The sequence below is a fragment of the Moschus berezovskii genome, chromosome 1, assembly GCF_049115385.1.
Source record: "Moschus berezovskii isolate FMDL1 chromosome 1, NW_MosBer_1.0, whole genome shotgun sequence".
NCBI lineage: Eukaryota > Metazoa > Chordata > Mammalia > Artiodactyla > Moschidae > Moschus > Moschus berezovskii.
Window position 1 is genome coordinate 75,838,172 of NC_142460.1, and position 72,089 is coordinate 75,910,260.

A 72,089-nucleotide genomic window follows, 5' to 3' on the forward strand; every position below is an offset into this window, starting at 1 on the left:
CAGTAATGTTATTTAAAAAGTGAGCAAAAAATTGTAAGGGCCCAGGAATGGCCCTGAAGGTCATAGAAAGCATGGTCCTTAATGCTACAGGATTTTTTACAAAGAGGCTGATTTCACTGATGATCTCTTGGGATGTCGCGTTTTTCTCTCTAACTAGGAATCTGATCATCTCAGAGTGAGGCAAAAACCAAACAGAAATCTCTTGTCAAATCATATTTTAATCCCCATTAACTTTCCATTGTGAGGCCAGTGCTCAAGTTACAGCATAAGTATACCTATGGTTTCGGAAGCAGAATGAGTGGATCCCCTAATCCAAGCAATATACATTTCATCTATTTCAATTAACAGGAGAACAGTTATTAGTTTTGGACAGAGAAATTAAACCCCTACCATATTATGAAAACAAAATACCCTAGTTCTTGTATGTTAAAATGCTAGCCCAGTGTGCTGGCAGTCTATTATTATTATTAATTTTTCTATTTTGGTAATGTATCCCTGGATCATGGAAAAAGCAAGAGAGTTCCAGAAAAACATCTATTTCTGCTTTATTGACTATGCCAAAGCCCTTGACTGTGTGGATCACAATAAACTGTGGAAAATTCTGAAAGAGATGTGAATACCAGACCACCTGACTTGCCTCTTGAGAAACCTATATGCAGGTCAGGAAGCAACAGTTAGAACTGGACATGGAACAACAGACTTGTTCCAAATAGGAAAAGGAGTATGTCAAGGCTGCATATTGTCACCCTGCTTATTGAACTTATATGCAGAGTACATCGTTAGGAACACTGGGCTGGAAGAAGCACAAACTGGAATCAAGATTGCCAGGAGAAATATCAATAACCTCAGATATGCAGATGACACCACCCTTATGGCAGAAACTGAAGAGGAACTAAAAAGCCTCTTGATGAAATTGAAAGGGGAGAGTGAAAAAGTTGGCTTAAAGCTCAACATTCAGAAAACTAAGATCATGGCATCTGGTCCCATCATTTCATGGGAAATAGATATGGAAACTGTGGAAACAGTGTCAGATTTTATTTTTCTGGGCTCCAAAATCACCGCAGTTGGAGACTGCAGCCATGAAATTAAAAGATGCTTAGTCCTTGGAAGGAAAGTTATGACCAACCTAGATAGCATATTAAAAAGCAGAGATATTTCTCTGCCAACCAAGGTCTGTCTAGTCAAGGCTATGGTTTTACCAGTGGTCATGTATGGATGTGAGAGTTGGACTGTGAAGAAAGCTGATCACCAAAGAATTGATGCTTTTAAACTGTGGTGTTGGAGAAGACTCTTGAGAGTCCCTTGGACTGCAAGGAGATCCAACCAGTCCATTCTAAAGGAGATCAATCCTGGGTGTTCATTGGAAGGACTGATGCCAAAGCTGAAACTCCAATACTTTGGCCACCTCATGCGAAGAGTTGACTCACTGGAAAAGACTCATGCTGGGAGGGATTGGGGGCAAGAGGAGAAGGGGAAGACAGAGGATGAGATGGCTGGATGGCATCACCGACTCGATGGACCTGAGTCTGAGTGAACTCCGGGAGTTGGTGATGGACAGGGAGGCCTGGCGTGCTGTGATTCATGGGGTCGCAAAGAGTCGGTCATGACTGAACAACTAAATTGAACTGAACTGAACTGAATGTATGCCTCCCTATATTGTCACAGGAGATTTGTCATTAAACAAGGATCTTTTAACAGAACCCCTCTGGTGCGAAAGCTGAGTTACAGCACACACAAACTTGGGAAGAGAAGTGACTGTGGACATGTTACTGTTCTTCAGGAGAAGCAGGTATTCAGTGAGAACTATGATCAGTTGAGGTTGCTTTGATACATTTGTGGGCTTTCTGCATCGCTGATGCTAGCCTAAATTTCCTCATCAGCGCTGAAATCCAAGCAGATCCATAGGGAAATTACTCAGATAAGTCAGCAATGAATTGCCTAAAACATTTAGTTTCTGGATATAAACTAATCTACGACCACTTTTCTTGTGATGAAAAGGAGGTGTCTCCTGTAAAAGTGTATCTAGGTACTTTTTTATTGTTGTTTGTTTGTATTATGTTCTTTCCTAACATATTTTCAACAGTTTTTAACAATTTGTTTATCCAGATGAGCAAAAATTTTCCACCTCTGAACTTGTTAGTTTCTAAATCAATAGTTAGTACCTGAATATCAAGCCACTGTGTGGTCTGGTCACAGCACTACGGACATAACCTTTGAACCTGTAAGAAATTCAGAGTCTCTGGCCCCACTCAAGCCCCACTGAATATGCATTTTAATAAGATGCCAAGGTGATCTATTGTATATTAAACATTTAGAAGCACTAGTTCATTCTATTAGACTAGCAGTTGTCTTCTTTTCACTTCTGAATTGATAATTATAATTGTCCTTTGAGTCTGACAAATTGGAAGCTGAGTTATTGCATATATATATTCTTAAGGTTTTATAAATTTGAAATCTACCAAAAATACCTATGTAAAAATTAAGGTTCCAATTAGATGTATACATATTTTACTATAAATCATCTGTAGTATAAATTATGTAAAAATTTATCAGGGGTTTACTTTTGTCAAAAATAAGCTTTGCTATTCATGGATTATATAATCTGTTTCCTTTTGCCTTTCCTGTCCTTTTGGCAACATCCTTTCCTTTTGCCAGTCATTATAGTTAGTTGAAAACTGAGCAAAAAAATGCAGATGGTAAGCAAAGTCATACATTCCTTCTGGACGGGACCTATGCCTCATGATATCACCTAAATACTAGATATAAAATAAATAATATACAAATTCTTTAAAAATTTGTTGAGTAAATATTCTCAAGCGTAAATATTCTCTTACTTGTGTAGATCACAAATTGATGAAATGCCTTTTCCTCTAAGTCCCTCTCTAGTGAAATCATTATGAACTTGTGGACTTTTTTTCCCCAGGAGGGTCTTGTCTGTCCATGATTATCACAATTGTATCTTGATTTCCATCATCTTTCACTTCTTCTGTCATATGTAACACTCTAAATTTATAAGGCTGCATTTCAATATGCAGTTTCCACAGACTTTGCTACTATCATTCAAAAATAAACACAACATAGCTACTGGGATCTAATGTGGTATCATCTCTCTGTATGTTGATCCAAGTATTGTGTCACTGAGGGGGCAGAGGGCTTTCCCCTCAAGAGTTTTATTCACGTTTACCAGTCTCCCAAATGAACATTTCAGCCCTTTCTTAAAGAACTTGAGAATTTAAAACTTTTAGCAAAAATATTTAATCAATACATATGTATACATTAGGCATAATACTTAAGGTTGTATTTAGGTCACTTTGGGGAATAAGGACATGAACAAGAATAAATATGATATAATAGATGGTGATAAAAATTAGAAGGAAATACATAAACAAATAGATGTGATGGAAATAAAAAGAACGGGAGGATATTGTAGGTCAGGGTGATGATTGACATTCTCTTGAGGAGGTGGAGTTTTGAGGTGAAGAGGTAGAAACTAGAAATTTGACTGCAGGGGAAAGGAAGAAAGAGAAAAGAATCTAGAATGACATTTAGTTTTTAGATTGGGCAATGATACGGTTTGCATTGTGATCTACTGAGACAGTGAGTTCATGAGAAAAATGAGTGCGTGAATAAATAAATGAATATTATTAATGTAGGAACCTGGAATGCTAGGTCCATGAATCAAGGTAAATTGGAAGTGGTCAAACAGGAGATGGCAACAGTGAACATCGACATTCTAGGAATCAGCGAACTAAGATGGACTGGAATGGGTGAATTTAACTCATATGACCATTATATCTACTACTGTGGGCAGGAATCTCTTAGAGAAAATGGGATAGCCATCATAGTTAACAAAAGAGTCCAAAATGCAGTACTTGGATGCAATCTCAAAAACGACAAAATGATCTCTGTTCGTTTCCAAGGCAAATCATTCAATATCACGGTAATCCAAGTCTATGCCCCAACCAGTAATGCTGAAGAGGCAGAAGTTGAACAGTTCTATGAAGACCTACAAGACCTTCTAGAATTAACACCCAAAAAAGATCTCCTTTTCATTATAAGGGAACTGGAACGCAAAAGTAGGAAGTCAAGAAGCATCTGGAGTAACGGGCAAATTTGGCCTTGGATTACAGAATGAAACTGGGCAAAGGCTAATAGAGATCTACCAAGAGAATGCACTGGTCATAGCAAACACCCTCTTCCAACAACAGAAGAGAAGACTACATGGACATCACCAGATGGTCAACACCAAAATCAGATTGATTATATTCTTTGCAGACAAAGATGGAAAAGCTCTATACAGTCAGCGAAAACAAGACTGTGAGCTGTCTGTGGCTCAGATCATGAACTCCTTATTGACCAATTCAGACTGGAAATGGAGAAAACCATTAGACCATTCAGGTATGACCTAAATCAAATGCCTTATGACTATACAGTGGAAGTGAGAAATAGATTTAAGGGACTATTTCTGATAGACAGAGTGCCTGATGAACTATGGACGGAGGTTTGTGACACTGTACAGGAGACAGGATTCAAGATCATCCCCAAGAAAAAGAAATGCAAAAAGGCAAAATAGCTGTCTGAGGAGGCCTTACAAATAGCTGTGAAAAGAAGAGAAGTGAAAAGCAAAGGAGAAAAGGAAAGATATTCCCATTTTAATACAGAGTTCCAAAGAATAGCAAGGAGAGATAAGAAAGCCTTCTTTAGTGATCAATGCAAATAAATAGAGGAAAACAATAAAATAGGAAAGACTAGAGATCTCTTCAAGAAAATTAGAGATAAAAAGGGAACATTTCATGCAAAGATAGGCTCAATAAAGAACAGAAATTGTATGGACCTAACAGAAGCAGAAGATATTAAAAAGAGATGGCAAGAATCCACAGAAGAATTGTACAAAAAAGATCTTCATGACCCAGATAATCATGATGGTGTGATCACTCTCCTGGAGACAGATATCCTGGAATGTGAAGTCAAGTGGGCCTTAGGAGGCATCACTACAAACAAAGCTGGTGGAGGTGATGGAATTCCAGTTGAGCTATTTCAAATCTTAAAAGTTGATGCTGTGAAAGTGCTGCACTCAATATGCCAGCGAATTTGGAAAACTCAGCAGTGGCCACAGGACTGGAAAAGGTCAGTCTTCATTCCAATCCCAAAGAAAGGCAATGCCAAAGAATGCTCAAACTACTGCACAATTGCACTCATCTCACACACTAGTAAAGTCATGCTCAAAATTCTCCAAGCCAGGCTTTAGCAATACGTGAACTGTGAATTTCCAGATGTTCAAGCTGGTTTTAGAAGAGGCAGAGGAACCAGAGATCAAATTGTCAACATCTAACGTATCATCAAAAAAGCAAGAGAGTTCCAGAAAAGCATCTATTTCTGTTTTATTGACTATGCCAAAGCCTTTGACTGTGTGGATCACAATAAACTGTGGAAAATTCTGAAAGAGATGGGAATACCAGACTACCTGACCTGCCTCTTGAGAAACCTGTGTGCAGGTCAGGAGGCAACAGTTAGAACTGGACATGGAACAACAGACTGGTTTCAAATAGGAAAAGGAGTACGTCAAGGCTGTATTTTGCCACCCTGCTTATTGAACTTATATGCAGAGTACATCATGAGAAACTCTGGGCTGGAGGAAGCACAAGCTGGATTCAGGATTTCCTGGAGAAATATTAATAACCTCAGATATGCAGATGACACCACACTTATGGCAGAAGAAGAACTAAAGAGCCTCTTGATGAAAGTCAAAGAGGAGAGTGAAAAAACTGGCTTAAAGCTCAACATTCAGAAAACTAAGATCCTGGCATCCTTCCCCATCACTTCATGGCAAATAGAAGGGGAAACAGTGGCTGACTTTATTTCTCTGGGCTGCAAAATCACTGCAGATGGTGATTACAGCCATGAAATTAAAAGACCCTTACTCCTTGGAAGGAAAGTTATGACCAACCTTGACAGGATATTAAAAAGCAGAGACATTACTTTGCCAACAAAGGTCCATCTAGTCAAGGCAATGGTTTTTCCAGTGGTCACGTGTAGATGTGAGAGGTGGACTATAAAGAAAGCTGAGTGCCAAAGAATTGATGACTTTCAACTGTGGTGTTTGAGAAGACTCTTGAGAGTCCCTTAGACAGGAAGGATATCCAACCAGTCCATCCTAAAGGAGATCAGTCCTGGGTGTTCATTGGAAGGACTGATGTTGAAGCTGAAGCTCCAATACTTTGGCCACCTTATGGGAAGAGCTGATTCATTTGAAAAGGCCCTGATGCTGGGAAAGATTGAAGGCAGGAGGATAAGGGGACGACAGAGGATGAAATGGTTGGATGGCATCACCGACTCAATGGACATGGGTTTGGTTGGACTCCGGGAGTCGGTGATGGACAGAGAGGCCCGGCATGCTGTGGTTCATGGGGTCGCAAAGAGTTGGACATGACTGAGAGACTGAACTGAACTGAGCTAATGAACTCATGAAGTTTTCCCTGTATTTGGATATGAAGCTATTTAAGTGATACCCTGGTATCATCACCGTTTCCCATTCAATATTATTCTTCATGAATTCTACAAGGATGGAGCTAACACACCTTGACACTTTCTCCATCAATATATATCACATCTCCTTTGCCATCCCTTGTAATCTGGGGCATTCTCTGAGAGGTTGGCAAAGATCTCATTTTTTCTCTTCATTTATTATTTCATGTAAACTTGCGCTCACTCTAGTAAGCACAACTATTTCTGAGAGTTTCAACCATAAGTTTGATGAGACGTTCTTTAAGATACTTATCTCACAAGATATTACCTGAAAAGTTGTTTTAAAATGTGTGGAAAATGTCTCACAAATTTAATAATGTGGCAACACATTTCGATTCCGTTAGCACATATGAAGCCGTAGTGTTGTGTGTCTTCACCATCACTTATACTGTGTGCTCCATATGCACTGACATGCATTAGCTTCAGATGAAGAAGAAACTATGTGGTCATATCCAGTAGTTTGCACATAGAATGCAAAGGCTTAGTGCTTTCTTGCAGAAAATTATAGGAAAAGTGTGAAAATGTCATATGAAGGTATGTGATTTGTGACTTTACAAGACATCAGTGAAATTCTTTGATCATGGTGCTTTTCTCCAAGTACAATTGTATTTGACTGTTTTTGATCCCTGTGATTTCTTAGTTTTAGTCATTGTTCCATCAATTTTGTGTATCTGATATTTAGAATTTTTTTGTCAATTATGATAATTCTTGAGCCTTGTGGACAACCATATATCATTTTTTACAATTACTCTTTGTTACACAGGAAAATCAGCTGTGGAGTTGTCAGAGCTTGGAATCAATGACTTAATTTTAAAAAAATCCTTCCAGATACTGATGTGTCATACATGTGGCATTACTCGGTTTCTTTTAAAATTTGGCTGATTGCTTTATCCTTGTGATTTCCTAAAGTGGGTTTTATTCACCTTGAAAATAACAGAATAAAGGAAGCCAGAAAGAAAAACGCCAATACAGTATACTAATGTATATATATGGAATTTAGAAAGATGGTAACAATAACCCTGTATGCGAGACAGCAAAAGAGACACAGATGTATACAACAGTATTTTGGACTCTGTGGGAGAGGGTGAGGGTGGGATGATTTGGGAGAATGGCATTGAAACATGTATATTATCATATGTGAAATGAATCACCAGTCCGGGTTTGATGCATGATACAGGATGCTCAGGGCTGGTGCACTGGGATGACCCAGAGGGATGGGATGGGGAGGGAGGTGGGAGGGGGGTTTACAATGGGGAACACATGTACACCCGGGGGGTGGGAGGGGGGTTTAGGATGGGGAACACATGTACAACCGAGGGGTGGGAGGGGGGTTTAGGATGGGGAACACATGTACACCCCAGGCAGATTCATGTCAATGTATGGCAAAACCAATACAATAATGCAAAGTAATTGGCCTCCAATTAAAATTGAAAAAATAATAATAATAAAAAAGAAAATAACAGACTAATAAGGTGCTTACTGATTTCCAGCTCTGAGACAAGAGATATTATTCATGTATTTCTCACACAGAATGGGTCTAGATTGGTTTTGATCTATGGATCTTAGATTTACTTAAGTCTGTAGTCTTTTCTGGATATACAAGAGAATTATCATATCTAGGAACTATATTTCCCTATTTTATGATTTATAACTGCAGTTGTCACTTAATTTTATATGTGTTATTAATAGTTTTTAGTATAAATAATTTTTATGTGTCTTTTAGAAGAAAACACACCATAAGAGAGAAGTGAACACATATGACTGCAGCAAAATCTTAGCTTCTAACACGGAAGCATGGTAATTCAGATTTTTTACCAGGCCCAAATCTATATGGGCTTTTGTTTTAGTCTTGTATACTAAAGAAAGGTTCCACTAAAACATTCTAACAATATTAGGGCATAGCAATACTCTTTGGATGTCCTGCCCGGCAGTTACAATGTCTGGAAAAAGAGACGCTAGTGGTACTCAACAGGCAGGCAGACACCGTTGGGAACAGAAATACTCATGACAAGTGGTTTATGATTAAATTCTTCCCAGTAATAGTGGTAGAGAATGGCAAAGTGAGATGAACAAACTGACAGTGCATGACCTGGGTTTGAATTCTATTTTATCCACTTAATAAATATATAGCTTGGCTAAGTTACATTTTTTGAGACTAATTTTTTTTTAGTTTTTATTATAGTTGTTTTATAGTGCTGTGTTAGTGTCTGCTGTACAGCAAAACGTATCCATTATATGTATACATATACCCTCTCTGATTTAGTTTCTTCCCATTTAGGTCACCAAGAACATTGAGTAGAGCTCCCTGTGCTATACAGTATGTTCTCATTAGTTATCTGTTTTATATAGAGTAGCATATATATGTCAATCCCAACTTCCCAGTTCATCCCACCCTCCCTCCCCCACTTGTTATCACTGTTTGTTCTCTACATTTGAGTCTCTATTTCTGTTCTACAGATTAGTTCATCTATACCATTTTTCTAGATTCTACATATAAGTGATATTATTGATATTTGCTTTTCTCTTTCTGACTTACTTCACTCTATATGAAAATTTCTATGTCTATCCACATCTGTGCAAATGGAACAATTTTGTTACTTTTATGGCTGAGTAATATTCCATTGTATATCTGTACCACATCTTCTTATCCATTCCTCTGTTGATGAACATTTAGGTTGCTTCCATGTTCTGGCTGCAGTGAACATAGGGATTAATATATCTTTCTCAGTTATGGTTTTCTCCATGAATATGCTCAGGAGTGGAATTGCTTGTTCATTTGGTAATTCTATTTTTAATTTTTTGGCAAACATACATATTGTTCTGCATAGTAGCTGTACCAAATTACATTCCCACTAACAGTGTAGGAGGGTTCCCACTTCTCCACGTCATTTCCAGCATTTATTGTTCATAGACTTTTTGATGATGGCCGTTCTGATGATATGAAGTGATACCTCATTGTAGTTTTGATTTGCATTTCTCTAATAAGTAATGATGTTGAGCATCTCATGTGTTTATTGGTCAGAGAATGAGTTTTTAGTCTTTGTTTATATATGTATACCTCATGTGTTTGCTATGAAAACTAAATTGCTCAATAAATATAAAACACCTAACTTTGTGCCCTACTGGTTGAATGAGTTCAGAATGTTGGTTTTCTTTCTCTTCTCCCTTTTATCTCTATATCAAATGAGATGCAAAGAGAAGAAACATATGGCAAATGATAGTTATAGAGTTTAAAAGAAAAAAGGAATAAGAGAACATTCAGTTCAGTTCAGTTCAGTCACTCAGTGGTGTCCGACTCTTTGCGACCCCATGAATCACAGCACGCCAGGCCTCCCTGTCCATCACCAACACCCGGAGTTCACTCAAATTCATGTCCACAGAGTCGGTAATGCCATCCAGCCATCTCATTCTCTGGCGTCCCCGTCTCCTCCCACCCCCAATCCCTCCCAGCAGCAGACTCTTTTCCAGTGAGTCAACTCGATGCATGAGATGGCCAAAGTATTGGAGTTTGGGCTTCAGCATCAGTCCTTCCAATGAACACCCAGGATTGATCTCCTTTAGAATGGACTGGTTGGATCTCCTTGCAGTCCAAGGGACTCTCAAGAGTCTTCTCCAACACCACAGTTCAAAAGCATCAATTCTTTGGCAATCAGCTTTCTTCACAGTCCAACTCTCACATCCATACATGACCACTGGAAAAACCATAGCCTTGACTAGACAGACCTTGGTTGGCAAATCAATGTCTCTGCTTTTTAATAAGCTATCTAGGTTGGTGATAACTTTCCTTTCAAGGAGTAAGCGTCTTAAAATTTCATGGCTGCAATCAGCATCCGCAGTGATTTTGGAGCCCCAAAAAATAAAGTCTGACACTGTTTCCACTGTTTCCCCATCTATTTCCCATGAAGTGATGGGACCAAATGCCATGATCTTTGTTTTCTGAATGTTGAGCTTCAAGCCAACCTTTTCACTCTCCTCTTTCACTTTCATCAAGAGGCTCTTTAGTTCTTCACTTTCTGCCATAAGGATGGTATCATCTGCATATCTGAGGTTATTGATATTTCTCCTGGCAATCTTGATTCCAGTTTGTGCTTCTTCCAGCCCAGCCTTTCTCATGATGTACTCTGCATATAAGTTAAATAAGCATGGTGACAATATACAACCTTGACATACTCCTTTTCCTATTTGGAACCAATCTGTTGTTCCATGTCCAGTTCTAACTGTTGCTTCCTGACCTGCATACAGGTTTCTCAAGAGGCAGGTCAGGTGGTCTGGGATTCCCATCTCTTCCAGAATGTTCCACAGTTTGTTGTGATCCACACAGTCAAAGGCTTTGGCATAGTCAATAAAGCATAAATAGATGATTTTCTGGAACTCTCTTGCTTTCTCCATGATCCAGCGGATGTTGGCAATTTGATCTCTGGTGCCTCTGCCTTTTCTAAAACCTCCTTGAACATCTGGGAGTTCATGGTTCACATATTGCTGAATCCTGGCTTGGAGAATTTTGAGCATGACTTTACTAGCGTGTGAGATGAGTGCAATTGTGCGGTAGCTTGAGCATTCTTTGATATTGCCTTTCTTTGGGATTGGAATGAAGACTGACCTTTTCCAGTCCTGTGGCCACTGCTGAGTTTTCCAAATTTGTTGGCATATTGAGTGCAGCACTTTCACAGCATCATCTTTCGAGATTTGAAATAGCTCAACTGGAATTCCATCACCTCCACTAGCTTTGTTCGTAGTGATGCTTTCTAAGGCCCACTTGACTTCACATTCCAAGATGTCTGGCTCTAGGTCAGTGATCATGTTTTCGTGACTATCTTGGTCGTGAAGATCTTTTTTGTACAGTTCTTCTGTGTATTCCTGCCACCTCTTCTTAATATCTTCTGCTTCTGTTAGGTCCATACCATTTCTGTCCTTTATCGAGCCCATCTTTGCATGAAATGTTCCCTTGGAATCTCTAATTTTCTTGAAGAGGTCTCTTGTTTTTCCCATTCTGTTGTTTTCCTCTATTTCTTTGCATTGATCACTGAGGAAGTCTTTCTTATCTCTCCTTGCTATTCTTTGGAACTCTGCATTCAGATGCTTATATCTTTCCTTTTCTCCTTTGCTTTTCGCTTCTTTTCTTTTCACAGCTATTTGTAAGGCCTCCTCAGACAGCCATTTCACTCTTTTGCATTTCTTTCCCTTGGGGATGGTCTTGGTCCCTGTCTCCTGTACAATGTCACGAACCTACGTCCAGAGTTCATCAGGCACTCTATCTATCACATCTAGACCCTTAAATCTATTTCTTCCTTCCACTGTATATTCATAAGGGATTTGATTTAGGTCATATCTGAATGGTCTAGTGGTTTTCCCTACTTTCTTCAATTTCAGTCTGAATTTGGCAATAAGGAGTTCATGATCTCAGCCACAGTCAGCTCCTGGCCATGTTTTTGCTAACTGTATAGAGCTTTTCCATCTTTGGCTGCAAAGAATATAATCAATCTGATTTCGGTGTTGACCATCTGGTGATGTCCATGTGTAGAGTCTTCTCTTGTGTTGTTGGAAGAGGGTGTCTGCTATGACCAGTATGTTCTCTTGACAAAACTCTATTAGCCTTTGCCCTGCTTCATTTTGTGCTCCAATGCCAAATTTGCCTGTTACTCCAGGTGGTGTTTCTTGACTTCCTACTTTTGCATTCCAGTCCCCTATAATGAAAAGGACATCTTTTTTGGGTGTTAGTTCTAAAAGGTCTTGTAGGTCTTCATAAAACCTTTCAACTTCACCTTCTTCAGCATTACTGGTTGGGGCATAGGCCTGGATTACTGTAATATTGAATGGTTTGCCTTGGAAACGAACAGAAATCATTCTGTCGTTTTTAAGGTTGCATCCAAGTACTGCATTTCAAACTCTTTTGTTGACCATGATGGTTACTCCATTTCTTCTAAGGGATTCCTGCCCACAGTAGTAGATATAATGGTCATCTGAGTTAAATTCACCCATTCCAGTCCATTTTAGTTCACTGATTCCTAGAATGTCGACGTTCACTCTTGTCATCTCCTGTTTGATTACTTTCAATTTGCCTTGATTCATGGCCCTAACATTCCAGATTCCTATGCAATATTGCTCTTTACAGCATCGGACCTTGCTTCTAGCACCAGTCACATCCACAACTGGGTATTGTTTTTGCTTTGGCTCCATCCCTTCATTCTTCCTGGAGTTTTTTCTCCACTGATCTCCAGTAGCATACTGGGCACCTACCCACCTGGGGAATTCCTCATTCAGTATCCTATCATTTTGCCTTTTGATACTGTTCATGGGGTTCTCAAGGCAAGTATACTGAAGTGGTTTGCCATTCCCTTCTCCAGTGGACCACATTCTGTCAGACCTCTCCACCATGACCCGTCCGTCTTGGGTGGCCCCACACAGCATGGCTTAGTTTCATTGATTTAGACAGGGCTGTGGTCCATATGATCAGATCAGCTAGTTTTATGGGATTATGATTTCTGCCCTCAAATGCCCCCTCACCAATACCTACCGTCTTATTTGGGTTTTTCTTACCTTGGTCGTGGAATATCTCTTCACATCTGCTCCAGCAAAGCGCAGCCACTGTACCTTACCTTGGACGTGGGGTAGCTCCTCTCGGCCATGCTTCTGTATGTGGTCGGTTGCGCCGGATCGTGTCTGCGCCACCGCCGGAGCCGGCGTCTCTCACAGCTCCATGTAAAAAAAGGGAAGAGATAGATGATCTAAAGTTAAGAATGAGCTTATTGAAAACATATTATGCCTTATGTAAACTATGCTAAAGATATAAGAGTTAGCAAAGGAAATAATTGATAAATGGTAACGAAAAATAATTGAGACAGGAAAAAGGCTAAATGTGGAAGGAAAATAAAGGAACTGTTATGAGAAGTTACAGTATATTGAAAAACATTTGCCTTAGTTTGCTAAGAACGTTTAGAAACACTGCATAGGATACTGTCAAGAGTTGTATTAAGTCATTTGGAAATATCATTTTTCTTCTCTGTTTCAAATAAGTCCTCCCAGAAACATGGAGACCAACGAGTATAACACATCTACCAAAGTAAGAGACTGCATCAGAGCATCTGTGATAAACAAAACAAAAGCAATACAGAGGGTTTTGTGCAAAAATAAAAGAGTAAATGGACACTTGTGAAATACCATATATCCAACTGATGATTGCAGTTCTTACAGTATTTTAAAAACAGGTATATAGACAAATATTGAAAATTGTGGGATATGTGTTACAAACATAATTCATAGAGAAGAAGTCTAATGTATAAATTAGGACTAATATAGAAGAAATATCACCCCATACATAATAAATTAATCTTGATGGTTCCCAGAGTCATATATTGATGTGGCACATCAAAGTAATGATGAATTTATCTATATGGCAGATTAGCATCTAAATGGAATTATTAAAATTCTTCAATTAATAGTTTGGTACATTCAGATAGTTTACTGCTCTTTGATCATGGCTTAGCCAAGAGTCTCAGAGTACATATTTGAAACACAATTTTTGAAAGGTCACTAGTAATTCATAGGTGTTTTATGTAAATGTAAAACTGTTTTTCCTACTTTTGACTCAACTGTGGTGTAAAATTTCTTTAAATCATTTTTGAATTTCAAGGTTTTTTTTTTTTTATATTAGTTATTTGAACTTTTAATAAATACCAGTGATATAAAGCTAAAGGTAAGTAATGGGCCAGTGTAAGTCAAGTTGTACCTTCTCTGTCATTAATAACTATAGATTGAACACTTAATTATATGTCATATGAAGTCATCCATATCTCTGCAGTAATTAAGCTAAAAAATTGGCCAAAAATGAATAAAGATGGAATTAGAGTATTTTCCTTGCTCTTGCTATTAGACCAGTTATTTAAGAATATGCAAATGTAAGGGAGTAATATAAGGGAATTTAACAGATACATTTCATTTCTTTATAGCTGTCAGTGGTGAGGATACATATTATTTCTCTCCTTACAGCAACTTATTTTAACATGGTGCATAATTGTGGGTTGTAGTAAGGGTTGTCTCAGGCCAAAGATAATAATCCCCAAAAAGCCTAAAGAAAGCTTTTAAAAAATTGTGTAGGAGATCATCTTTCAATTTTATGATTAGGAAAATGGCTATTTTGTACATACAGAAAGGATATTTATTTTTCTTAAATTGAGAGCAAAAATGTCCACCATTATTTCAAACTATCTTGTCACTTAGAAGCTTTACATAAACAGGGGAAGATTTATTTTCTATAGATTATTTCATAGGAAATAATCACTATATTTACTTTTGAAATTTAATTCAAATATATAAAATAAAGAATTTTGTCTATATCTTGTTGGTAAAGCATTTGCCTGCAAGGCGGGAGACCTGGTTCGATCCCTGGGTTGGGAAGATTTCCTGGAGAAGGAAATGGCAACCCACTCCAGTATTCTTGCCTGGAGAATCCCACGGATGAAGGAGCCTGGTAGGCTACAGTCCATGGGGTCGCAAAGAGTCGGACACGACTGAGCAATTTCACTTTCACTTTCTTTCACTTTTACTTCTTGAGCAATGTGATCCAACCAGTCCATCCTAAAGGAGATCAGTCCTGGGCGTTCATTGGAAGGACTGATGTTGAAGCTGAAACTCCAATACTTTGGCCACCTGATGCGAAGAGCTGACTCATTTGAAAAGACCCTGATGCTGGGAAAGATCGAGGGCAGGAGGAGAAGGGGATGACAGAAGATGAGTTGGTTGGATGGCATCACCGACTCAATGGACATGGGTTTGGGTGGACTCCATGAATTGGTGATGGACAGGGTGTTCTGGTGTGCTGTGGTTCATGGGGTCGCAAAGAATCAGACACGACTGAGGGACTGAACTGAACTGAACTTGATAATTTCCATTGGCAGTTGAAGCTACTTCTGAGGTCAGAAGAGTTAACCTTACACTGTTCATCATGTGAATAAATAAAATAGCACAGCATCTATCTTAGGTTATAATGCTATTTTGGTATTTCTGCCAACTTGACCAACACTGCTGAAAAAAGGGAACTTTCTTGAAGAGGCACCTCCTGTTGAGCAGCAGTTCCTCCCCTAACTTTACTTTCCTGACTTCTTTGTTATGATCAAGTTAAGCAGCTATTGCCAGGCACCCTGTGTTCACCCTCTGTTGGAAGTTGCTACTGTTGAAAAGAATGCAGAATCAGAGATTTAAGAGGGTTTCCAGGTGCTTATGGCTGAATTCCAGTATTGCTGTGTATTTCTCTGTTGCTCCAGTTCCCAATGATGAATTACTACCAAAAGACCTAATACATTCCAATCCTTTAGAAAGATGTTAACAGGATTTCAAACTGAAGTGGATGAGGAAAAAAACCAACAGGTGTAGCAATACAGGCAGTTCCAAACTCTATGGGGATAAAAAGAAAATAAAAATTGTTGCCTTATGTGTTGAGGTCAAATAATTCTTTCTCTTTCAGGGTGTCCTGGCTTTTTACCTTGCTGGAAAACTCAAGGCACTGAGTGCCCATGACCACATCTACTCTCCTACCAACATCCAAACCTACATACTCTCATTTCCCTCTTGTTATCAATTCTCTCTGTTACTCTTTAAGGCTAAATTTTCCATTATGAGATCCCATTCCTCTCTCTTACTCAAGGATCTTGCGTGAGCAAACTTATCCCTCCTAAATCAGCAAAATTCTCTCTTCCTGGATTGAGACCATCTACCATCAATATTTATATCTTAAAAAATTTGTTTTGATCCCAAGCCCATTGTACTTAACATCCCATTTCACCATTTATTCTTATAGAAAAATGCTAATAAAGTAATACTACTCATTACCACCAATTCTTTTCTTTCCAAACTCCCTTAAATTCACTATAATAAACATTCCATTCCCATCACTTCTCCGAAATTAATGTACATAATCAAAGATGACCACGTTACTGAAATCAGTTGTTCATGCTCAGTATCATACTTAACACTTTTAGTAAGTGGTCCTTTTTGTCATGGTGCATATTCCCATCTTTCCATGACCAACTAGTCCCTCTTTTACATTTTCTTTAGTGTTTATTTTTCCTGATCTCTAAACTTCTTTAGAATAGCCCAAGATTCAGTTCTTTGACCTTTTCATTTCTCAGTCTACACTTACTTATCCAGTGTTGTGATTTTAAATAATGTTTATGTGCTGATGATCCATAAAATTTCTCCTCCAGCCTGACCTTCTCCTGAACACCAAATCTGTATGTTCAGCTGCCTTCTTTTCATCTCTACTGGATGTGTAATAGACATCTCAAACTCAACCTGTCCAAGAAGCAGCTCTCATGGCTCACACCAAACCCACTGAAAAATTCTTTCAGCACTACTTTTAAAGTATATCTTAAATTGGACCGCTTGTCACCACCCTCACTGCCATATCCATGGATTACCTTCTTTATTTCTCAACAAAAGCATTGCCATTGATCTTCTACTTTCTCCTCAATTTCTGTCTTGTAGCCTATGCTCAACAGAGAAGCCAGAGGGATAATGTTAAAAGTAAATGTGATTATGTCTCTTTCTTGTTCAAAACCCTCTGATGTCTCTTCATCTCATTTACAATAAAAATTAAAGCATTTTTCATGCTCTGTACACTCTGTAATATATGATTCTCCATACCTTTCTGGCTTTATCTATTCCAGTCATTCCCCTGGCCATTCCTGCTCCTACAATGCTAGTCTCCCAGCGCCTAGTACATGCCAGGCATCCTTCTCTATCAGTGCTTTTTAATGTTTCCTCTGCTTTATATACCCTTCCTCCTTTCTAAAGCTAGCTCCATCATTTCCAACTTTTTGCTTAAATGCCAAGTTTTGTAACGATATTACAGAGTGTACTACTTAGAATACAATTCTTCATCACTCTCTCCTGATATTTTTCTTTTCTCTATAAAATTTACTACCTTCTAACATATCATAGTCGGAGAAGGCAATGGCAAGCTACTCCAGTACTCTTGCCTAGAAAATCCCATGGATGGAGGAGCCTGGTAGGCTCCAGTCTGTGGGGTCGCTAAGGGTCGGACACGACTGAGCGACTTCACTTTTACTTTTCACTTTCACACATTGGAGAAGGAAATGGCAACCTACTCCAGTGTTCTTGCCTGGAGAATCCCAGGGACAAGGGAGCCTGGTGGGCCTCCGTCTATGGGGTAACATAGCGTCGGACACGACTGAAGTGACTTAGCAGCAGCAGCAGCAACATATCATAGTATCTGTCTTTCTCCAGTATAATGTCACTTTACAAAGGCAGGGGCTTTCGCCTGTTTATCTACCACTCTATCTCAAGTACCTAGAATGGCATGTGGCACGGGATAGATGTAAAAAATATTTGTTGAATAAATAAACATATTTTTACTGTACTGAGTGGAAGCTACTCAACTATTCTTTTTTTCAGTTTTAAGAAAGAAATATTTTAGGTTTCTTTCAGATCTCAAGTATACCATATAATTGAAAGGACCAAAACCTTTGTGTATGTGTGTGTGTGTGTTAAGTCACTTCTGTAGTGTCCAACTCTTTGTGACCCTATGGGGACTGTACCTCACCAGGTTCCTGTGTCCACTGGATTCTCCAGGCAAGAATGCCAGAGAGGATTGTCAAGCCGGCTTTGGTAAATCACTTCATTAACCAAATGCTCTCTTTTTTCAGGCTGTTTTAAAAATTGACTGATATTTTCAAGTTAGCAGAGTGGTGAGTTGGAGTTTTAGAGTCATATTTGAGCTCAGGGTTTGATCTGAGCTCGTGAACTTCCAAGATGTGGTATCTTGGTCTGATCATTCTGATCTTGGTCAGATCAGTGCAACTATGTTCAGTATTTTCTTCAATATTTAAGTTTCCAAATAATAATATGATAAAAAGTTTGTATCCAGTGTTTCAGTTCAGTTCAGTCGCTCACTTGGGTCCGACTCTTTGCAACCACACAGACTGTAACACAACAGGTTTCTTTGTCCATCACCAACTCCCAGAGCTTGCTCAAACTCATGTACATTGAGTCAGTGATGCCATCCAACCATCTCATCCTCTGTCATCCCCTTCTCCTCCTGCCTTCAATCTTTCCCATCATCAGGGTCTTTTCCAATGAATCAGCTCTTTGCATCAGGTGGCCAAAGTACTGGAGCTTCAGCTTCAGCATCAGTCCTTCCAGTGAATATTCAGGACTGATTTCCTTAGAAAGGACTGGTTGGATATTCTTACAGTCCAAGGGACTCTCAAGAGTCTTCTGCAACACCACAGTTCAAAAGCATCAATTCTTTGGCACTCAGCTTTCTTTATGGTCCAACTCTCATATCCATACATGACTACTGGAAAAACCATAGCCTTGACTAGACGGACCTTTGTCAGCAAAGTAATGTCGCTGCTTTTAATATGCTGTCTATGTTGTTCATACCTTTTTTTCCAAGGAGCAAATGCCTTTTAATTTCCTGGCTCCAGTCACCACCTACAGTGATTTGGGAGCCCAAGTAAATAAAAGTCTGTCACTGTTTCCTTTGTTTACCCATCTATTTGGCATGAAGTGATGGGGCCAGATGCCATGATCTTTGTTTTTTGAATGTTGAGTTTTAAGCCAGCTTTTTCACTCTTCTCTTTCACTTTCATCAAGAGGCTCTTTAGTTCCTCTTTGCTTTCTACCATAAGGGTGGTATCATCTGTGTGTATCTGAGGTTATTGATATTTCTCCCGGTAATCTTGATTCCAACTTGTGCTTCATCCAGCCCAGCATTTAGCATGATGTACTCTGCATATCAGTTAAATAATCAGGGTGACAATATACAGCCTTAATGTACTCTTTTTCCTATTTGGAACCCGTCTGTTGTTCCATGTCCAGTTCTAACTGTTGCTTCCTGACCTGCATACAGATTTCTCAAGAGGCAGGTCAGGTGGTCTGGTATTCCCATCTCTTGAAGAATTTTCCACAGTTTGTTGTAATCCCCTCAGTCAAGGCTTTGGCGTACTCAATAAAGCAGAAATAGATGTTTTTCTGGAACTCCCTTGCTTTTTTGATGATCCAACAGATATTGGCAATTTGATCTCTGGTTCCTCTGCCTTTTCTAAATCCAGTTTGAACATCTGGAATTTCTTAGTTCATGTACTGTTGAAGCCTCGCTTGGAGAGTTTTGTTCATTACTCTGCTAGTGTATGAGATGACTGCAGTTGTGCGGAAGTCTGAATCTTCTTTGGCATTACCTTTCTTTGGGATTGGAATGAAAACTGACCTTTTCCAGTCCTGTGGCCACTGCTGAGTTTTCCAAATTTGATGGCATATTGAGTGCAGCACTTTCATAGCATCATCTTTTAGGATTTGAAATAACTCAACTGGAATTCCATCACTTCCACTAGCTTTGTTCATAGTGATGCTTCCTAAGGCCCACTCAACTTCACACTCCAGGATATCTGGCTCTAGGTGAGTGATCACACCATCGTGGTTATCTGGGTCATGAAGATCTTTTTTGTATAGTTCATCTGTGTATTCTTGCCACCTCTTCTTAATATCTTCTGCTTCTGTTAGTTCCATACTGTTTCTTTCCTTTATTGTGCCTATCTTTTCATGAAATATTCCCTTGGTATCTCTAATTTTTTTGAAGAGAGCTCTAGTCTTTTCTATTTTATTGTTTTCCTCTATTTCTTTGCATTGATCACTGAGGAAGTCTTTCTTATCTTTCCTTGCTTTTCTTTGGAACTCTGAATTTAAGTGGTTATGTCTTTCCTTTTATCTTTTGCCTTTATCATAGCACGCAAGATTAATTAAGGTATAAGTTTTAGATATTATTATCTTTGTCTTTGCACCATGTGTTTCTTGCCCTTCTCTCTGGCTCACTGTTGTCCTGAGTACTGCTTGCAAAAATTGCTTGGTAGATAGAAGAGATGGAGTATGGAGGTGGGAGGAGCAGTGGCCATGAAAAAGGGTCCAGGGCTTGTGTTAGGTTGTCTGACTACAACATAGAGTGCACTATTCTAAACTGTCAATCATTCAATAACATTAGATACACTAATAGTAAGCTGAAATTTAGACAGAAGGAATTTGTTCCTAAGTGGACAATGATTACATAGTTATTTCTCTCTGTGACTCTTCTGCTGTTTGATTTACGACTTAAGACCTGTCTGACCTCCATCAAGTTGGAATTGGTTTTTAAAGATATTTACACTTGATTTTCAATGTTGATTCTAAAGCAGTATGACAAACAGTAAATTAGTGAAGGCTATTTAGAAATGACAAAAGTTTGTATTATACTTTAACAGTTAGATAGCTATGGCATCATTACTCTAGTTGAGTCTTGTTTATAGACTATGATATTATTCTCTGGGTTCATTCACTCTCCAAAGGTGAAGAAAATGGAGATTATTTTATTCTTATCTCAAAACAGAAATTCACAATTACATTATAAGGAATGGAATTGTGACCACATTCATGAGCATATTGAAATAGAACATGCATTTTATTTTGAAAGTGAAACTACTTAGAAACTATTAAATAGCCATCTTTTATATCAATTTGATTAATTAGGACCCAGCCCTGAACTAACATCAAAGAATGTGGTTAATTTTTGAATCCTGGAATATTCTTGCCAGTTGTATTCTTCAAACTCTAATCCTGCCATCAGTTCCAAAGGCACAATATAGATCTCTTAACACTCTAGTACTTAAAATCTGATGAACATGTATAATTTCCTTTGGTACTTTGTATGTATTCTCTCCACTGTGTTGGAATCTCTGCTTCTGACACAAAAATTTTCAACTCACATATACAGCGAGGCTTAGTTTGTTTAGTATGTGTGTGTGTGTGTGTGTGTATAAAACTCTAAATCCCTAATTGCCATGTATGTGTGGTGTCTGCTAACCTTCTTGCAACAGAACACTTCTTGCTCTGTGATTTTTATTTTCTGTTTCTATATTCTCTGCTTCATCATTTTAAAGCATATAAAAGATCTTGAACATTCATATTTAAGTCAACAGGGCACATATAAATTATGTTTATAATTAGGTATTTCTTTTCCCCTGCAAATGAGAAAGATATTCTGGATGTTTCTACCTTTCAAAGTCAAATGTATCAATAATGTTTCTTTAGATAACTATCATTCCCCAAGCCTGTGGTGTTATTGAAAGAGATTACTTTCCATTGCACAGCTGAGTTCAGATGCTTTTCACTTGAAAGTGAATTGCTTATTCAACTGAGTGATTTATTATGTCTGTGTCTTATTATTATTCTTCAATTAAATAATGGCATGATGTAATATACTAGTGAAGATATTAAGATATTAAGGAGACTTGATTTGTAGGATGACAAAAGCAGAATCTAGAGCAGGGAGTATATAAGGAAATAAGATCTTACAGAAGAGTAAAAGTTTACTTTTTTCCAATTCTTTTTCTAAGATAAATGAATATAAGCTAAGATCTGAGACAGTTAACTGAAGGTCTTTTCAGTCCAAAGTCGCCAGCTCTACCTGAGAAAACTCTTCAGAATGTCAAAACAATGCTATTTTTAGATTTTTCTTCTGTTGTTTTTGTTGAGTATCTGGGGCTGTTAATGTTTGAATTTTTCACTGTGTTTATATGGTACAATTCACTGTAGTTAAAGGAGGAAGTCTCTTTCACTGAATATTCAACTTCTATTTATTTCAGCTCTCTCCTGTTGGTTGACTTTTCAACATTAATTGATTAATTAAAAATAATAAACAGTTTTGTCATGAAGTATCCTTATCAGCTTTTCTGTTTCAGAAGCATGCAGAATCCCTTCTTCTAGATAGCCAGGGAGGAAGACAACAGTTCTCTTTTCAAAAATGTTGTGTGCAATGCCTACTAAGGACTATTTATTAAAAGGAAAGACAGTACTTTCCATTTTTTTCTAGCAGCACTACAGCTGTGGGCAGAGGTTCTGCTCTTGTCAGTCCACAGTTTTTCATGATGGCTTCTCTGAAACTCACAGGCCTGTGATCCTCTCGCCATTAAGTTTATGGGACTTCACCATTGGTTTGCCATTGTCTAGCAGGGTCCGGGAACCCTGTCCCTCCACAAGATGCATCTATGAGAAGCTTTGGAACCAAGCAAGTTCAGGATGTCTGAGGCTTTTAACAGGTATAAGACTAAGATTGGCTTTTTATCTATTTATCTTTTTGATATTAAAAAAAAAATGAGAATTTACCCCTGCCCATTTAGTTATAGATTTTTCAGGTGAAGGTTTTCAGAAAAGTTGTTCTTCTGCTGTGAAATTGTCAAAGCCAAGATTTTCCTCTAGGTTTATTTGATTAAACCCCAGTACTGGGAGGGGCTTCCCCAGTGGCTCAGAGATAAAGAATCTGCCTGCAATGAAGGAGATTCAGCAGACATGGATTTGATCCCTGTGCTGGGAAGATCCCATGTAGGAGAGCATGATAACCCACTCTAGTATTTTTGCCTGGAAAATCCTGTGTATGGAGGAGACTGGCAGGCTAAAGTCCATAGGGTCCCAAAGAGGTGGACACAACTGAAGCTACTGAGCATGCACTGGGAGGGAGAGACTTTCACTAATGAGAAGCCAGACATGTACGCTTTTTCAATGTAAAGAAAAGATACATTAGTATATGTTCAATAGGAAGGGAGGTAACAGTAATATGAACTGGAGTTCACTGACCATATAGGCTGCTGCTGCTAAGTCACGTCAGTCGTGTCCGACTCTGTGCGACCCCATAGACGGCAGCCCACCAGGCTCCCCCGTCCCCAGGACTCTCCAGGCAAGAACACTGGAGTGGGTTGCCATTTCCTTCTCCAATGCATGCAAGTGAAAAGTGAAAGTGAAGTCGCTCAGTCGTGTCCTGTCTGACTCTTAGCGACCCCATGGACTGCAGCCTACCAGGCTCCTCCATCCATGGGATTTTCCAGGCAAGAGAACTGGAGTGGGATACCATTGCCTTCTCCACACTGACCATATAATAAGCACCATTTTCTTACTATTTACTTTAAATATGTTATTTCCACATATAGCATGTATTTCATGATATTTCAGTGAGGTAATTATTATTATCTCTATTTGATAGATAGTAAAACTTGGGTTCACTGGGTTTAATTACTTGACCAAGATCACACAGTGACTGTCAAAATGTAACTCTGAATCTAAGTTTCTCAGACTCTTTTCACAAAAATCACATTGCCATTGTCTAATGATCACTAATCCTATTGTTAAAGCTTCACTCTTTTGTTGCTGTTGTTCAGTCGCTCAGTCATGTCCGACTCTTTGCCACCATATGGACTGCAGCACGCCAGGCTTCCCTGTCCATCACTATCTCCTGGAACTTGCTCAAAGTCAAATGCATTGAGTCGATGATGCCATCCAACCATCTTGTCCGCTGTCATCCCCTTCTCCTTCTGCCTTCAATCTTTCTCAACATCAAAGCTTCACTCTGACCCTGAAAAATTTATCCAAGCTGCTGCTGCTGCTAAGTCACTTCAGTCATGTCCGACTCTTAGCGACCCCATGGACTGCAGCCCACCAGGTTCCTTTGTCCATGGGATTTTCTAGGCAAGAGTACTGGAGTGGGGTGCCATTGTCTTCTCCGTTATCCAAACTACTTAATCTTTATATATCTTTGGTATATTTTCTATAAAAGGGAAATAATAAACCTTATCCACCTCAATGAACACAAGTGAGGATTAAAAACAGCTTTGAAATTATGTGTGCTGTGTGTGCTCAGTCATTCAGTCAAGTCTGACTCTTTCAGGTCAGTTCAGTTCAGTCGCTCTGTCGTGTCCGACTCTCCGCGACCCCATGAATCACAGCACGCCAGGCCTCCCTGTCCATCACCAACTCCCGGAGTACACTCAAACTCATGTCCACAGAGTCGGTGATGCCATCCAGCCATCTCATTCTCCGTCGTCCCCTTCTCCTCCCGCCCCCAACCTTTCCCAGCATCAGAGTCTTTTCCAGTGAGTCAACTCGTCGCATGAGGTGGCTGACTCTTTACCACCATGTAAACTGTAGTCCACCCAGGCTTCTCTGTCCATGGGATTCTCCAGTCAAGAATACTGGAGTGAGTTGCCACACCCTCCTCCATGGGATCTTTCCAACCCAGGGATCAAACCCACATCTTCTGCATCTTCTTGCATTGGCAGGTGGATTCATTATCCCTGCACTATCTGGAAGGCCCATGTAAACTAGGAAACACTATTAATACATATCTTAATAGAATCGCAATGTTTAAAACCCCTATATCTCAAGTGATTGTGGTAGCGGAAGTAATGAAAGTCACAAATCAACTGAAATCACATTCAATTCAAATCAGGTGAAAGCATGGCACAAAGGTTTCCAGTGTAGATTTACTTCATTAAAATTAAACCATCTATTTAAAAACACACAGAAATCATTTTTACAGACAAAACAAGAAAGGTAAAAATTAAAAGAAATTCAGTAGTTAAGGAACACTAAAGATAATAAAGAAAATCCCCTAGGAACAATCAATAAAATTATGCTAACTTTGTTAAACCATTTTCCCACACATAGGAAATTTTTTCACAATGAAATTATAATTTTTTCAGGTTTAAATGGTCAAACCAGATTGAGTCGAGTTCTTTTTCTTGTTCCTTCTTCACCCAACTTCCAACATATGGAATTACAACCATAAGTTCCATGCTGGTCCCCTGGGTCATCCACAACCAGTATCCCAGTGGCTTTTACAGAAGGAAGTGAGAATCATTCTTGGGGAATACAAACCTTAAAAACCTACATAGTTTATACATACATAGGAAAACAATAGAATAGTAAAGACTGGAGATCTACATAGGAAACAAAGGAATGGGGAAGACTAGAGATCTACATAGGAAACCAATAGAATGGGAAAGAATAAAGATCTCTTCAAGAAAATTAGAGATACCAAGGGAACATTTCATGAAAAGATGGGCACAATAAAGGACAGAAACAATATGGACCTAACAGAAGCAGAAGATGTTAAGAAGTGGTGGCAAGAATACACAGATGAACTATACAAAAAAGATCTTCATGACCCAGATAACCACGATGGTGTTATCACTCACCTAGAGCCAGATATCCTGGAGTGTGAAGTTGAGTGGGCCTTAGGAAACATCACTATGAACAAAGCTAGTGGAGGTGATGGAACTCCAGTTGAGCTATTTCAAATCCTAAAAGATGATGCTATGAAAGTGCTGCACTCAATATGCCAGCAACTTTGGAAAACTCAGCAGTGGCCACAGGACTGGAAAAGGTCAGGTTTCCTTCTAAACCCTAACAAAGGTAATGCCAAAGAATGCTCAAACTACCACAAAATTGCACTCATCTCACACACTAGCAAAGTAATGCTCAAAATTCTCCAAGCCAGGCTTCAACAGTATGTGAACTGTGAACTTCCAGATGTTAAAGCTGAATTTAGAAAAGGGAGAGGAACCAGAGATTAAATTGCCAACGTCTGTTGGATCATTGAAAAAGCAAGAGAGTTCCAGAAAAACATCTACTTCTGCTTTATTGACTATGCCAAAGCTTTTGACTGTGTGCTAAGTTGCTTCAATCATGTCCGACTATTTGAGACCCTATGGACTGTAGCCCAACAAGCTCCTCTGTCCATGAGATTTTCCAGGAATGAATACTGGAGTGGGTAGCCATTTAAATTCTTCAAGAGGTGGGAATAGCAGACCACCTGACCTGCCTCTTGAGAAATCTCTATGCAGGTCAGGAAGCAATAGTTAGAACTGGACATGGACAACAGACTGGTTCCAAATAGGGAAAAGAGTACGTCAAGGCTGTATATTGTCACCCTGCTATTTAACTTTTATACATCATCAGAAACGCTGGGATGGATGAAGCACAAGGTGGAATCAAGACTGCCTGGAGAAATATCAATAACCTCAGATATGCAGATGACACCACCCTTATGGCAGAAAGTGAAGAGGAACTAAAGAGCCTCTTGATGAAAGTGAAAGAGGAAAGTGAAAAAGTTGACTTAAAACTTAACATTAAGAAACCTAAGATCATGGCATCTGGTCCCATCACTTTATGGCAAATAATTGGGGAAACAATGGAAACAGTGACTGACTTTATTTTTTTGGGCTCCAAAATCATTGCAAATGGTGACTGCAGCAACGAAATCAAAAGATGTTTGCTCCTTGGAAGAAAAACTATGACTGACCTAGACAGCATGTTAAAAAGCAGAGACATTACTTTGCCAACAAGGTCCATCTAGTCAAAACTATGGTTTTTCCAGTGGTCATGTATGGATGTGAGAGTTGGACTATAAAGAAAGCTGATTGCCAAAGAATTGATGCTTTTGAACTGTGGTGTTGGAAAAGACTCTTGAGAGTCCTTTGGCCAGCAAGAAGATCCAACCAATCCATCCTAAAGGAAATCAATCCTGAATATTCATCGGAAGGACTGATGTTGAAGTTGAAACTCTAATACTTTGGCCACCTGATGCGAAGAACTGACTCATTGGAAAAGACCCTGTTCCTGGGAAAGATTGAAGGCAGGAGAAGAAGGGGATAACAGAGGATGAGATGGTTGCATAGCATCACCGACTCAATGGATATGAGTTTGAGTAAACTCCAGGCATTGATGTTGGACAGGGAGGCCTGGCGTGCTTCAGTCCATGGGGTCACAAAGAGTTGGACACTACTGAGCAACTGAACTGAGACAAACAGAAGCCTACATAGTAACCACTGTTGGCTTCGCAGGTGGTGCTAATGGTAAAGAATCCACCTGGCAATTCAGGAGACAAAAGAGATGTTGGTTTGATCCCTGGGTTGGGAAGATCCCCTGGAGAAGGAAATGGCAGCCCACTTCTATATTCTTGCCTGAGAAATCCCATGTACAGAGGAGCATGGCAGCTATATTCCATGGGGTTGCAAAGTATCAGACAGTACTGAGCATCTGAATACAAAGAGAGGGGGAGAGAGAGAGACAGAGAGAGAGAGAGAGAAAGAGAGAGAGAACAAAAAAACCAGTGTAGATGAGTACCTTAACCTCACTTCAACATGGGAAGATCCTCCAGTTATCAAATAGGATATACCTTTCCATAGATAGACATTTTCCAAAAGGGCTTTACTGTTTTTCCTCCTTCCACCCCATAACTCACTCTCTACACATCATAGATGAATCTTTGAATATTATTTGGGATTATTTTGCCTGTAATTTCTTAATAGTAGGTATATGTGTGTGTGTGTATCTTAACAATAAATATTTTAATCTGTCCGTCTTTCTCTCTGTATGTCTTCTCTTTATTTCTCTTCAGTCATGAAGAGACTCAGTCAGACTCAGTCATGTCTGACTCTTTGGGACACCATGGACTGTAGCCCACCATTCTCCTCAGTCCTTGGGGATTCTCAGGCAAGAATACTATAGTGGGTTGCCATGCCCTCCTCCGGGGTATTTTTCCAACCAGGGATTGAACCTGAGACTGGACCCAGGTCTACCACATTGCAGGTGGATTCTTTACTATCTGAACCACCAAGGAAGCCCAAGAATACTGGAGTGGGTAGTCTATCACTTCTCCAGGTGATCCTACCATTCCAGGAATCAAATTGGGGTCTCCTTCATGGCAGGCAGGTTCTTTACCATCTGAGCTACCAGGGAATCATACATAGATAGATCATAGATAGACAGCTGAGAGAGATTAGACATATACATATACACACAGCACCCCCTCCCCACACCAGCTATGCTTTGAATTCCAGTCCTAATTTTTCTGTTCTTTGAGCCTAATCTCAAAGTTATTTTGGGGGCTTCCCTGGTGGCTCAGCATTAAAGAATCCATCTGCAGTGCAGGAGATATGGGTTTGATCCCTGAGTCGGGAAGATCAACTGGAGAAAGGAAAAGGCAATCCACTCCCAATATTCTCATTTGGGAAATTCCATCGACAGAGAAGCCTAGTGGGATACAGTCCATGGGGTTGCAAAAGAGTCAGACACAACTGAGTGTTTAAACAACAAAAGTGATAACAATTTTATATTCAACTTGCTGTGTTTGACACTGGGCAGTCTTGCCTGGAGAATCCCAGGGATGGGGGAGCCTCCTGGGCTGCCGTCTATGGGGTCGCACAGAGTCGGACACGACTGAAGTGACTTAGCAGCAGCAGCAGTCAAACATTGGCAGTGGGAGAACTGTGGGTAAAGGGAACATGAACAATCTATTCTCAAAGTCAGAGGAAGATATGAGTTTTTGTGGGCATTAGAGAAATTACAAAGCAAGCTTATACCAATGGAACTTTCATTGAAATGCTTTTAAAATAAAGTAGAGAGAACTTGATTGGAATTCAGATTTGTGAGTTAAGGAATGGGGCACACATTCTAATGAGACAGTTTAGCAGCATATGTTATTAAAGAGAAAGGGACAGAAATTCCAGAGATCCACAGGTTGCATTAAATCTTAATGGGATGCAATTTCTTCTTGTGCATTATAGGAAGATCTTATATAAAAATATAATAACATAAAAAAACCTGTGGGTTATGCTAAATAAGACACTGTCATTCACTATTCAGAAAATAATTCTTCATTTTAAAAATATCTCAATTCAAAGTTATATTTTTATGTTTCTTCATGAAACCACAGTGAATATACTTTTTAACTTAGAAAGAGATATGAAATAAATTTTGTAATGTCTCTTTTTACTGTCTTAGCTTCTTTCAGTTCAGTTCAGTCATTCAGTCATGTCCAACTCTTTGTGACCCCATGGACAGCAGCATGCCAGGCCTCCCTGTCCATCACCAACTCCTGTTGATGTCAAACTCATGTTCATCAAGCCAGTAATGCCATCCAACCATCTCTTCCTCTGTATTCCCCTTCTCCTCCTTCCTTCAATCTTTCCAGTGAGTCAGTTCTTTGCATCAGGTGGCCAAAGTATTGGAGCTTCAGCATCAGTCCTTCCAATGAATATTCAGGACTGATTTTCTTTAGGATGGACTGGCTGGATCTCCTTGCAGTCCAAGGGACTCCCAAGAGTCTTCTCCAACACCACAGTTCAAAAGCATCAATTCTTTGGTGCTCATCTTTCTTTATGGTCCAACTCTCACATCCATACATGACTACCGGAAAAACCGTAGCCTTGACTAGACAGACCTTTGTTGGCAAATTCAGGGGCCTTTTAATAACTATAATCTATAGAAATTGCTGATTGATAATTGCATTCAAACTTACAAGGTGAGAAAGAAGCCTAAGTGAGCCATAGGTCAGGTAAGTAATGACAGAATTCTTCTCCAAAATAGTACTAAAGGAAGAGGGAAAATTTTTCAGAGATGATAAATCTCTTTTAAGTGCCATATGATTGAGAGGCCTGTGGAATATCTTGTAGAGATGTTCAATGAGGAGAGAAAAGGTTAAGTGTGGTTGTAGAACTGAGATCTGAGTTGGTCATCATTTACATATAAGGGATAGTTGAGATGATCCCTGTAATACATTAATAAATGAGTTCATAGAACAATGACTGGCACTTGAAAGAACTCAGTAAATGTCACCTAGTGTTACAATATCTCAGGAAGAGTTTGTCAAGAAAGTGGGATAGACTTTAGAAAAAGACTTGTTCTCCAAAGGTCATGTTATAAAATAAACACAAAATGAATGAGGACTGAGGTATGAAAAGTCATTGCAATGAAAAATGAGTACCATAAGACTTGACTAGTGTTACTGATATAACTATTACTGTTATCTGGGAAAGTTGCCATTGCTAAGTCCTTCTTATCATTTTCTTTTCATGTTAATAACTTTTTTTTTTGCATCACAGCAGGTAAAATTAAATATTCAAAACAAGGAAGCTCCAAATATTTCACCGTTGCACTGCAACAGTATTTCCTTTTGACTGTCTGATAGGCAATATGTATAGATGACATGGAACAACACTTCTGCATATTTTTATTCCACACAGAAATTATCAATGTTTTAAATGTAGTTTGAATGAACATTAGGATGACTGGATGAATAAATGTATCTTTACCATGCTTATTGCTCTGCTTTTTTAATAACTGTATTTATTTATTTTTAATTAATAATTGCTTTTACAGTATCGGTTTGATTTCTGCCATACATCAACATGAATTAGCCATAGGTGTATATATGTCCCCTTCCTTCTGAACCTCTCTCCCACCTCCCACCCTTTCTTACCCCTCTAGGTTGTTACCGAGCCCCGGTTTGAGTTCCCTGAGTCATACAGCAAGTTTCCATTGATATCTATTTTACATATATGAGTGTATATGCTTCCATGCTACTCTCTCCACTCATCTCACCATCTCCTTCCTCTCTCCAACACTTGTCCATAAGTCCGTTCTCTACGTCTACGTCTCCACTGCTGCCCAGTGATAGGTTCATTGGTATCATCTTTCTAGATTCCATATATATGCATTAATGTATGATATTTTTTTTTCTTTCTGACTTACTTCACTGTATAATAGGCTCTAGGTTCATCCACCTCATTAGAACTGACTCAAATGTGTTCTTTTTAAGGCTGAGTGGTATTCCATTGCATATATGTACCACAGATTATTTATCCATTCATCTGTCGATAAATATCTAGGTTGTTTCCTTGTCCTAGTTATTGTAAATAGTGCTGCAGTGAACACTGAGGTACATGTGTCTTTTTCAGTTTTGTTTTCCTCAGGATATATGCCTCAGAAGTGGTATTGCTGGGTCATATGGTGGCTTTATTCCCAGTTTTTTAAAGAATCTCCATACTATCTTCCATAGTGGTTGTATCAATTTACATTCCCACCAGCAGTGCAAGAGGGTTCCCTTTTCTGTACACCATCTCCAGCACTTTATTGTTCAGTTTTAAAATGATTGTTTTTCTTACCATTGACTGAATGTAAACCTGATTTGGTGACTGAGGAATCAGTGTAGAGAGAGCTAAACCAAAGGAGAGAGAAGATATTTAGGTATTTGAAGTTGAAGGGAATCAAGTTTTGGGGACCCAGAGAAGCTCAGAGATCTGAAGACCAAGAGTAACATTCATAAAGGAGCCGATCTTAGTATTCCAGAGAGCAAGTTCTAATTAGACACAAGAAGACATGGAGCTGTTTTTAGGCTCTTATATTTAATATTTAACCAGACTTTCCTGGATCAAAGGTTTGTTTATTTCTGCTTTGGAGTATGTACCACTGATAGCCACCTGAGAAAAAAAATTGCCTATGATTAAAGCATCTGCATGGTCATAAAAAATTATCGCTTTCCTACTAAGTGTCCTTATGGCAACATGGAAACCAGGATTTGCTAGTACAGTTGTGAAGAATCTTTTTTACAGAGAGGATAATTTGGGGGGAAAATGATATACCCTGGGCATAGTTTTTCCCATTTGAAATGATAATAGTTTTGTAGAGGTCACTCATATATTCTTATTTACTGAATAATATCAGTGATAGCATATTACTACTTCTTGATTGCTAAAATGTCACTACTTGGGCATACATGAAAGATGGTTATGAGGAAGCAGTTAGATTTTTACATGGTGAATTTACTTTTAGTTTCACACTTAGTGGCATATCAGCCTTTGTATAGGAGGGCAGTGAATTTGCACACACACACACCCCCAGACATTGAGGATTTAACTGTGAACTGCAGCAACATGGCACAGCTACTAGTAGGTATGTTTGATAAACATGTAAGTCAATAAGCAGTGAATAGGTATATCATAGTGGATGCAGTTCTTAGGCTGACAGCATGTCTAGGTCCTGGAGGAGCAGGACACAGGTAAAACATTCACATTGTGGGAAGGATTCTGTGATTGCTCTGGGTCACCCTGTGCTGGGTTTGGTGGCTTCTGATGCCAGGGGGCTCTAGACATATCCCAGGTGTTTTCTGCATTGGTCATGACTCAGGATGAACAAATATAAAAAGGTTCCATTCTGCCCAGGGTGATTGCTCTGAAGGCACTTTTTCTATCCTCCAACTACTACATTTCCCCATTTCTCCCCACTTTCTTAGTTACCTGCTTAGGATAAGCTGAAAGCTTTTTCTGAATTTGGAATACAGACTAGGAGCAAAATTAAGAAGGCCACATGAGGGCTTTGGATGAACATGTTTGCCAGCATTCCAGAATCTTGCTATGCAAAGCATCACCCTTGATCTGCAGCAATTGTTATCATGAGGGCAGAATTGAGAGCCCATCAGAGTCTTACTGCTAAGAATCTGCATCTTACCAATCTGCCCAATTGATCCCAGTGTACATACAATAAAGTTTGAGAAATAGCATCTCAGGTCCCCTGGAAGATGTGATTTCTTATCATATTAGTCATTCCCTGGGGCAAGAAATAAGGAGCCAAGTCAAATATACTAAACATGTTTCTTCTTTATAATGTTAGAATAAGAGAAGTATCTCAGGAATCGTGTGCTCTAATTCTGGATTTAAACTGAGGTCCACGGAAGCTCCAAGACAAACTGTTCTAACAAACTGAAAGACACATATTCTACTTTTTAAAAAATGAAATTTCTTACATTGAGAATAAACTGGACCAATGTGATTAGAGTAGAACTTGATTTTCCTTATTAATGTTAATCCCCCAAATTAGTGGTTGGCTCATGGAGAGATATCAAATATTCAAGAGGTTTTGAGGCAGAGGTTTGGGGAAGTTTTCTGTGTCCCAAGTAGCCTGCAGTGTGGACTAATTGCATGCCCAGGGCCTTCCATTACACTGCTCTATTGGTTTTGTGTGTTTTCAGCCTAATTATTTGCCACAAGCAACTGCATATTCTGCATTTTGGCTAGGTTTCTTAAGATAATACAACACAGAAAAAGACAAAGTCCTCTTTCATGCCTCTGTGTCTTTGAAGCCACATAATTTAAACCATCAGAATATGTGCTATTTCCTCCCTGAATAAGGCATCTGGTGATATCATTACACTTCTTGCAAAATCCCAAATGAGATTGTGTATATAAAAGGACCTTGTAGATTCTGAAGACCTATTCCATTTTAATGTACTAGATTTAAAAAAAAAAACTGTAATTATTGTGTTTGTTATTATTTTATATTAATTAATATTATATTAATAGAAGTTGTAATTACAAATAATATAATTGTTATTATTACTACTGAAGTCGGATGCTGATTGCAGCCATGAAATTAAAAAACGCTTGCTCCTTGGAAGGAAAGTTATGACCAACCTAGATAGCATATGAAAAGCAGAGACATTACTTTGCCAACCAAGGTCCATCTAGTCAAGGCTATGGTTTTTCCTGTGGTCATGTATGGATGTGAGAGTTGGACTGTGAAGAAAGCTGATTGCCGAAGAATTGATGCTTTTGAACTGTGGTGTTGGAGAAGACTCTTGAGAGTCCCTTGGACTGCAAGGAGATCCAACCAGTCTATTCTAAAGGAGATCGATCCTGGGTGTTCATTGGAAGGACTGATGCTGAAGCTGAAACTCCAATACTTTGGCCACCTCATGCGACGAGTTGACTCACTGGAAAAGAGTCTGATGCTAGGAGGGATTGGGGGTAGGAGGAGACGGGGACGGCAGAGAATGAGATGGCTGGATGGCATCACCGACTCGATGGACAGGAGTTTGAGTGAACTCCGGGAGTTGGTGATGGACAGGGAGGCCTGGCGTGCTGTGATTCATGGGGTCACAAAGAGTCGGTCATGACTAAGTGACTGAACTGAACTACTGAAGTCACTGCTGTAATTACAATTGTATTAGTAATAAACAGAATAATATGATAATAGAGTAAATACTTGAAGTAAGTTTCACAGCTTCCAGCTGTCAAGAATTGAAGAAACTATTTAATCATTCTGCATTTCCCCCCCTAGATCATTATGAAGACATTTGTAATGCTCTGTAAATATAGAGTTTTGTCTTTGTTTGGGTTTATCCAGAAGTAAGAACGGACCAGTGCAAGGAGTTAATATGGGAGGAAAATGTAAGGAACACTAGAATGGAAGGCTGTGAATAAGGATTACAGTATTAAGTCAGCTATCACAGTGGAATACCAGAACTTAGTCCTGCAGAGGATTGCTTGTCAATGTGGTGATGGAAGCAGAAGTGGGGTAACCACAAACCAAAAAAAAAAAAAAAAAGCATACAGCCTCTAGAAGCTGGAAAAGACATGGCAGGTGTTTTCCTCAGGAGCTTCCAGAGGAGTGTGTCCCAGTTTGACACCTCAAGTATAGTTCAGTGAAACCTACTGTGAATTTTCCAAAAGAAAAAGAAATGCAAAAAGGAAAATGGTTGTATGAGGAGGAGTTAAAAGTAACTGAGAAAAGAAGAGAAGCTAAAGGGAAAGGAGAAAAGGAAAGATATACCCATTTGAATGCAGAGTTCCAGAGAATAGCAAGAACAGATAAGAAAGTCTTCCTCAGTGATCAGTGCAAAGAAATAGAGGAAAACAATAGAATGGGAAAGACTAGAGATCTCTTCAAGAAAATTAGAGATACCAAGGGAACATTTCATGTAAAGATGGGCACAATAAAGTTCAGAAACGATATGAACCTAACAGAAGCAGAAGATATTAAGAAGTGGTGGCAAGAATACCCAGAAGAACTATATGAAAAAGATCTTCATGACCCAGATAACCACGATGGTGTGATCACTCACCTAGAGCCAGATATCCTGGAGTGTGAATTCAAGTGGGCCTTAGGAAGCCTCACTATGAACAAAGTTAATGGAAGTGATGGAATTCCAGTTGAGCTATTTCAAATCCTGAAAGATGATGCTGTGAAAGTACTGCAGTCAATATGCCAGCAAATTTGGAAAACTCAGCAGTGGCCACAGGACTGGAAAAGTTCAGTTTTCATTCCAATCCCAAAGAAAGGCAATGTCAAAGAATGCTCAAACTACCGCACAATTGCACTCATCTCACATGCTAGCAAAGTAATGAAAAAAGCTTTCAAAGTGAGGCTTCAACAGTATGTGAACTGAGAACTTCTAGATGTTCAAGCTGAAATTAGAAAAGGCAGAGGAATCAGAGATCAAATTGCCAACATCATTGGATCATCAAAAAAGCAAGAGAGTTCCAGAAAAACATCTATTTCTGCTTTATTGACTATGACAAAGCCTTTGACTTTGTGGATCACAACAGACTGTGGAAAATTCTTCAAGAGATGGGAATGTCAGACTACCTTACCTTCCTCCCGAGAAATCTGTATGAGGGTCAAGATGCAACAGTTAAAACTGTAAATGGAACAATGAACTGATTCCAAATTGGGAAAGGAGTACATCTAAGCTGTATATTGTCACCCTGCTTATTTAACTTATATGCAGAGTACATCATGAGAAACACTGAGCTGGGTGAAACACAAGCTGGAATCAAAATTGCCGAGAGAAATATCAATAACCTCAGATACACAGATGGCACCACCCTTATTTCAGAAAGTGAAGAAGAACTAAGGAGCCTCTTGATGAAAGTGAAAGAGGAGAGTGAAAAAGTTGGCTTAAAACTAAACATTAAGAAACCCAAGAGAATGGCATCCAGTCCCATCCCTTTATGGCAAATAGATGGGGAAACAATGGAAACGGTGGCTGACTTTATTTTTCTGGGCTCCAAAATCACTGCAGGTGATGACTGTGGCCATGAAATTAAAAGACACTTGCTCCTTGGAAGAAAAGCTTTGAGCAACCTAGACAGCATATTAGAAAGCAGAGACATTACTTTGCCAACAAAGGTCTGTGTAGTCAAAGCGATGGTTTTTCCAGTCATGTATGGATGTGAAAGTTGGACTATCAAGAAAGCTGAGTGTCAAAGAATTGATGCTTTTGAACTGTGGTGTTGTAGAAGACTCTTGAGAGCCCCTTGGACAGCAAGGAGATCCAACCAGTCCATCCTAAAGGAAATCAGTCCTGAATATTCATTGGATGGACTGATGCTGAAGCTGAAGCTCCAATACTTTAGCCACCAGATGCAAAGAACTGACTCACTGGAAAAGACCCTTATGCTGGGAAATATTGAAGGTGGGAGGAGAAGGGGACAACAGGATGAGATGGTTGAATGGCATCACTGACTCTGTGGACATGAGTTAGGCTAAACTCCAGGAGGTGGTGATGGACAGGGAGGCCTGACATGCTGCAGTCTATGGTCGCAAAGAGAAGGACATGACTGAGCAACTAAATTGCACTGAACTGAACTGAGTTGTGGATTTTTGAACTCCAGAGGTCTAAGATAATAAGCCTGTGTTTATTGAAGCTCTAATACATTTGATTCAATTTGTTACAGCAGGATGAGGAACTGGCACAGATTTTGTTAAAAAAATATATATACCTCATGTTTATACCACCTAAAAGTACAGTGAACTGAGCTATAGGCACCATTTCCCAAGTGTTTTCAATTGAGGTCTACTCCTTTTATTTTTCATTTCCTTCAAATGAGGAGAAATAACTTCCTTCCCAGTTGTGGCATAAAGGTCTCAAACATAGCAGTGCAAAAATTGACAGCTGAAAGTTAGTCAGGAAAGGACTAAAAGTTGATCTTGACAGTATGATATAAGAATTAAATGAGATTATATAAATATGAACTTGCCAGGTGGGGCTGGTGGTAAAGAATTTGCCTGCGAATGCAATAAATATGAAATGTGGATTAGGTCCCTGGGGTGAGAAGATACCCAGGAGGAGGTCATGGAAACCCATTCCAGTATTCTTGCCTGGAGAATCCCATAAACAGAGAAGCAGGTTACAGTCTATAGGATAGCAAAACATTGGACACAACTGAGTGACTTAGCACAGCATATGTAGTAAGTATCCTGGTTGGAGTCCCATAAAATGAGTGCATGATAAACTTTTACCTTCCTACCTCCTTCCTCTCTTGTCTATCAAACCCATTCTTCTCCTTCAAATCCAGCTCCTATGTCACCTCTTTTCTGAAATCTTCCTATCTGTAGCAGAAACATTTTATTTTGGTGTATTAGGGTTCATACTTCATGAAAAACAGTTTATTTTCACTATTTATTTATGTTTATCCTTGCCACTAAATTATGAATCCCTGAGAGCAAAGATACTGTTTCAATCATTTGAAACTTCCAGGTATAATATAGTATATAAAAGTTTATCCCACAAGAAATAATGTTGAATGAAAGGACTTTTATTTGCAAAATTCAGTTATTTCTCAGATAGAGGTTTCATTTTACAGTTATTTCACACCTCTTACAGCATAATCTAGGCTCTTATATCATATTTCTGAGGATTCTAGATCCTTGTCTTATTTTCACATCAGCAGTTTCATCAAGAAATCTCTCCCAAGACAGGGTGTTTTAAATGGCCATCATCACCCCAATTACATAGTGATTTTTCATTAGTCTCACTATAATTCCTGTCACTGAAAGGTTACCCTGGAAAACAGAAGCTAAAATATTCTAATTAGTGTTTGGGAAACATTTTTTTTTTTTTTATACCCTGAACACCTGTAAAAATTAATGGTCTTTCTAAATTCCATATATATGCTTTAGTATACTGTATTGATGTATGGCAAAACCAACCAATATATTAATGTAAGATAATTTGCCTCTAATAAAATAAAAAAATAAAATAAAATAGAAATATTAAAAAAATAAAATAAAAATTAATGGTCTTTCCATGGAATGTATATTTATTTATTAGATAGAAAATATTGAGCTGTACTTAGCAGTAAAGCTAGCAGAATTCAAGAAGGTATGTACTTTGTTCTCCTTTGTTGCCACAACATTTATAACCTCTGCAAAGCAGAAAACAGCTGTTACACTGGCAGCCTGCAGTATATTTTGGGCAAGTAGGGCAGCAGGGTGACTAATGTGCACTGTAATGGCATTATAAGTGAGTCACTAGAGTGCAATTATCAGTGCAGTTGCCACATGCTTGGTTTATGATTAGGTTAATCAGTTCCTTAGCTGGTTTCACTCTGTATATTCTTCTGGAACACTTGAACACTTTATTCTCTTTTTTGGAGGACCTGGACATTGACTTTATTTTTGGTTGTTTCCTGGTTAGATCTCATAGGTCATCTTTGCTGCAAGTTCCTGTTTTCCCTGGATACTGTTTTACCCTGTAGACCAATTTGCAAACAGTATCGCTGTATAAGATTCAGTCAATGTTCAGTTTCCCAAGGCATCATGCATCTTAGCAACTAGGAATCTCAAGGGAGCTAGTTTTCTTTATTGCTTTTCTTAATCTTATTATTCATGGTCCTGAGGACACACACAGAGAGGAGATAGTATTCATTCTTCACAGGGAGTGGGCTTCTCATAGGCAACTCATGGGCCTCTCAACTTGTAAATGACCAGAGGAGAGTGGTTTCTGGAGCACTTCATGAACTGTGGCCTAACAGAAAGGCAATCGAGGAAATGCCTGCAAGTTCTGTTTCCTCAATGTTCCCATATTTTGCAGGTAAATCTGAGTTTTCTCCTTCTTTCAGCACACCTTTGATTATTTCCCTCCCCTACTGAATAGTCTTTAATGAAATCCTAGTCATATCAGATGGAATTTAAATTTTCTACAACACAGCAATCATGGTGTATGAATGTCTGTGTGCTCAGTCTGACTCTTATGAGACTCCACAGACTGTAGCCCGCCAGACTCCTCCATCCATGGGATTTTCCAGGCAAGAATACTGGAGTGGGTTGCCATTTCCTCCTCCAGAGGATTTTTCCAACCCAGGGATTAAAACTATGTCTCCCATGACTCCTGCATTGGCAAACAGGTTCTTTACCACTGAATCACCTGGGAATCACGGATAGTCTCTAGAGTGGCTCTATTTATGCCTTGTATTATCTTCTGTACTTGAACATGGGAATAATCTGCAACTTGCTGCTATTCAATAGGATTACATGGCAGGAAACTGTTCTGGGTCTCTAGAAACTTTGCACAGCAGCAAGGAGGTAAGAGTTGCTTCTAACCAACAACTGGGAAAAGCAACTTACATGCAGTTCTACAGCTGCAAGAAACTAAATTACACCAATAATTCTTTGAGTAGCAAAGTGGTCTCTTCTCCAGTTGAGCTTCCAGGTGAGAACACAACTAACCAACACCTTGACTGCAGCCTGTGAGACCACAAACAGAGAACTCAGTTAAACAGTGCCCAGATTCCTGAACCATGAAAATTTTGTGATAATGAATAGGTACTGTTTTAAGCACTAGTGTTGTAGTGATTTATTACACATCCATGGAAAACTAATACAAAAAGCAAAGACTTCTATAATTCAGTTACTTTTTAAGCTGCTTTTTATATTCATGTGTGTATTGCTAATACCTGTCACACAAGGTGGCACTAGTGGTAAAGAGCTTACTTGCAAATGCAGGGGACTAAGAGATGCAGGTTTGATCCCTGGATCTGGAAGACCCTCTGGAGGTGGGCATGGCAACCCACTCCAGTATTCTTGCCTGGAGAATCCCTTGGACAGAGGAGCCTGGCAGGCTACAGTCCATGGGGTCGCAAAGAGTTGGACATGACTGAAGCAACTTAGCAAGCATGCATGTCACACAAGACTATTTTCTAAATAGTCAGGATTCTTATCTAAAAAATGCAAGTATTAAGTAACTGACTGGTGTACAACCATCTTCACTATTGTGGGGGATAATGATACTTGAAAGTTTTTGTGAATATTAAATTATATGACATATGGAAGCAGTTATTGCAATTTTTGGAACATTGTAGGCACTCAGTAAATATTAATTTCATTTGCCTTCACTTGCCTTACCTTTCCAAATAAACATTTTGATCAGCAGTCTCTATGCCTTCAGTTTTCCTGTTCCTTCTTTCCAGAATGCCCTTCATACTCATCTCCACTCCCTACTTTAAACTTCAGCTCATATTTAACTTCTCTATGAAACATTTCTCCACAAGAATTTTAACCTTACTATATCTGTGCCTCTTCAGACTTAAAAGTATAATAAAAGCTCTATTGAAGGTATAATGTGTTTCAATGCCATTGTATATTATCATATGTGAAACGAATTGCCAGTCCAGGTTCGATGCATGATACAGGATGCTCAGGGCTGGTGTACTGGGATGACCCAGAGGGATGATATGTGGAGGAAGGTGGGATGGGGGTTCAAGATGGGGAACACATGTACACACGGGGCAGATTCATGTCAATGTATGGCAAAACCAATACAATATTGTAAAGTAACAATAAAAAAAAAAAAGAAAAGAAAAAAAAAGGTATAATGTGACTCACAATTATGCTTCTACAGGACAGATAGCATGTCTGTACAAAGAACTGAGTGTCTGTTGTAACTATATTTAGACTGTAGGTCTTTGTGGAATATGGTTCTTCCTCCCTGGTCTCATCTGTTATCAAGCCCTATCAGTAGAGTCCAGCACAGATTAGAAACTGAGAGCAGATCCTGGAAATCTGAATGAAACTTCTGTCATATACTTACTCTGTTCCTTCCACATACATAACCTTCATTGTTTGTCATATACCCACTCTGTTCCTTCCAGATGCATAACCTTCATTGTACAGGCCTTACTTTTCTTTACAAATATCTCACTTTTTTTCCCCCACTTTGTCGCAATATTACACTAGAAATGGATGAGGAAATCTGATGTATTTATTCTTTAAAAAAAGAAATATGAGGATAGGAATAATACTAATAAGCAGACTCGTTACCTGGTGAGGGGAAGGGTGAAAGGTATTTTTTATTATCCCTATCCAATCACAATATTCTCTCCCTATAGTTACAAATTTCATAACCTTTGTGATTATGCTTTGTCTGTATTGCTTTCTTTCATGTGATTTACTGTTTTATGAGTTTTTTCATCCATAAAATAGGCAGTTAAGCCTGGGAGGAAAATAAAATGAAAATAGCATTTGTGGAATAAAAATGTCCCATTGAATGAAAGAAGAAATACCTTAACCCTGATAAAATCTTTTTTTGTCCCCTGTAGTCTTTGCCTTTAAAATTTGAGAGGGCTTTGGTATCAAAAATGATCATATTAAACATTTTTCTCCTCATGCCTTAAATGTATATAACTGTTAGTTTTTCATGAGCTTCCTGTAATGCAGTAGTTATATTAAGAGAGATTAGATTGGGAAAGAAAATAAATGTCTCTTACTTTTGTTTTAATTCACTAACATTTTAAGATCATATTTTACTTCCTTTAGGTGATTTCCCTTATGTTACAATCTGTCGCATTTTGGCTGAGCACAGCTTTTTCCATAAATTTTCACATGCACATGCACTAAATTGAGTGACTGTCTAGCAGTGACAGGCGAGAAGATGTTCTGCTGAATGTTCAGTTGTTCCCAGGGGCTTTCCAGGTTGTTGCTGTGATTCTTCAGTCTGTAATCTGGTTGTTTATCTCTTTGCAAATATACATATAACTCAATCACAATATTCTTTTATAAATGTTATATTGATGTTTGGCTGCTGAAGCTGTGATATGTCTGGTTACATTTTGTCATGAAATATGAAGACACGGATATTAAATAAAAAGGAAATAAGATTCAGTCCTGTTCAAAAAAAGTGGCATCAGATATTGTCTAGTTAAACTTATAATTGCGCTACTCTTCTGTTGTACAGCTAACTTAAAGTTGCAGGTTGAAATCTACCAGTAAGAGAAATGTACAAGACCCTCTTAGCTATATTAGAAAGGGACAGTGCTCCTTCAGTGGGAGGCACGATTTTATTCTGCATTAATCTTTAGAACATTGGGAACATTTATTTACAATTAAATCCCATTAGAGGTGTTGTCTTTCTTGCACAAAAGCACATACATTGTTATTTAGTAGCCCCTTTGAGACTAGAGAAAATTTCTTCTAAAGAATTAAAAACTGTCAAAGATGCCCTTTTGAGTTTCAACTGAAGTAATTTGTATTTCTCTATAGGATCTACCTTTCTCCCACACTTTGCCCTGTGTCTGCCATTATTTTCTGTCAGTAATATTAACTAGAATGCATTTATAGTGCCAAAATTTTTGTGTACATAATCTCATTCAATATTAAAAAGAAATTTTGTTCTCATCCCTAAGATCCCACATCCCTAAGTATCAGAAAAGCATTCATAGGACTGCTGTCTTATAAAAGCTAAATGTGTGACAGAAAACCACATTGAGAAGAACATTTTTCATAAATGGAAAACTGGAAATATTTGGCTGCATTATCTCTTTTAAACCTTCTTCAGATTGTCTTTAAATATTTAACATTTGAAGATAATATATGTATGTATCTCAAAAGAGATACAGTAGAATCAGTGGAGAAAAGGAGATGAATTTTACTGTATTAACCAGATTTCTCATAGGGTGGTTATCTTAAGCATGACAAGCAGAGTCTTAGAAGAGATGTTACAGATAGAACTCAAGTGCCAAATGAAATTAATATTAGGCCAGAATACCTTTGCTACTGCTGCTGCTGCTAAGTCACTTCAGTCGTGTCTGACTCTGTGTGACCCCATAGATGGCCTCCCACCAGGCTCCCCCATCCCTGAGATTCTCCAGGCAAGAACACTGGAGTGGGTTGCCATTTCTTTCTCCAATGCATGAAAGTGAACAGTGAAAGTGAAGTCGCTTCAGTCGTGTCTGACTTTGTGCGACCCCATAGATGGCCTCCCACCAGGCTCCCCCGTCCCTGGGATTCTCCAGGCAAGAACACTAGAGTGGGTTGCCATTTCCTTCTCCAATGCATGAAAGTGAACAGGGAAAGTGAAGTCGCTCAGTCGTGTCTGACTCCTAGCAACCTCATGGATCGCAGCCTAGCAGGCTCCTCCGTCCATGGGATTTTCTAGGCAAGAGTACTGGAGTGGGGTACCACTGTCTTCTCCAGAATACCTTTAACACTCCTTAAATTTTCTATCATTAGAATATTTTAAGGGCAAAGCCCCCAAGTTTCTATAAATCTGATCTGGTCATTAAGTGGTTTCACGTTGGTCTTTCTTCCTCTGTGACATTTTTCACTGACAATCTTCATCATTCTTTATAATTTGTCAGTAATATGATAGATTAGAAAGTCTGTAAAGGGAAGCAGTGATGTCCAAAGGGATGATAAATTACTCTGCCTCATGATCCACCACCAATTTGACCATCTTCTTGAATAAAAACCACTCACTATCAGTATCCTAAGGAAATAGCATATAGCACAACATGGAGGATGGGTGCAGATTCATTTTAGTCTTAAAATTATTCCTTTCCTCTCATGAATACTGATTTCCTGCCTATAATCCTCATTTTTGCCATATGTCTTCTGAGTATGTACAACAAGGGCACTTTAATGACTTTTTAGATCATATTTAATTAATCTATATATTATAAATAGAGAAGAAAAATTTAACTATAGGCATATTAGTCAAGGTTCTCCAGAGAACAGAAGCTATGTGTGTATATATATATATATATTTGCACTCCAATGTACTCTTGAGTCTTTTCCACAGTTCAGTTCATTTCAGTTCAGTTCAGTTGCTCAGTTGTATCCGACTGTTTGTGACTCCATGAATCACAGCACGCCAGGCATCCTTGTCCATCACCAAGTCCCGGAGTTCACTCAAACTCATGTCCATTGAGTCGATGATGCCATCCAACCGTCTCATCCTCTGTCGTCCCCTTCTCCTCCTGCCTTTAATCTTTCCCAGCATCAGGGTCTTTTCCAATGAGTCAGCTCTTCCCATCAGGTGGCCAAAGTATTGGAGTCTCAGCTTCAACATCAGTCTTTCCAATGAACACCCAAGACTGATCTCCATTAGGATGGACTGGTTGGATCTCCTTGCAGTCCAAGGGACTCTCAAGAGTCTTCTCCAACACCACAGTTAGAAAGCATAAATTTTTCAGTTTTTTATGATTCAACTCTCAAATCCATACATGACTACTGGAAAAACCGTAACTTTGACTGTATGAACCTTTGCTGACAAAATGATGTCTCTGCTTTTTAATACACTGTCTAGGATTGTCATAGCTTCTCTTCCAAGGAGAAAGCATCTTTTAATTTCATGGCTTTAGTCACCAACAGCAGTGATTTTGGACCCCCAAAAAACCAACATCTGTCACTGTTCCCACTTTTTACCGATCTATTTGCCTTGAAGAGATGGGACCGGATGCCATGATCTTAGTTTTCTGAATGTTGAGTTTTAAGACAGCTTTTTCACTCTACTCTTTCACCCTCATCAATACACCCTTCAATTCCCCTTCAGTCTGTGCCATTAGAGTGGTATCATCTACATAGTGAGGTTGTTGATATTTCTCCCAGCAGTCTTGATTCCAGTTTGTGATTCATCCAGCTTAGCATTTTACCTGATGTACTCTGCATATAAGTTAAATAAGCAGGATGAATATATATATATATATATAGAGAGAGAGAGAGAGAGACAACATACAACCTTGCCGTACTCCTTTTCCTATTTGGAACCAGTCTGTTGTTCCATGTCCACTTCTAACTGTTGCTTCCTGATTTGCATACAGGTTTCTCAGGAGGCAGGTCTGGTGGTCTGGTATTCCCATCTCTTTCAGAATGTTCCACAGTTTATTGTGATCGACACAGTCAAAGGCTTTGGCATAGTCAATGAAGCAGAAATAGATGTTTTTCTGGAACTCTCTTGCTTTCTCCATGATCCAGCAGATGTTGGCAATTTGATCTCTGGTGCCTCTGCCTTTTCTAAAATCTGCTTGAACATCTGGGAGTTCACGGTTTACATACTGCTGAAGCCTGGCTTGGAGAATTTTGAGCATGACTTTACTAGCGTGTGAGATGAGTGCAATTGTGCGGTAGTTTGTGGGATTGCTAGGCAGTTCTTTTTCCAGTTTTTTAAGGAATCTCCACACTATTCTCAATAGTGGCTGTAGACTTGTCACTGTTTTCTTTAGGTCTTTTATACTTTGTAATTATTAAATAAAAATATGTCAAAATCTATCATAAACTTAAGTTTTAACTTTATCTAGGTACTTTCAACTACCTTTTAAAACCTGTTCTGTTCAAAGTGTGATCTGTGGATCAGTTGTTGAGTGGCACTTGTTTAGTCCTCTCATGCTGCCACTTAAAGTAAAGATTTTAAGCCTTGACATATAATCATTTCTACATTTTGGCTATATGAAATTTCAGAAATCTCATTTCATACCAACAAATGTTTGCAAATAACAATGATTATTTACAGACTGCATTATAATATCAGCATTTAATTACACTGATTTGGAATCTTATAAAGTTTATAAGAAATTTTTAATTATTAAAATTATCTTACAGTTATTGTAATTGCTTACCTGGTAAATGGTAGCTTTCATAGAAATTAGTGAGCGTCTCACTTATATTATTTGGCAGAAAATAATTTTCAAATGTATATTTTAACATTATGAGAATTAAAATGGTTTATTTCTTATTTCTTTTGGGATATTTATGCCAACATCTTCCTTTGTTCATGTGTGACAGTCATGTCTGATTCTTTGAGACTCTATGGACAGTAGCCCACCAGGCTCCTCTGTCTGTGGAATCTTCCAAGTCAGGATATTGGAGTGGGTTGCCATACCCTCCTTCAGAGGATCTTCCCAACCCAGAATCGAACCCAAGTCTCTTGTGTCTCCTGCATTGGCAGGCAGATTCTTTACCACTGTGTCACCTAGGAAGCCCTTAGAGTAGAAAATAAATTTGTTAGTTCTGGATCTCCTTCACGTATCATTACAAATATATCTGAAGTATTTGTTAGTTAATTATTAGTCTTAAACGATTACTTCCTGAAGTAATTCAGTTGAACAACCTGCCTAGCTATGCACAGTGATTCATTTATAGACTATGTCAGGTATAGTAGGAGAAGTTATCTAATATTTATAACATGTTTATGTTATATTATAGACAATATGTTATGCTACTGTGGTGTTTTTCACATACTTATCACAATATGATGATGTCTGGTTATTGCTTCTTTGTACAAACTAAATATAAGGTTTAGGAAACTAGGTTCAACACTGCAAAGTATTAAAACTCACATTTTTTAAGAGGAAAAGCTTGGTAACACTTAGGGACTAGCTTTCAGTGACATATCTGGATGATTCCACCACTTGAAATGCTGCCATTACTCTAGATGCTTTAACACAAAGGGCCTTGAATGTGACCATGAAAAGGCTCAATGAAACAAAAAAGAAGCCTTCCTTTGGGTAATAGTTTTGGCTTCTAAATCTTTGTTTTCTATTTTAATGGAAAACCTTGCATAATTCCATATGTAAGAACCATACCCAAGAAAACATACTGCTGCTGCTGCTGCTAAGTCGCTTCAGTCATGTCCAACTCTGTGCGACCCCATAGACGGCAGCTCCCCAGACTCCCTGTCCCTGGGATTCTCCAGGCAAGAGCACTGGAGTGGGTTGCCATTTCCTTTTCCAATGCATGAAAGTGAAAAGTGAAAGTGAAGTCACTTAGTCGTGTCCGACTCTTCACGACCCCATGGACTGCAGCCTACCAGGCTCCTCCTTCCATGGGATTTTCCAGGCAAGAGTACTGGAGTAGGGTGCCATCGCCTTCTCGGAGATTGGTGCTACTCCTGCTCAAAAATGTGAATTGGAAGATCTGACAGTACCAGCATACTGTGGACAGCTTTCAGTTATGGTCATTTGGTGTCTCAGTCCTGTGCTTAAGATCTACTTGGCCCCAGGAGCATACCAAGAATTGCTTTTCAAGCTCCAATAAAAGAAACAAAACTATACCAAAACTTTTTAAGAGTCTATGTTGCAAATCTGTTGGCATTCACCAGAGAAGCATCTTTTCCTACAGTAAGAACCTCTAGGTCAGCTGGATCTATGTTTATGTGGCCTGAGTGGTAGAACAGTATGCACTGCAACCTGATTCTAGCCCCGTCTTGCCGAGTCTCACCCTTTTACTATGTTCCCCACTTCCAAGTCACATTGTAAAGGTGTTAGAGGACTAGTCCCAAGTGTGGTATGTGCTATCTCTAAAAACCCAGGGGATACCACCCTACTGTATTCATGATAGGAAATACAAGGTATAATAAATAACGGATCCTTTTCATAGAGATGATATCCCTAGACCATTTGAAATGTCACTGATATGGGAGGCTCTGAATATTTATAAGGTCTATCTCTCATTATGTGACATGCAGTGTGTCTTTTAACTAGGGTACCCAGAGTACTTGCTGCTCATTGCTCCTGAGGTCTAATAAACAAGATATCTTTGGGAAAGTGGACAAATGTGATTTTCTACAGACTTTTAGGACATTGAAGTCCTTGAAGATTATATGTCACACAGAACAAGAAAATTATGTCCCTGGAACATGACAGTGAACTGTAACCTCCTTGTAAAAACAAACTCCTCTACTCTTTTTTACATATAAAGATAGGAAAGAACGCACTTGCCGTAGTAGCCACACATAGGGTTCCTGAGCTATGTTGATCTGCTCCAGTAAAGCTCTTACATCTTCATAGCAGCTGTTATTGAGGCTTGCTGTTGTTCAGTCACCAGTTCATGTCTGACTCTTTGCGACCCTATGGACTACAGCATACCAGGCTTCCCTGTCCTTCACTATCTCCTGGAGTTTCCTCAAAATCATGTCCACTGAGTCAGTGATGCCATTCTACCATCTCATCCTCTGATGTCCCCTTCTCCTGCCTTCAATCTTTCCCAGTATCAGGGCTTTTCCAATGAGTTGACTCTTTGCATAGGGTGGCCAATGTATTGGAATTTCAGCTTCAGCAACTGTCCTTCCAATGAATATTCAGGGTTATTGGGGATACCACTTATTGATTTTTTTCTGCCATTATCTCCTATGATCTATCTGTTTTGGTTTTTAATTTATCACACAGAGAAACATGGCAGATGTTGGGAAGCTTAACCCTTTCATACTTCAATTATTTGAGGAGGTGCTAACCTATGGAATTTACCTATGATGAAATATTGACTGTAATTTACTGTTTAGACAGGCACAGTGTTCTACACAGCCCTTCCTACATTAATGATTCTTATTCCAAAAGTCAGAGAAAATGGATACATATTGAATCCCTGAACTTATTTGGCCTCCTGTGAAAGAAACCTGGACCAAGATTTCATTTATAATGGTTTTCATAAACCCCGCTCTTACTGGGGGCCTTTGTGGTCTCTCACATCTTCCTTATTGTAGTCTATACCTACTCTGATAAATGGCTCCAGCTTTCATTGGGGGAAGTATTGGGAGAGTATTCATCATACAATGGCATTACAAGGACCTATCCTATCTCAGGGAGATGTGGCATCTCCTAAACTGTGAGTTCTGTGTGTGACCACCAGCTCAGATCAGGAAACAGGGTGAGGGATACAACTTTTCCATTGCAGTATGTGAAAGCAAATTCCTTCCTCAACCCCTGGCCCCAAATAAGTTGAAACAAGCATAAAAGCTGAATTTATCATTTACTAACCAAGGGATAGCTGGTTTTATAAAGCATTGTCTCCAAACAATGATTCTGTGTAGGATTTTGAGAAGCATAGAGTTCAGGAATCAGCTGACATTCCATCAAGGAAACATTCAGGGAGTGGTTATTTTTCAGTCAAGGAAGCACAGCTCCTGGAATAGCCTTTGTTGATTGTCTGGCTTTAAGAACTGTAGGCTGCTACTGACTGACTGAATTCAGAGGCGTAAGTACTGAGGCAAAGCTGTCACTGATCCATTGGAATGGGTTTTAAATGCCTATAACAATAACATGTTCATAGATAGGGCTATAACCAAAGAAGAATCAATATCTTTTTTTAGGGAAGTTTCAGAAAGGAACTGCTTTTCACAAGCAGCTGACAACAGTGTTTTGCTTCTCACACCTTGACTTTTTTTTCTAGTAACGTAAGCTGAAGTATGCACAAGCTGCTGTCCATTTTTCTTGCCATAATAACATCATGGCCTATTTGCCATTGTGTACTGACCCCTATGGCAAATACATCCTGGTTACCTGGTGCCTGGTATGGTAATGACATTCTCTTTGGTTCTGCTATTCTATAATCTTGTCATCCTTATAGATACTAGCATATTCAGTTCCATGGTGGTATTTGTTACTGTCAAACTTGACCTTTAGATGATTTTTACGAAGGTTTTCAGGGATTCTTACTTCACCAAGGAATTCCTCAAGGCCTTAATGAAAGGAATTTCCTCTGATCCTCTCAAGAAACAGAATCAAGTAGTATTTCTCCCTACTGTGTAATTTTATTTGACCGTGCTTAATCTCTGAGTCTTTTGACCCCTTTTAAATGCTTCACAAAGCATTTCAGAATTGTCACGTTATTTATTAGGGTTATTGTCATTTCCAAGTTTTAGCAAGTCCATATGAGGAGTGTATCATGACAAGTTCCAAGTGTCTGGGCTAGGGTGCTAAGTCCTGAGTCATATGAGAGTGTTTGCATGTCAGTAAATTCTCCCCTATCCTGCCCACACCCCATCCTGGTCCAGCATAGTCAACTACACTTTCCCGTGTGTTCTGCTAGTATATTTTAGTCAGGTTGTATGGTTCTTTTGGTAGGTAAAGCAGAGACCAAATTTTCCCTCTGAAGAAATGCTAAACAGTGGTCATGGTTACTGGACTGGAGGTAATGAGGAAAGGCAGGGGAGGATCTTGGGGAAGATGAGCATCATATTGTAAGGCAGCTACCTGACGTAAAGTCTGTCTTTCAGAAGGTTAAACAACTCTAGCAAGGGAGGAAAAGATGCTTCTTTTTATCTATAAGGTTGTAGCTAATGTGTGGTTAAAAAATATGAGACACATTCACTCAGATACCTCTCTCCAAAGTCTTAGGGTCCATTTCTTCTTTGTGAAGTCTTTGACTTGAGGGAAGTAATTATTTGGTTTTTATGGAGGCAGAGAATTTACAATATTTAAGAGGAGACCTGGGTTTGGTTCCTGGGCCAGGAAGATCCCCTGGAGAAGGGAATGGCTATCCACTCCAGTATTCTTGCTGGAAGAATTCTGGGACTTCTGACAAGCTTCAGTCTATGAGATCGCAAAGAGTCAGGCACAGTTGAGTGACTAACACCATTTTATAGTACAGCAGTCTAAGTTAGCAGGCTTCCCTGGTGACTGAGTGGTAAAGAACCTGCCAGCCAATGCAGGAGATGTAGGTTCAAACCTTGGGCCAGAAAGATCCCCTAGAGGAAGAAATGGCAAGCCACTCCAGTATTCTTGCCTGGGAAATCCCTTGAACAGAAGAACGCAGAGGGCTGCAGCCTATGGGGCCACAAAGAGTCTTACGCGACTTAGTGACTGAGCAGGCACAGAGCATAAGTTAGAGCCATGTAAGAGATTAGATGAGGGAGGAGAATATTATTGATGGTGGAAATTTGTGGAGAGTATAAAAATAAGTTTAAATCATAAGGTAAAAGATGTATTTTCATTACACTGACAAACAGACCTTCTTTCAAGGAAGAAGAAAACAAAAACAGCAAAACGAAAGAAACTTTTGTCAGTGATGAAGTCTAAACAAGGAAGATCAGAGTTTGACCCAGAAAACTTGGATTGTTTCAAAAAGGATGGCAGTTAAAAGCTATAGACAGAATATGCAGGATGAGGGACTCAAGGAGTATGCAGAAGTTTCAGAACAAAAGATCTAAACTATATGATAGGGAGACATTATAGTCAGAAATCTGAGTTAGAAGACCATCATAAATAATTTATTGGTTCATTCATTGAAGGTATACTTACATACTAATCACTGTGCTGCACTGTGGGCTTATAATGGATAATCAAGCTAATGGATCTTTTGCTATTACAAGAAATATTTAAGGTACATAAACCTTTAGGTGCCATTTGTGCATTAAATCAACAAGTATTTACGGAGTGTCTCTTACGTGACAGTTAACTAATCATGATATTTTTACTGACTGTCTGCTATTTGACTGACTTTGCAATGTTTGGGAAATAAAAACAAGTCTAAGAATCATATTCAATTTTTATATAATTCCTAGTCTGTTGTGAGAGGCATATGAATATGAACAAAGTAAAATACAATATGGCAATTGATACTACACAGATTTAGAAATTATGTTTTAGGAATTTAAAACAAAGATTAACTGAGTCTGATTTGGTAGAAAGGAAACTTTATAAAAAAAAAAAAGAAGTAAAAAGAGAGCAGTGGAATAAGATCAAGAACGCTGAGAGGGTTGATTGTGAACAAGTTTTGAGAAACTTTATATTTTATTCCGCAATTCTTAAGAAACTAGCATTGGTTCTGAAGCATGGCGATAGCAATCCACAGCGTTTTTTACACACTTTGGGATATGGTAGCAGTACTCTTCCCTGGAAAATCCCATGGACGAAGGAGCCTGGTAGGCTGCAGTCCATGGGGTCGCTACCAGTCGGAAACGACTGAGTGATTTCTCTTTCACTTTTCACTTTCACACATTGGAGAAGGAACTGGCAACCCACTCCAGTGCTCTTGCTGGAGAATCTCAGGGATGGGGGAGCCTGGTGGGCTGCCGTCTATGGGGTCGCACAGAGTCGGACACGACTGAAGCGACTTAGCAGTAGCAGCAGTGTGGATAGGGGATGGGAAGAGCAAGCAGTGTAATGGCAGGAGAACCAGCTTGTGGAACACTGAAGATACCAAACAGAAAGAATGAGGGCCAAACTCAGGCAGAAAAACCTGGAGAAGAAGCTAGATTTATGAGTTATTGGGTCAATTGTAGCTAGAGTTTAAAACCTAAACTTTTCAATACAGCAAACTGAAATACTGATTTAAAAATTAGAGGAAAGAGGAAAAAGTGGAGGTTGAGGGGGAAAAAAAGAATTTTGTTGTATTATATATAATATGTGACCTAGATCAGGGTGTTTATGAAGTTGAAGAAATGGAAGAATATTATTCAGTGAAAAGGTACAAGCAGTATGAGCATATTGGTTATTCATTTAATGATTGGTTTTATTATTTCCATAAATTTTGGGAAGTTGTTTATTAAAATTTGATATCTATTCTTAATTAAAGCTCACAATAATAGGAATCCAGTGTGAACATGCGTGTGTAACTCTCTCTCTCTCTCTCACACACACACACACACACACACACACACACACACACCAAGCATCATCTTAATGGTGGGGCATAGGAATTCCCTAGAGGTCCATTGGTTAGGACTAGGTGCTATCACTGCTAGGGCATGGGGTTTGATACCTGGTTGGGAAACTGAGATCCCACAACCACATGGCATAGCCAAAAATAAAACTATCAACTATTTAAAAAATGATGAAACAGAAGTGAGTGAATAAATAGAAGCTTTCTCAACAAAGGTAAAAATAAGATGGGAATCACCTTTGTCACACTATTATTTACCATTGCTCAAATGAATCCAAATGACACAATTAGGTAGAAGAAAGAAACAAGAAGCATACAGTTGAAAATAAAACAAAATATGATTTGTCCACGATGTGTTTGTTGACCTAGAAAAACCCATGGAGTTAATTAGAGCATAATTATAAGTATTGAGGAATTAAAATGTGTTGGTATTATAAGATTATTATTAAAAACACTATTCTTCATCTTTACAAACAAAAGAGATAATTTGAAAATATACTGGAAGAAAAGGTTTTATGATAGCATTACATAATTAAAATACCTAGAAATCAACATATGTGCTCAGTCTTGTCTGACTCCTTGTGATGCCATGGACTGTAGCCTGCCAGGCTCCTCTGTCCATGGGATTTTCCCAGGCAAGAATACCAGGGTGGGTTACTATTCCCTTCTCCAGGAGGTTTTCTTGACCCAGGGATCAAACCCACATCGCTTGAATCTCCTGCATTGACAGGTGGATTCTTTACTACTGTGCCACCTGGGAAGCCCTAAAATATCTAGGAATAAAATTAAAATAAATGTGCTGGATCTATATGAAAAAACTATTTAAACATTTAAAAACACAGAGTGTTATATGTTTGGAACCTTAAAAATGAGCAAAATATAGATAAATATCTGTATGCTTGTCATCTAATCACAGCAATATTATTTAGTTTGCATGCCAGCATGCATAATATTTTGAACAATTCCACAAAGGATATTATTTCTTCCAAAATTATTTTTGTATTTCTTAAAATCATCAATAATTTAATTGTCCTTTAATTATTAATGATATTTCAATATCATAAATATTCACTTCTTTATAAATTATAGATGTAAAAGAATATATTTAGAACATATTATACATATTTAAAGCATAGAAATAAAACAAATATTTGTTATATTTTAATAAAAGTATAGCTTTTTAAAGAAAATAGAAACTGGGTCATTTGTGCTGTGTAGTTTCATACAATGTAGTTTAACTTATTGCTATGACGTCTCTATTTCCTGTTAAATTGAATCCACAGCCTTGATCTGATTTGAGTTCAATTTTTGACAAGAATACTTTATATGTAATGTAATGTTCTTCCATCTGGAGACACATAATGTCTGGTTGTCTCTAATTTTGTAATGTTAACAGCTGTTCAAGCTCAATGACTAGATTCATTCATTTAATAGGAATTGTAAAATGGTCATGTTCTAAGTCTAACATTAATTCATACCTTACCAGCTGAGATAGTTCTATAAAGAACAACTTTTCTTCTCTCCAGTGACAGAATATGTATAGGAAATCAGAAAGATGTTAAAATTTTCCCTTAGTGGTTTGCAAAATAATGTATTTTTTTCCCTAGAATTTTTCAATGGGAACCAATTAGAACGTTCAATGTAATGTTTTACTAACTCATGGGTTTAATAATACATGATGTGTTGCAACTATTGTAGTTACTATTAATACTAACACCAGTGAGAGCCTCTTCACCAAAAAATAGGATTTAGTTCAGTTCAGTCGCTCAGTCATGTCCGACTCTTTGCCACCAAATGAACCACAGCATACCAGGCCTTCCTGTCCATCACCAACTCCGGGAGTTTACCCAAATTCATGTCCATTGAATCAGTGATGCCATCCAACCAGCTCATCCTCTGTCGTCCCCTTCTTCTCCTGCCCTCAATATTTCTCAGCATCAGAGTCTTTTCAAATGAGTCAGCTCTTTGCATCAGGAGGCCAAAGTATTGGAGTCTCAGTTTCAACATCAGTCCTTCAAATGAACACCCAAAACTGATCTCCTTTAGGATGGACTATTGGATCTCCTTGCAGTCCAAGAGAATCTCCAGAGCCTTCTCCAAAACCACAGAGCTTCAATTCTTCTCCAACACCACAAAGCATCAATTTTACAGCACTCAGCTTTCTTTATAGTCCAACTCTCACATCCATACATGATTACTGGAATATCCATATCATTGACTAGACGGATCTTTGTTTACAAAATAATTTCTCTGCTTTTTAATATGCTGTCTAGGTTGGTTATAATTTTCCTTCCAAGAAGTAAGCATCTTTTAATTTCATGGCTGCAGTCATCATCTGCAGTGATTTTGGAGCCCCCAAAGATAAAGTCAGTTTCTACTGTTTCACTATCTATTTGCCATGAAGTGATGGGACTGGATTCCGTGACCTTAGTCTTCTGAATGTTGAGATTTAAGCCAACTTTTTCACTCTCCTCTTTCACTTTCATCAAGAGGCTCTTTAGTTCTTCACTTTCCACCATAAGGATGGTATCATCTGCATATCTGAGGTTATTGATATTTCTCCTGGCAATCTTGATTCCAGTTTGTGCTTCTTCCAGCCCAGCCTTTCTCATGATGTACTCTGCATATAAGTTAAATAAGTAAGGTGACAATATATAGACTTGACATACTCCTTTCTCTATTTGGAACCAGTCTATTTTTCCATGTCCAGTTCTAACTGTTGCTTCCTGACTTGCATACAGGTTTCTCAAGAGGCAGGTCAGGTGGTCTGGTATTCCCATCTCTTTCAGAATTTTCCACAGTTTACTGTGATCCACACAGTCAAAGGCTTTGGCATAGTCAATAAAGCAGAAATAAATGTTTTTTTTTCTGGAACTCTCTTGCTTTTTGATGATCCAGCAGATGTTGGCAATTTGATCTCTGGTTCCTCTACCTCTTCTAAAGCCAGCTTGAACATCTGGAATTTCACGGTTCACATATTGCTGAAGCCTGGCTTGGAGAATTTTGAGCATTACTTTACTAGCATGTGCTGCTGCTGCTGCTAAGTCGCTTCAGTAGTGTCCGACTCTGTGTGACCCCATAGACAGCAGCCCACCAGGCTCTGCCGTCCCTGGGATTTGTCAGGCAATAATACTGGAGTGGGTTGACATTGCCTTCTCCACTAGCATGTGAGATGAGTCCAATTGTGTGGTAGTTTGAGCATTCTTTGACATTGCCTTTCTTTGGGATTGAAATGAAAACTGACATTTTCCAGTCCTGTGGCCACTGCTGAGTTTTCCAAATTTGCTGGCATATTGAGTAAAACACTTTCACAGCATCATCTTTCAGGATTTGAAATAGCTCAACTGGAATTCCATCACTTCCACTAGCTTTGTTCATAGTGATGTTTCCTAATGCCCACTTGACTTCACATTCCAGGATGTCCGGCTCTAGATGAGTAATCACGCCATCTTGATTATCTAGGTCGTGAAGATCTTTTCTGTACAGTTCTTCTGTGTATTCTTGTCTTCTAAATATCTTCTGCTTCTGTTAGGTCCATACCATTTCTGTCCTTTATTGAGCGCATCTTTGCATGAAATGTTCCCTTGGTATCTCTAATTTTCTTGAAGAGATCTCTAGTCTTTCCCATTCTATTGTTTTCCTTTATTTCTTTGCACTGATCACTGAGGAAGGCTTTCTTATCTCTCCTTGCTATTCTTTGGAACTCTGCATTCAAATGAGTGTATCTTTCCTTTTCTCCTTTGCTTTTCACTTCTCCTCTTTTCACAGATATTTTTAAGGCCTCCTCAGACAGCCATTTTGCTTTTTTGCATTTCTTTTCCATGGGGATGGTCTTAGTCCCTGTCTTCTCTACAAGGTCGCAAACCTCTGTCCATAGTTCATCAGGCACTATGTCTATCAGATCTAGTCCCTTAAATCTATATGTCATTTCCACTGTATAGTCATAAGGGATTTGATTTAGGTCATACCTGAATGGTCTAGTGGTTTTCTCCACTTTCTTCAATTTCAGTCTGAATTTGGCAATAAGGAGTTCACAATCTGAGTCACAGTCAGCTCCCAGTCTTGTTTTTGCTAACTGTATAGAGCTTCTTTATCTTTGTCTGCAAAGAATATAATCAATCTGATTTCAGTGTCGACGATCTGGTGATGTCCATGTGTAGAGTCTTGTGTTGTTGGAAAAGGGTGTTTGCTATGACCAGTGAGTTCACTTGGCAAAACTCTCTTAGCCTTTGCCCTGCTTCATTCTGTACTCCAAGGCCGAATTTGCCTGTTACTCCAGGTGTTTCTTGACTTCCTACTTTTGCATGCCAGTTCCGTATAATGATAAGCACATCTTTTTTGGGCTTTAGTTCTAAAAATTCTTGTAGGTCTTCATCGAACCATTCAGCTTCATCTACTTCAGCATTACTGGCCGGGGCATAGACTAGTATTACTGTGATATTGAATGGTTTGCCTTGGAAACGAACAGCGATCATTCTGTTGTTTTTGAGATTGTATCCAAGTACTGCATTTTGGACTCTTTTGTTAACTATGATGGCTATCCCATTTTCTCTAAGAGATTCCTGCCCACAGTAGTAGATATAATGGTCATCTGAGTTAAATTCACCCATTCCAGTCCATTTTAGTTCACTGATTCCTAGAATGTCATTGTTCACTCTTGCCATCTCTTGTTTGACCACTTCCAACTTTCCTTGAATTATGGACCTAACATTCCAGTTTCCTGTGAAATATATTGTATAATTTTTCATTCGTTTTATTGTCCATTACAGGCAAGAGCCTCAAATAATGATACCATTATTTACCTTGCTAGCAACAGCATGATTACTACAGTTTTTTTCTTTTTTAATTTTTTCTGTCTTTATGCTGTAATCCAGATAAAGGTCTGCCTAGTCAAAACTATGTTTTTTCCAGCAGTTTTGACCAACCCAGACAGCATATTAAAAAGCAGAGACATTACTGACAAAGGTCTGTCTAGTCAATACTATGATTTTTTCCTGTAGTCATTTATGGATTGAGAATTGGGCCATAAAGAAAGCTGAACAACGAAGAATTGATGCTTCTGAGCTGTGGTGTTGGAGAAGACTCTTGAGAGTATCTTGGACTGAAAGGATATCCAACCAGTCAATTCTAAAGGAAATCAGTCCTGAATATTCATTGGAAGGATTGATGCTAAAGTTGAAGATCCAGTGTTTTGGCTACCTGATGTGAAGAACTGACTTACTTGAAAAGACCCTGATGATGGGAAAGATTGAAGGCAGGAGGAGAAGGGGATGATAGAGGATGAGAAGGTTGTATGGCATCACCGACTTGATGGACATGAGTTAAAACAAGCTGAGGGAGTTGGTGATGGACAGGAGAGCCAGGCATGCTGCAGTCCATGGGGTCACAAAGAGTCCGACATGACTGAACAACCTAACTGACTGATGTTGTAATCCACTGACAATGTGTAGTCAGATTACCACGTTTTCTTAAATCACGTGGAATAGATCCTTTATACCGATAAGCCACCAACTAGATTTCATTTGTTTTATTTTATCTTTTGGAGATTTATTTTTTAAATATTTTAAATCATAGATTCATTTTGTGATTATGTAAATTCTTATAATTTCCAAGGATCAAATCTCTAATGTAATGCATATTCCAAGAAATTTATTCCTGCATGTGCCTACTACGTTGAATCACCTCTTTCCTGAATATCAGTCTTTAAAACTTTGTATCTTATCCATCCATTGCTTTTTAATATTATTTAAAATGTAGATAAATAAATATCCATTTGTCTATTAAGTGACAGTATACCATACATTCATTCCTTAATATTTCTTTTTTTCAACTTAGTAATGTCTCTTGGATCTTATATAACATAGGTATAGAGATTTTTTTTCTTTATTATAACTACATTGTATACTGCTGTGTGGATATTCCACTGTTTATTTATCTAGTATCTTAGAAATATGGGTTTTAAGCAGAACACCTTTTTGTTGTTTAGTCACTAAGTCGTGTCCAAATGTTTCCAATCCAATTGATTGTAGCACACCAGGCCTCCCAGTCCTTCATTATCTCTCAGAGTTTGCTCAAACTTATGTCCTTTGAGGCAGTATTGTCATCCAACTATCTTATCCTCTGTTGCATCCTTCTCCTCTTGTCTTCAACCTTTCCTAGCATAAAAATCTCTTCCAATAAGTCAGCTCTTCTCATCTGGTGGCCAAGTTATTGAAGCTTCAGCTTCACCATCAATCCTTGTGATGAATATTCAGAGTTGACTTCCTTTAAGATTGACTAGTTTGATCTTCTTGCTGTCTAATTAATCCTCAAGAGTTTTCTCCAGCACCGCAGTTTGAAAGTGTCAATTCTTCTGTGCTTAGGCTTCTTTATGGTCCAACTCTCACATCTGTACATGACTACTGGAAAAACCATAACTTTGACTATATGGACCTTTGTCAGCAAAGTAATGTCTCTGCTTTTTAATATATGTCTAGGTTTGTCATAGCTTTTCTTGCAAGGAGCAAATGTCTTTTAATTTCATTGACTGCAGTCACAGTCTGCAGTGATTTTGGAACTCAAGAAAATAAAATCTGTCATTTCTCTCACATTTTCCCCATCTATTTACCATGAAGGGTTGGGACCAAATGCCATGATTTTAGTTTTCTGAGTGTTGAGTTTTAAGCCATTTTTTTTTCATTCTCCTCTTTCACCCTTATCAAAAGACTCTTTAATACCTCTTCACTTTCTGCCATTAGAGTGGTATCATCTGCATATCTTCAGGCACTCTATCTATCAGATCCAATCCATTGACTCTATTTGTCACTTCCACTATATAATCATAAACATAGCGGTGGCCACAGGACTGGAAAAGATCAGTTTCATTAAATCCCAAAGAAGGGCAATGCCAAAGAGTCTTCAGACTACTGTATAATTGCACTTATCTCACATGCTAGAAAAGTAATGATAAAAAGTCTCCAAGCCAGGCTTCAACAGTATGTGAACCATGAAATTCCAGAGGTTCAAGCTGGATTTAGAAAAGGCAGAGGATCCAGAGATCAAATTGCCAACCTCCCTTGGATCATTGAAAAAGCAAGAGAATCCCAGAAAAAACATCTAATTCTACTTTATTGATTACACCAAAGCATTTGACTATGTAGATCACAACAAATTGTGAAAAATTCTTCAAGAGATGGGAATACCAGACCATCTTACTTCTCTCCTGAGAAATCGGTATGCAAGTCAAGAAGCAACATTTAGAACTGGATGTGGAACAACAGACTGGTTCTAAATTGGGAAAGGAGTACATTAGGTCTGTATGTTGTCACCATACTTATTTAACTTATATGCAGATTATATCATGCGAAATTCCTGGCTGGATAATGCACAAGCTGGAATCAAGATTGCTGGGAGAAACATCAATAATCTCAGATATACAGATGATAGCACCCTTATGACCAAAAGTTCAGTTCAGTTCAGTTCAGTTCAGTCGCTCAGTCGTGTCCGAATCTCCGCGACCCCATGAATCACAGCATGCCAGGCCTCCCTCTCCATCACCAACTCCCGGAGTTCACTCAAACTCATGTCCACAGAGTCGGTGATGCCATCCAGCCATCTCATTCAAAGGTTAAGAGGAATTAAAGAGCTTCTTGATGAAAGTCAAAGAGGAGAATGAAAAGTTGCTTTAAAACTCAACATTCAATAAATGAAGATCATGGCATGTGGTCCCATCACCTCATGGCATATATATGGGGAAACAATGGAAACTGTGATAGACTTTATTTACTTGGGCTCCAAAATCACTGCATATGTTACTGCGGCCATGAATTAAAAGAGGCTTGATCCTTGGAAGGAAAGCTATGACCAGTCTAGATAGCATATTGAAAAACAGAGACATTATTTTTCCAACAAAAGTCTGTCTCATCTAAGCTATGGTTTTTCCAGTGGTCATGTATAGATGTGAGAGTTGGACCATAAGGAAAACTAAGCACTGAAAAATTGATGCTTTTGAACTGTGGTGGTGGAGAAGACTCTTGAGAGTCCCTTGGACTGCAAGGAGATCAAACCAGTCAATCCTAACAGAAATCAATCCTGAATATTCATTGGAAGGACTGATGCTGAAGCTGAAGCTCCAATACTTTTGCCACATGATGAGACGAACTGACTCATTGGAAAAGACTCTGATGCTGGCAAAGACTGAAGGCAGGAGAAGAAGGGGACGACAGAAAATGAGATGGTTGGATGGCATCACCGACTCAATGGATGTGAGTCTGAGCAAGCTGAAGGAGTTGGTGATGGACAGGGAAGCCTGGCGTGCTGCAGTCCATGGGGTGGCAAGTTTTCAGACACCACTGAGTGACTGAGCTTAACTGATCCACATATCTGAGATTATTGATACTTTTTCCTTCAGTCTTGACTACAACTTGTGAATCATCCAGCCTGTCATTTTGCATGATGTACTCTGAATAGAAATTAATTAAGTGGAGTGATTTTATACAGACTTGATATATTTCTTTCCCAAGTTTTGAATCAGTCCATTGTTCCATCTATGGTTCTCATGTTTGTTTCTTGACCTGGGTACAGGTTTCTCAGGAGACATGTAAGGTGGCCTGGTATTCCTATCTCTTTAAAAATTTTCCATAGTTTGTTATGTTCCACACAGGGAAAGGTTTACCATAGTCAATGAAGCAGAAGTAGATTTTTTATTTTAATTCCCCTGTTTTTCCTATGATCCAACAGAGGTTGGCAATTTGACCTCTGGTTCCTCTGCCTTTTCTAAATCCCACTTTTACATTTGAAAGTTCTCAGTTCACTTACTGTTGAAGTCTAGCTTGAAGGATTTTGAGAATCCCTTTGCTAGCATGTGAAATGAGCACAATTGCTCAGCAGTTTGAATATTCTTTGGTATTCCCTTTCTTTGGATTGGAATGAAGACTGATCTTTCCCAGTCCTGTCACCACTGCTGAGTTTTCCAAATTGTTGACATAATGAGTGCAGCACTTTAATGGAATAATTTTTAAGGTTTTTAAATATCTCAGCCAGAATTCTATCACCTCCACTATCTTTGTTCCTAGCAATGCTTCCTAAGGCCCACTTGACTTCACATTCCAGGGTGTCTGGCTCTACGTGAGTGATCACACCGTCGTGGTTATACTTGTCATTAAGACCTTTTTTGTATAGTTCTTTTGTATATTCTTGCCTCTTCTCAATCTCTTCTGCTTCTGTTTGGTCCTTACCATTTCTGTCCTGTATCATGCTCATCTTTCCATAAAATATTCCCTTGGTAGATCCAAATTTCTTGAAGAGATCTCTAGTCTTTCCCATTTTAGTGTTTTACTGTATTTCTTTGTATTGTTCACTTAAGAAGGCATTCTTATCTTTCCATCTATTCTCTGAAATTCTGCATTCAGTCAAATATATCTTTCCCTTTCTCCCTAGCCTTTGGCTTCTCTGTTTTTCTCAGCTATTTGTAAGTCCCCTTAGACAACTACTTTTCCTTCTTGCATTTCTTTGTCTTTGAGGTAGTTTGGTCAATGGCTCCTGTACAGTGTTGTGAACCTCCATCCATAGCTCTTCAGGCACTCTGTCTACCAGAACTAATCCCTTGAATCTATTCATCCCTTCAACTCTATAATCATAAGGAATTTGATTTAGATCAAACCTGAATGACCTAATGGTTTTCCCTACTTTCTTTAATTTAAGCTTGAATTTTGCATTGAAGAGCTCATGATCTGAGCCACAGTCATCTCCAGTTCTTGTTTCTACTAACAGTATAGAGCTTTTCTTTCTACAGCTACAAATATCATCATCAATCTGATTTTGGTATTGACCATCTGATGATGTCCATGTATAGAGTTGTCTCTTGTGTTTTTGGAAGAGAGTGTTTGTTATGATCAGTGTGTTCTTTTGACAAAACTTTTGTTATCCTTTGCCCTGGTTCATTTTGTAATCCAAGATCAAGTTTTCCTGTTACACTGGGTATCTCTTGACCTCCTAATTTTGCAATCCAGTCCCCTATGATGAAAAGGATATTTTTGTGTGTGTTAGTTCTAAAAGATTTTGTAGGTCTTCGTAGAACTGTTCAACTTCAACTTCTTTGGCATTTTTGGTTGGGTAAAGCTAGTGGAGGTGATGGAATTCCAATTGAGCTATTTCAAATTCTGAAAGATGATGCTGTGAAAGTGCTGCACTCAATATGACAGCAAATTTAGAAAACTCAGCAATGGCCACAGGACTGGAAAATGTTAGTCTTCATTCCAATCCCAAAGAAAGAGAATGTCAAAGAATGCTCAAACTACCACACAATTGCACTCATCTCACATGCTAGTAAAGTCATGCTCAAAGTTCTCCAAGCCAGGCTTCAGCAATATGTGAATCATGAACTTCCAGATGTTCAAGCAGGTTTTAGAAAAGGCAGAGGAACCAGAGATCAAATTGCCAACATCTGCTGGATCATGGAGAAAGCAAGAGAGTTCCAGAAAAACATCTATTTCTGTTTCATTGACTATGCCAAGGCTTTTGACTGTGTGGATCACAATAAACTGTGGAAAATTCTGACAGAGATGGGAATACCAAACCACCTGACCTGCCTCTTGAGAAACCTGTATGCAGGTCAGGAAGCAACAGTTAGAACTGGACATGGAACAACAGACTGGTTCCAAATAGGAAAAGGAGTACGTCAAGGTTGTATATTGTCACCTTGCTTATTTAACTTATATGCAGAGTACATCATGAGGAAGGCTGGGCTGGAAGAAGCACAAGCTGCAATCAAGATTGCTGGGAGAAATATCAATAACCTCAGATATGCAGATGATACCACCCTTATGGCAGAAAATGAAGAAGAACTCAAAGGCCTCTTGATGAAAGTGAAAGAGGAGAGTGAAAAGGTTGGCTTGAAGCTCAACATTCAGAAAACGAAGATCATGGCATCTGGTCCCATCACTTCATGGGAAATAGATGGGAAAACAGGGGAAACAGTGTCAGACTTTATTTTTTGGGGTTCCAAGATCACTGCAGATGGTGATGGCAGCCATGAAATTAAAATACGCTTACTCCTTAGAAGAAAAGTTATGACCAATCTAGATAGCATATTAAAAAGCAGCGACAGAGAGAAGGAACAAGATGGCGGAGGAATAGGACAGCGAGACAACTCTCTCCCCTACAAATTCATCAAAAGAACATTTGAACGCGGAGTAAAGTCCACAAAACAACTTCTGAATGCTGGCAGAGGACATCAGGCACCCAGAAAAGCAGCCCATTGTCTTCGAAAGGAGATTACCCGCCAAACGGTAACTCCCAGCAGAGAAGCAGCACAGAGGCCTGCATACGCCATTAGCAAGCAGGGGCTGGGCAGGGAAGAGCCGGCTGAACTGCTTAGAGAGAGGACTGGGCTTGAATGCCGTGAGGCCAATCTGAGAGAACTGGGGATAGCAAAGCATACTGGGATAGCTTCCCCACGAAAAGGCGGAAAGATCTAACCTAAGACTTTGCCAGCCCCATTCACAGAACCAAGGAATGAGCAGAGCGAGCCAGCTGCGGTCTGTCCATCCCCCATCCCCCCGCCGAGAGAGGCAAGGGAGGGCAGCCAGAGCCGGAGGGGGCAACCATGGCCCCAGAAAGGCATCCAATACCAAACTGCAGGCAGGCTTTTTGCTAATCAAGACTTCTTGGGCTCAGGCCGGTCGATATTCACCTGAGAAGGTGCGCCGGTTGTATACCCAGAAAACTGAGTGGCAGGGACTGGGGAGGCGATAAGTCACAGCAACCATGCTCGCCAAACACCTGGTCACCTGAGCTGCTCGGACCGGGGAAGGCACAAAATGCAGGCCCAACCAAGTTTGCGCCTTTATGGAGTACCCGAGAACCTGAACTTGAGCCGCTCAGAACTGGGAAGTGCATACAACCCAGTGCCGGCCTCGGACAGTTCCCAGCAGAGCAACCTAGAGCCTGTGCAGTGTAGACTGGGACAGCACATGTGCTGTGAGTGGAGGCAAACCCAATGTGGCCGATGCGCTGCGAACACTCCCCACAGACACCAGAGATATTTGTCTGCAGTGTTCCTCCCTTGCCAGAACAGGACTGAACAACTGAGCCTTTAAAAATTGTCCACCTGCACCTCAGTGTCAGGGCAGAAATGAGACACTGAAAAGACCAGCAAACAGAAGCTAAAACAGAGGGAACCACCTTGGAAATGACAGGTAGTCTAGAGGCTACTCCAAGAATAAGACCAAAAACCAGAGGCAAGAGGCATAAGCCCGAATCCTGAGAACACCAGAGAACTCCTGACTCCAGGGAACATTAATCGATAGGAGTTCATCAAATGTCTGCATACCTACAATAAAACCAAGCACCACCCAAGGGTCAACAAGTTCCAGAGCAAGACATACCACGCAAATTCTCCAGCAACACAGGAAACTAGCCCTGAGCTTCAATATACAGGCTGCCCAAAGTCACTCCAAATCCACTGACATCTCATAACTCATTACTGGACACTTCATTGCGCTCCAGGGAGAAGAAATCCAGCTCCACCCACCAGAACACCAACACAAGCTTCCATAACCAGGGAACCTTGACAAGTCACCCGTCTAACCCCACACACAGCAAGGAAACTACATAATAAAGAGAACTCCACAGACTGCCAGAAGACGGAAAGGCCACCCCAAGCAAAGCAATATAAGCAAGATGAAGAGGCAGAGAAATACACAGCAAGTAAAGGAACAAGATAAATGCCCACCAACACAAACAAAAGAGGAAGATATAGGGAATCTACTTGATAAAGAATTTCGAATTTTGGTGGTGAAAACGATTCAAAATCTTGAAAGCAAAATGGAGTTACAGAAACATAACCTGGAGAAAAGGATTGAGAAGATGGAAGAAAGTTTTAACAAGGACTTAGACGAAATAAAAAAGAGTCAATATACAATGAATAATGCAATAGATGAGATGAGAAACACTCTGGAGGGAACAAACAGTAGAATAACAGAGGCAGAAGATAGGATAAGAGAGCTAGAAGATAGAATTGTAGAAATAAATGAAACAGAGAGGAAAAAAGAAAAACGAATTAAAAGAAATGAGGACAATATTAGAGACCTCTGGGACAATGGTAAACGCTCCAACATTCAAATCATAGGAGTCCCAGAAGAAGAATACAAAAAGAAAGACCATGAGAGAATACTTGAGGAGATAATAGTTGAAAATTTCCCTAAAATGGGGAAAGAAATAATCACCTAAGTCCAAGAAAAGCAGAGAGTCCCCAACAGGATAAACCAAAGGCGAAATACTCCAAGACACATATTGATCAAATTAACAAAGATCAAACACAAAGAACAAATATTAAAAGCAGCAAGGGAAAAGGAGCTAATAACACACAAGGGGATTCCCATAAGGATAACAGCTGATCTTTCAACAGAAACTCTTCAGGCCAGGAGGGAATGGCAAGACATACTTAAAGTGATGAAAGAAAATAACCTACAGCCCAGATTATTGTACCCAGCAAGGATCTCATTCAAATATAAAGGAGAAATCAAAAGCTTTACAAATAAGCAAAAATTGAAAGAATTCAGAATCACCAAACCAGCTCTCCAACAAATGCTAAAGTATCTTCTCTAGACAGGAAACACAGAAAGGGTGTATAAACTCGAACCCAAAACAATAAAGAAAATGGTAACGGGATCATACTTATCAATAATCACCTTAAACGTAAATGGGTTGAATGCCCCAACCAAAAGACAAAGGCTGGCTGAATGGATACAAAAACAAGACCCCCGTATATGTTGTCTGCAAGAGACCCACCTCAAAACGAGGGACACATACAGACTGAAAGTAAAGGGCTGGAAAAAGATATTCCAAAGCAAATAGAGACCAAAATAAAGCAGGAGTAGCAATATTCATATCAGATAAAATAGACTTTAAATCAAAGGCTGTGAAAAGAGACAAAGAAGGAAACTATATAATGATCAAAGGATCAATCCAAGAAGAAGATATAACAATAATAAATATTTATGCACCCAACATAGGAGCACCACAATGTGTAAGACAATTGCTAACAAGTGTGAAAGGGGAAATTAACAACAATGCAATAATAGTGGGAGATTTTATACCCCACTTGCATCTATGGATAGATCAACTAAACAGAAAATTAACAAGGAAACACAAAATTTAAATGATACAATAGACCAGTTAGACCTAATAGATATCTATAGGACATTTCACCCCAAAACAATGAATTTCACCTTTTTCTCAAGCGCACATGGAACCTTTTCCAGGATAGACCACATCCTGGGCCATAAATCTAGCCTTGGTAAATTCAAAAAAATTGAAATCATTCCAAGCATCTTTTCTGACCACAATGCAGTAAGATTAGATCTCAATTATGGGAGAAAACCTATTAAAAATATCAACATATGTAGGCTGAACAACATGCTGCTGAATAATGAGCAAATCATAGAAGAAATCAAAAGGCAAATCAAAAAATGCATAGAAATGAATGAAAATGAAAACACAACAACCCAAAACCTCTGGGACACTGTAAAAGTAGTGCTAAGGGGGAAGTTCATAGCAATACAGGCACACCTCAAGAAACAAGAAAAAAGTCAACTAAATAACCTAACTTTACATCTAAAGCAACTAGAAAAAGAAGAAATGAAGAACCCCAGGGTCAGTAGAAGGAAAGAAATCGTAAAAATTAGGGCAGAGATAAATGCAAAAGAAACAAAAGAGACCATAGCAAAAATCAACAAAGCCAAAAGCTGGTTCGTTGAGAAGGTAAATAAAATTGACAAACCACTAGCCAGACTCATCAAGAAACAAAGGGAGAAGAACCAAATCAATAAAATTAGAAATGAAAATGGAGAGATCACAAGCGAAAACACAGAAATACAAAGGATTATTAGAGAATACTATCAGCAATTATATGGCAATAAAATGAATAACCTGGGAGAAATGGACAAATTCCTAGAAAAGTACACCTTGCCAAAACTGAACCAGGAAGAAATAGAAAATCTGAACAGACCCATCACAAGCACGGAACTAGAGGCTGTAATCAGAAATCTTCCAACAAACAAAACCCCAGGTCCAGACAGCTTCAGAGCTGAATTCTACCACAAATTTAGAGAAGAGCTAACACCTATTCTACTCAAACTCTTCCAGAAAATTGCTGAGGATGGGAAACTTCCAAACTCATTCTATGAGGCCACCATCACCCTAATCCCAAAACCTGGTAAAGACCCCACAAAAAAAGAAAACTATAGGCCAATATCACTGATGAACATAGATGCAAAAGTCCTTAACAAAATTCTAGCAAGCAGAATCCAACAACACATTAAGAAGATCATACATCATACCCAAGTGTGCTTTATCACAGGAATGCAAGGATTCTTCAATATCCGCAAATCAATCAATGCAATACACCACATTAACAAACTGAAAAATAAAAATCATATGATTATCTCAATAGATGCAGAGAAAGCCTTTGACAAAATTCAACATCCATTTATGATAAAAACCCTCCAGAAAGTGGGAATAGAAGGGACATATCTCAACATAATAAAAGCTATATATGACAAACCCACAGCAAACATTATCCTCAATGGTGAAAAACTGAAAGCATTTCCCCTAAAGTCAGGAACAAGACAAAGGTGCCCACTCTCACCACTACTGTTCAACATAGTTCTGGAAGTTTTGGCTACAGCAATAAGAGCACAAAAAGACATAAAAGAATCCAAATTGGAAAAGAAGAAGTAAAATTTTCACAGTTCGCTGATGACATGGTTTCTACACAGAAAACCCTAAAGACTCTACCAGAAAACTACTAGAGATAATCAATGATTACAGTAAAGTTGCAGGATATAAAATCAACACAGAGAAATCCCTTGCATTCCTATACACTAATAATGAGAAAATAGAAAGAGAAATTAAGGAAACTATTCCATTCACTGTTGCAATGAAAAGAATTAAATACTTAGGAATATATCTACCTAAGGAAACAAAAGACTTGTACAGTTCAGTTCAGTTCAGTTCAGTCGCTCAGTCATGTCCGACTCTTATCGATCCCAGGAACCACTATAAAACATTAGTGAAAGTAATCAAAGAGGACACTAATAGATGGAGAAATATACCGTGTTCATGGATTGGAAGAATAAATATTGTAACAATGAGTATACTACCCAAAGTAATTTATACATTCAATGCAACCCCTATCAAGCTACCAACGATATTTTTCACAGAACTAGAACAAATAATCTCACAATTTGTATGGAAATACAAAAAACCTCAAATAGCCAAAGCAATACTGAGGAGGAAGAAGAATGGACCTGGGGAAATTAACCTGCCAGACTTCAGGGTCTACTACAAAGCCACAGTCATCAAGACAGTATGGTACTGGCATAAAGACAGAAATATAGATCAATGGAACAAAATAGAAAGCCCAGAGATAAATCCACCCACCTATGGACAACTTATCCTTGACAAAGGAGGCAAGAATATAAAATGGAGAAAAAACAATTTCTTTAACAAGTGGTGCTGGGAAAATTGGTCAGCCACTTGTAAAAGGATGAAACTAGAACACTTCCTAACACCATACACCAAAATAAACTCAAAATGGATTTAAGATCTAAATGTAAGGCTAGAAACTTTAAAACTCCTAGAGGAGAACATAGGCAAAACACTCTCCGACATAAATCACAGCAGGATCCTCCAAGACCCACCTCCCAGAATACTGGAAATAAAAGCAAAAATAAACAAATGGGACCTAATTAAAATCAAGAGCTTCTGCACAGCAAAGGAAACTATAAGCAAGGTGAAAAGACAGCCTTCAGAATGGGAGAAAATAATAGCAAATGAAGCAACTGATAAAGGATTAATCTCCAAAATATACAAGCAGCTCCTGCAGCTCAATTCCAGAAAAATAAACGACCCAATCAAAAAATGGGCCAAAGAACTAAACAGACATTTCTCGGCCCGGCTCCGGCGGTGCAGACGCAGACGCGAGAGACGCCCGGCTCCGGTGGCGCAGATGCGAGAGACGCCCGGCTCCAGCGCAACCGACCATGTGCAGAATCGTGGCTGAGAGGAGCTGCCCCGCTCCCAGGGTTAGGGCGGTGGCCGAGAGGAGCTGTACCACGTTCAGGAGGCGGTGGCTGCTTGGGCACCGGAGGGCCGAGAGGAGCTGATCCACATTCAAAGCAGGAGGGGCGGCCTTGAGGAGATACCCCCTCGTCCAAGGTAAGGTACAGCGGCTGCACCTTGCTGGAGCAGTTGAGAAGAGATACGCCACGACCAAATGGAATATAAGAATCCAGTATTCTGGGGAGGAAGGAACAAGATGGCGGAGGGATAAGATGGCGAGACCACTCTCTTCCCCACAAATTCATCAAAAGAGCATTTGAACGCGGAGCGAAGTCCACAAAACAACTTCTGAATACTGGTAGAGGACATCAGGCTCCCAGAAAAGCAGCCCATTGTCTTCTAAAGGAGAGAGAAGAAATCCAGCTCCACCCACCAGAATACCGACACATGCTTCACTAACCAGGGAACCTGGACAAGTCACCCGTCCAACCCCACACACAGCGAAGAAACTACATAATAAAGAGAACTCCACAAACTGCAAGAAGAGGGGAAGGCCACCCCAAGCAAAGCAATATAAGCAAGATGAAGAGGCAGAGAAATACCCAGCAAGTAAAGGAACAAGATAAATGCCCACCAACACAAACAAAAGAAGAAGATATAGGGAATTTACCTGATAAAGAATTTCAAATTTTGATGGTGAAAATGATTCAAAATCTTGAAAGCAAAATAGAGTTACAGATAAATAACCTGGAGAAAAGGATTGAGAAGATGGAAGAAAGATTTAATAAGGACTTAGAAGAAATAAAAGAGTCAATATACAATGAATAATGCAATAGATGAGATCAGAAACACTCTGGAGGGAACAAACAATAGAATAACAGAGGCAGAAGACAGGATAAGCGAACTAGAAGATAGAATTGTAGAAATAAATGAAACAGAGCGGAAAAAAGAAAAACGAATTAAAAGAAATGAGGACAATATTAGAGACCTCTGGGACAATGTTAAACGCTCCAACATTCGAATCATAGGAGTCCCAGAAGAAGAAGACAAAAAGAAAGACCATGAGAGAATACTTGAGGAGATAATAGTTGAAAACTTCCCTAAAATGGGGAAAGAAATAATCACCCAAGTCCAAGAAACCCAGAGTCCCCAACAGGATAAACCCAAGGCGAAATACTCCAAGACAGATATTAATCAAATTAACAAAGATCAAACACAAAGAACAAATATTAAAAGAGCAAGGGAAAAGCAGCAAATAACACATAAGGGGATTCCCATAAGGATAACAGCTGATCTTTCAACAGAAACTCTTCAGGCCGGAAGGGAGTGGCAAGACATACTTAAAGTGATGAAAGAAAATACCCTACAGCCCATATTACTATAGCCAGCAAGGATCTCATTCAAATATGAAGGAGAAATCAAAAGCTTTACAGACAAGCAAAAGCTGAGGGAATTCAGCATCACCAAACCAGCTCTCCAACAAATGCTAAAGGATCTTCTATAGACAGGAAACACAGAAAGAGTGTATAAACTTGAACCCAAAGCAATAAAGAAAATGGCTATGGGATCGTACTTATCAATAATTACCTTAAACGTAAATGGGTTGAAATTTTCAAAAAGGCTAGGAAACAATTCTCATAGCCATCAATAGTTCAGTGTTGAGTTCATGAATAGTTTTTAAAGTTTGGGACAAACTGTAGTATTTGCTATTTGAAGTACTATTTGTAATTGGCATATTACGATGTAACATTGGTCTTCATTTCCAACTTAAAATGCCTAAAAATGCCTAACAGGTTTTTAGATTTGTGAATTTTAGTTGAAATGTATTTTACGATGTTACTAAATTACCTGCAGAAATATTGAAATATTTCAGAGAACTTATTCACTGTGCATTTAATTTATTTTATTTATAAAAATTATGAACTGTAGAAAGTTTTACTTGTTGGGTCAAATGCTTGTTGCATTTGAAGTGCTAGTTACAAGAAAATCAAATACCTTCAGTGTATAAATGCTATTAAGTTTTTAAAGGACTCTGGAGTATAAGTAAGTTTGTTTAAAGAAATTTAGTCTATTCAACTTGAATCAGCTCTGTCAATCATTAATTAAAAGCCTCATTTAAAAAAAAATAATAAATAAATAAATAATGGTGGTGGGAGGGAGGGTTGGGAAGCTGGCTGGAGGTGGAGGTGGTGAAGTTTATAAATCTAATTAAAAATGAAGTTGCATTTCCATTTTCCAAAACCACCCATCCACCAGCGTACTGTGTCACTAGACATTATGTACAATTTTACTTTGTGACAGAAACCATTACATTTAAAAATTCATTACAGCAAGGTTAGTTAGACACATGATGGATGCATCTTTAATCCTGCCATATATTATTACAGTTAAAATGTAAATGATGAAAAATATTTTGTGCTTATCAGCATTTATGTGTAAAAGTGTTTTACAGTGATATATGGTGTTATATTTCTATTATTGTGATGAGAAAGAAAGCAATACAAAAAGACGAAGTGTTTATTAAAACATGAAAAAATAAATAAATAAATGGTTTTGCAGCACTGAAGAGATTATAGAAAGTAAATAAGCTAGATCAGACCTGTTTTATGTAGTAATTTTTTAGTTTATTTTAATTATTTCAGTTGTAAAATATTGTTATACTGTTAATTAGTTCTGATTGTTCTTATTAAACTACTGAAATGCAAAAAATAAATAAA